At 38.4% G+C, this 72,089-nt stretch overlaps 2 protein-coding genes and 1 pseudogene across 7 annotated transcripts in view; all 3 read right to left on the bottom strand.

Moving 5' to 3' along the window:
- Positions 1-20,664: 20,664 nt before the first annotated feature.
- LOC138156811 (ATP synthase F(0) complex subunit C2, mitochondrial pseudogene) lies at positions 20,665-24,288 on the bottom strand (annotated as a pseudogene).
- A 136-nt stretch (positions 24,289-24,424) lies between these two features.
- On the bottom strand, positions 24,425-49,170 carry PSMA6 (proteasome 20S subunit alpha 6). 2 transcript variants are annotated; one of them, XM_069082253.1, is made up of 8 exons: positions 48,783-48,958; positions 48,477-48,531; positions 40,542-40,636; positions 38,267-38,348; positions 35,895-36,050; positions 33,015-33,193; positions 25,597-25,691; positions 24,425-24,636 (listed from the first exon to the last, which is right to left on the bottom strand). In XM_069082253.1, the coding sequence occupies exons 1-8, from the start codon at positions 48,918-48,920 to the stop codon at positions 24,579-24,581; spliced, it is 858 nt and encodes a 285-aa protein (XP_068938354.1). In that variant the 5' UTR covers positions 48,921-48,958; the 3' UTR covers positions 24,425-24,578. The 2 variants fall into 2 exon arrangements, with proteins under 2 accessions (XP_068938354.1, XP_068938355.1); XM_069082254.1 differs by lacking the exons at positions 48,477-48,531; positions 48,783-48,958 and adding an exon at positions 48,967-49,170.
- A 12,569-nt stretch (positions 49,171-61,739) lies between these two features.
- Positions 61,740-72,089, bottom strand: part of PRORP (protein only RNase P catalytic subunit) — an 86,792-nt gene continuing 76,442 nt past the window's right edge. For all 5 annotated transcript variants that reach the window (XM_069082244.1, XM_069082243.1, XM_069082245.1 and 2 more), the window contains 2 exons: positions 69,159-69,354; positions 61,740-62,346 (listed from right to left, as the gene is read on the bottom strand). In XM_069082244.1, the coding sequence (XP_068938345.1) occupies positions 62,215-62,346; positions 69,159-69,354 (328 nt within the window). In that variant the 3' untranslated portion in view covers positions 61,740-62,214. The remainder of the gene's footprint in view (positions 62,347-69,158; positions 69,355-72,089) is intronic.

The following is a 72,089-nucleotide window of genomic DNA, read 5'->3' as shown; positions in this document are numbered from 1 at the left end:
AAATATTTAACAATTTTCAAATATCTATTTTTCATTCTTTTAAAAGCTCAGTTCATAAAATAAAAGCATCTAGATTTTAAAAAGTTATTTGTCTAATAGAATTTCTGACAGACTGAAAGACTATTAAGTCTTTCAGATTTCACAATATAAGAGAATTTAATATATACAATATCATGTACTTAAAACATAAAACAAACTTATTGCCAGTCAGATGTCAATTCAGCTGAATGCATTTCAAATTATCTCATATAAAATAATTAATTTTATCACCTTTGTCATTTTTATACTAATCACATCTAAAATCTACTTTAGAGTTACCAAGTATTGGGTAATTACATTCAATTAAAGAAATAACAGTAATAATAATAACAATTGTCAACATTTATACAGTGCTTACCATATGCCTGTCACTTCATTAAGCACTCCACAATTATTATATCAGTTTATCCTCACCACAACCCTGGAAGGTAGGTACCATTGTTGAGATGTGGGTGCTGGGACCCCGAAATTCAAGGGTAAGTGATGCAAGTACTGCCTTGAACGAATTCAACTCAAGCCTTCTTTCAGCCAGAGATAAATTTTATTAAAACACCTGTAGAGGTGGGCAGGATTTTCAGAATCCTCTCTCTGTGACTCTTGTATTGACAAATGGGCCAGGTTGAATCTGAGCATTGGCCAGACTCTTAAGGATTCTGAGCAATTTAATGGAGGGCAAGATTGACCTTATATACAGAAAGACTTTTTTTTTTTTTTGCTTTTTGGAGGGGGAAAGGCAGGGCAGTTGGGGTTAAGTGACTTGCCCAAGGACTCACGGCTGCTAAGTGTTAAGTGTCTGAGGTCACATTTGAACTCAGGTCCTCCTGACTCCAGGGCCAGTGCTCTCTTCACTGTGCCACCTTGCCACCCTTATACAGAAAGACTGCATGAGAAGGTTCTAGGAGTGGCCAAGTAGTCTGGGGTAACTGGAAGGTAACAAAGAAGGACCTGAAAGGGCCAGGTGCCCCAGGTGAATGCCAGGGACCTGGGCTACCACCTGGGTCATGTGGGAAAATCCAGGGGCTTTTCATTTTTAGGGTCCAGATCTCAAAGACATGGTTTTTTCCTTTTAGGGGTTCAAATACCATCACCATTACCACTACTATTTTTCTCTTTACAGATCAGTTAACTGAGGCAAACAGCTATAAGATAATATGCTTAAGATCACATAGCTAATAATTTCCAGTATCTGGAATGTAATTCAGGTTTTCTTGCATTTTTCCAGCATTTTTTTCCAACTCCTTTATTTGGGAACCTGATCTGAGATTAGAGGAGTTAATAGGGTCAAATGAGAAGTGACTCTGAATTGGGGGAATCACAGGGGTTCTCTGAGACGGGGTGGTCACAGGGTTCCCTGATTTAAAAAATCTTTTCTCTTTTCATGGTCAAGGAAAGATTAACAATGGGCAGTTATTTAAGTTTCAGATAAATTATAAAATGCAAACCACATACTTTTTTCCCCCTTCACTCTAGGATTGCTTTCAAACTAGCTGCCTTCCTTCATTACACTAACACAATAGCTCTTCAGGGGGAAAAATGATTTCTATTTACCTCTGAAACTTTTATGGAATTTAATTCTTATTTTTCCTTAAACATAGATATCCCAAAACTCACTAAGATATTTCAGAAGGGGTTGAGTTCCTAGAATTACCTACCCAAAGTCCCAGGAGTTCTCCCCTGCAATCTTAAAATTTTTAATCTCCAAACCTCCAAAATCTAATGTTTTTAGCGGTTCTACAAACTTCGATTATCTGACTTTATTTCTGTAATTCCAGCATGACCAAGGGAATGACAGGGAAAAAAAAGTATCTTGAAAGTTTTTTTCCCCCTTTTCCTAAAACCTAATTTCCTGCTCAAAGCCTAGAGGGAAAATTGGTCCTGCTTACTGGGACAATTACTTCAAGAATGAAACTTCATCAATCTTCCCCAGCACTTTAAACTCTTTGGCTGCAACATTTTAGCAGTTTTTCTGGCTAACAGGATTTTCCCTTTAAAAATCCTACATTTTGGTTTTTGGGGGCTTTAAAATTTTTTTTTGGAGGGAGGAAGGCAGGGTAATTAGGGTTAAGTGACTTGTCTAAGGTCACATGTCTAGTAAGTATTAAGTATTTGAGGCTAGATTTGAACTCAGGTCCTCCTGACTCCAGGGCTGGTGCTCTATTCACTGCACCATCTAGCTGCCCCCAAAATCCTACATTTTACAAAGATAAAAAAAACACAGAAAGCTAAGACACATAAAGAGGATATGAAGAAGAAACCCCTTTTAGGGGGAAGTGGGCAGAAACCTCCACTTAAAACTGCCCAGTTTATCTGATCAAAATAATATTTTTCAATGACTTGTCTTAATTTCTTTAATTTGCAATAATGATAAGAGCTGAATTAGCTAAAACAAATTATCAGCTGAATCTATTACAGATTTATGTCAGATGTCACATAATTCAATTGGACTCTGTTTAGTCATTCCTATAACTATCAGGAACATTCCAGATCCCAAGTTATTAAAAATCTATCCAGGGGACAACCCTTAGGTATCTTACTACTGCTGGAACCCATCTTCTGTTGTGACTTTGGAAAACCCAAAACTTTACTCTAGACTACTCCATTCCCTGGAACAAATCAAATAGGATCCTAAATTTCCCCCATTCCTTGGGGGTAATTTCAAAATTCCCTAATTTCTGGGGCAAACTTACTTTAATCCTAAACTTCCCCAATCCTTAGGGAAAACCTAAAACTTTCCAGGGGAAAAAAACTCCTAAATTCTCCTCTTTCCTGGGGATTCCCTCTCCTGGGGGCACCACAATCCAAACCTAAACTTCCCCAATCTCTGGAGCAAACCCAAACCCTAACCCCCTCTCCTTGGGGCAAAACTAAAACTGGATCTAAACCAAAACAAGCAAACAAAAACAAACCAAAAACAAAACATCCCCAATTCTAGGGGTAGGCCCCAAAATAACCAAAATCTAAACATCTCTCATCCTTGGGGCAACTGCCAACCCTTAAAGTAAAAAAATTAAAACAATATTCTCAACCTTACTGGAGCTCTGAAGAAAACAGGTTTGAGAGCAGGAGTCCAACCTCTACAGGCAGTCTTTCATTAAAAAGTCTCTCAGTGAAAAATTAACCAGAAATTTTTAGGGGGGGTTTCTGGAAGACTGTCAGTCAGGGTCTGAATCCTGACTCGACCTGGCATAGCTCGACAAAAACTGTGATGGGTGGAAGATGAATGAGGAAACAAAGGTCTGATCTTCCAAGCATATAGATTTATTAAGCAATGCATGCCAATTACCCAACAAAATGGAACCAGACCTTCTCAGCTTAGGGTCAGGCCACCGAATACAGGGGGAAATGGACTTTTATATATTAAAAATAATTAATCAAATAAGGTTGATTAATTAAAAGGAAACAATACAACATTCTAATTGGCTGAAAGATTAGGGACTTTCCAAGTTGGGAAGGGAAGAGTGAACAGGCGCAATTCTCTGAAATAAGGAAAAGAGGTGTCCCACTTCCCAAATAGTCTGTAAACAAAAGAACATGTAAACAATAATTGATTGATCAGTACAGGGCTAGTTTTCAGATAAGACATGGGTTGCTTGAGATGTACAATTGTGAGAAAACTTCTTGCATCAATCTTTGGATCTGAGTTTCTGGTCCTTATAACCTAAATTCTAAATTAAGGGTCTCTAAGTAGCATCCCATGATGGTACAGCTTCTCAGTCACACAATTCTAGGTTCAAACAATATAATAAGGTTTTCTCCTAATCCCTACAACTGAACAAAGTTTTCTCACAAGACAGAAGTTGAACTAGACCCATAATTGAATAGAAAAGGAACTACACTAGCTACAGAATTGAATAACAAGATAGAATAATTTGCTCTCCTAATCTCCTCAACTGCCTCACTAGTTCTGGCAGATGGTACAGTAGATAGAATATTGGGCTTGGAATCAAAGAGACCTGAGTTCAAATCTTGCTTCAGATGTTTATTATCTATAACAACCCTCAGTGGTTACTTCACCTGTAAAATAATAGCACACACCTGTAATAATAGCACATAACTCACAGAATAGTTGTAAAAAATCAAATGAGAAAACATGCACATTATAAGCACTTTAAAAACCTTAAAGCACAAGTTTTGTGATGGAAAATGCTAACTATATCCAGAGGAAGAGCTATGAAGTCTGAATGCAGATTGAAGCACGCTATTTTCTTTTTTACTTTTTCTTCTTTCTTACGCTTTTTCCCTTTTGTTTTGATTCTTCTTTCACAACATGACTAATGTGGAAATATATTTAACATGATTGTACTGTATAACCTATATCAAACTGCTTGCTATCTTGGGGTGGGGGAGGGGAAAAAGGAGGGAGAAAAATTTGGAACTCAAAATATTACAAAATGAATGTTCAAAACTATGTATATGTAATTAGAAAAAAATAAAGTACTATTAAGGGAGGCCGGCGCTCTTACTCACTGCGCCACCTAGCCACCCCTTATCATTTCTTCTAAATTCTCCTTTCTGCCTTGTCTACTTGTGGCCACCTCCAGTCGTCCTGATCTACATCTTGCCACTGGACCCAGATGATTCTGGAGGAGAAAGTGAGGCTGGTGACTTCACACAGCCCTCCCTCATTTTAATTCACTTGCACATCCTGGCATCACCTTCCTGATGTCATGGTACTCTTGGGAAAAAAAGGACAAACAAGCTGGGCAATTCACTCCTTCCTTCCTTCTTTCTTTCCTCTCCTCCTTTGTCTCCCTCTGTCCGCTTAGGGTATCATACCCTTACCTTGGGGTGGTCTGCCCACAGAAACATAAATTTTGATTATTGAAACCTCACAAGATATTTTGGGGTTTGTGGGCTAGATTTCTTTTATTTTTTGGAGAGGGGAAGGCAAGGCAATTTGTAGATTTCTATCTTAAGGACCACACTCTAAACCCAAATTACTCTATGTTCTTACTGGTAGGCCAACAATGACTCAGAATGTATGTAAATAGCAACTGTTTGGACAAAAACCCTGAGGATCTTCCCTTCTCTGATTTTTTTTGACTAGTTAAAAAGAGGCCATTCTTTTCCTCATTTATCACCTAGGCTTAATCATGTAATGGGTGCTGCTTCAGTCAAACTGAGACCTGGGAAAGACCTTAATTTAAAAAGGCTAAGGTGGTCCTGATCTATATCTTGCCACTGGACCCAGATGGCTCTGGAGGAAAAAGTGAGGCTAGTGACTTTGCACAGCCCTTCCTCACTTAAATCCAATTTACTTTCAAGTCATGGTATTACCTTCCTGATGCCATGGTTCTCTTCAAGAATGAAGGAAAAATAGCCTCCTTGTATACATTTAATGGTCACAGTGATATTTTGTTGTTGTGGTTATTGTTTCTTATTCCATAAATGTTATACTCTTTCCAGTTGGTTTTTTTTCTTTTCTCTACTCTGGCTTTCATTGTGTGGCACATTTCACCTCTTCCAGGGTTCTCTGATACCTTTAGAGGGTTGAGGAGTCTCATTTTTGCCATTGGCTTAAGGCCCTATCATTTGTTTCCCCAATCTAGCTTTTAGATTAGCTTTTACATAGGAATATTTGCCTCAAAGATAAGTCAAGAACAAAGAACCCACTTTCCAACATTTCCAATGCTTAATTCTCCCCTACAAATTACAAATGAAACTTAAGACAGCTCTAGGGTTCACCTTACACCCATTAGATTTTCGAGGATAAAAATGAAAAATGAAAAAAATTTTGGTGGGGGAGGAGGGAGATTGGGAAAAGCCTGTAAAAGGTAAGATTTTAACTGGGAGGCATAGATGAGGAAGGAGAACATTCTAGACTTGAGGACAGACAGAAAATGCCTGGAGCTGAGACAAAGCAAATTGTTTGTGGACTGGGCAGGAGTTGAGGGTCATTGGACCAAAGAGTCCATGGAAGGGAGTAAATTCTAAGAAGGAAAAGTGGAATAACAGGCATACTAATGTATTATTATTGGTGGTATAGGGGTAAAAGTTTTTCTATTTCTAAAACATCAGGGCAGTCTTCGTTGAGAATTTCCTGAAGAATGATTTCTAGGGTCTTCTTTTGATCGTGCCTTTCAGGTAGTCCAATAATTTTTAAATTATCTCTCCTGGATCTATTTTCCAGGTCAGTGGTTTTTCCAATGAGATATTTCACATTGCCTTCTATTTTTTAATTTGTTTGGATCTGTTTAATAGTATCTTGATTTCTCATAAAGTCACTAGCTTCCATTTTCTCCAATCTAATTCTGAAGGAATGATTCACCTCAGTGAGCTTTTGAAATTCTTTTTCCATCTGGCAAATTTTTTTTAAGGCATTCTTCTCCTCATTGCCTTTTTGAGCCTCTTCTGCCATTTGAGTTAGTCTATTTTTTAAGGTGTTATTTTCCTCAGTCAGGTTGTAGACTCTCATTTCATAATTTTCTTGCATTGTTCTCATTTCTCTTTCCAATTTTTCCTCCACTTCTCTCATTTGGTTTACAAAATCCTTCTTAAGGTCCTCTATGGCCTGTAACCAGCTCATATTTTTCTTGGAACCTTTTGGTGCAGGCATTCTGACTTCACTGTCTTCCTTCTGTTCCATGCTTTGATCCTTTTTGTCCCCAAAATAGGAGCATAAAGTTGGGTTGCTCTGCTTGCTTTGCTTCCCTCGTTTGCTCATGTTGCCACTCCATTACTTGACCTTTGAGTTTTTTGCCACAGTAGGACTCTGCTACCAGACAGGGGAGCTTTGTCCCAATGACGGGGTTTTCTTAGCTGCTGGAACTGTTAGTTGGGTGCCCTCTCTGAAGCTTCCACATGCTCTGGCAAGCTGGTCACGTACCCCAGGACCTCCACCCTAGACCACAATCCAGATCCAAGCAGGTTAAAGCAAGAACGATTACCCCTCAGAATGGTTGCTTGGTCCCCCTACAATCTGCAAGTCAGGAGCTGAAGCTGCCATGTGGTGGCAGCTGCACAGCCTCAGTGCCTCAGAGGCTTCTCCCTCCAGGGGTAAAGGCCGCAACACACTCCCAAACTACCGGATCCCAAAGTCCACACTGCACTGACCTCTCACTGTCCTTAGCATCTATGTGTTGATAATTCTGGAAACTGTCACAGTGCTGATGATCTGAAATCCCTCCAGCCAGTGGTGGCTGGTTGTGGCTACCCTCAGGCTAAAATCTTCCAGCTCTAGCAGGGCTGGGCTCAGCTCCCAAAGTGCTGTGCTGGCCCCCTTCCTGCCGGCTTGTTGGGCTGTCTTCAGTGAGAGGTTAGCTTCTCTCTGTCATTTTGTGGGTTATGTAGCTCCAAAGTTTGTCTAGAGTCATTTTTTACATTTTCCTGTTTCTACTCTGCCATCTTGACTCCTCCCCCACTCTTTTTTTAAGTCATAGTTTTCAGGTAGTCCAATGTTTCTGTTTTAAGGTAATTTTTACTTTGTTTATACCACAAAAATACTGTTTGCTTATTATTGATTGATTTTTGTTGACATTAGTAGAATGGGACATCCACAAGTCAAGAATGCATATGTGATCAGATTTTTCTGCTTTATTGATCAAATATGTTAATTTTTTTCTCTTCACTTTCTTTTTAAAATATCTTTATAAAAACACTGTTGGGGTGGCTAGGTGGTCCAGTGAATAGACAACCAGCTCTGGAGTCAGGAGGACCTGAGTTCAAATCCAGCTTCAGACACTTAACACTTACTAGCTGTGAGACCTTGGGCAAATCACTTAACCCCAATTGCCCTGCCCTTCAAAAAGTAAAAAAAACAAATAAATAGAAACACTGTCATATGGGAATGGTTTTCAAAGGTAGGGGGTAAGGATATTGAGGGAAACTACAGAGATGTAAAAAATGTGACATCAATAAAAACTTATTTTAAAAAATGTTGGTCTAATACTTTGGGATGAAGTGATTTAAAAATCCAATTCTAAATTCAGTTTATTTTGATATTCAAGTTTAATGGCTGTCATAGCTGGAAAATTTTATGTAAAAAATAAAACAAAGAAACACAGACCCATTGGAAGAAGAGTACCATTGGCTGTGCTTACTAAATCATGATACCAATTTTCCCATCCTATCCACCAGTTTACTCAACAGACATTTATTAAAAGTCTACTATGTTCCAAGGTTTTATACTAGGCACTAAGTATACAAATACAAAAGTGTTATATCCCCAATCCTATAGCAGTTTACAATCTATGCAAAGGATTCTTTTTCAAACTCTTCTAATAAATGCCTATTTTCCTTTGTCCATTCCCAGTTGTTCTCACAAATTAATCAGAATGTGTTGTGCTTCTATATTTTAAAATAAATTTGTCTACTTTTTTCCCATTTATAATCTGTCCTTCCCAGTTAAAAAAATAACAAAAAGTAAAAACTTCATCATAAATATGGAGAGTCTAGCAAAACAAATTCCCACATTGTCCATGCCTGAAAATGAATGTATAGGGGCGGCCAGATGGCTCAGCGAGTACGAGCACCAGCTCCAGTGTCGGGATGACCTGGATCAAATCCGGGCTCAGGTGCTCAGCACCACACCCAGAAATAACTGGCCATGTAACCTTGAGCAAGTTACTTAACCCTGATTGCTTAAAAAAAAAGAAAATGAATGTATATCTTGCTGTATTTTAAGCTCATGAACTTTCTCGTAGAAGGTGAATGGGATGTTTCATCTTTAGTCTCCTAGAGCCTTAGTAATGACTTGATCATCATCTAAAGTTTTTCAATGTTGTTTTTAATTATAATATTGCTGTCATTGTATAAATTGTTCTCCTACTTCTGTTCATTTCACTCTGTATCAGTTCACAGATGTCTTCCCACTTTCTTCTGAAACCATTTTATTTCTTATGGCACAATAATATTTCATATTTTATTATATTAATTATATCAATAAGTTACATTAATATAGCCATTTCCTCTTAGTTGTCATTTATCTGCAGCTTGAATTTGTAATCTTGTGCTAGACAGGTAATCCACTGTGTTTTTTCCTTATACTTCTGATCACAATTTGGTCTGGCACATCCTCGAGATCTTTTGTGGGATAGTTGGGACAGGGTGGTAGAGCTTCCTACTACTCAACCATCTTGGCTGGTCTAATTCTCTTTTTTTAGCCAATATTATTACTAACCACCTTCCCCATGAACTTTCTCCCCCAAAATCTTAGAGGAAAAAACAAAACACAAACCATTGGAACAAATAAGTATAGTAAAGAAAAACCACACAATATAGTGACAATGTCTAAAAATATATGTCTCTGCACCTGGTAGCTATGACCTCTTCGTGAGGAGGTGTGTATTATGCTTACTCAGAGGTCCTCTGCAAACATGGCTGGTCATTGCATCGAATACATTTCTTAGGTATTTCAAAGGCTGTTTTTTTCCTCTTATAATGTTGCTTTCTTTGGAAATTAGTAAATTGAAGAACTTATTAAAGTATATAAATTATTAGAATTATTATTATTAATGTTAGTGTGAAATAGTATCAGTATGTATGTTAAAGTCCCTTAGAATGAGGGCAGGAATTGTGGAGGAAAACTGTGAGCCAGTCATGGAACTAAGTAGAAAGTACTATATATAATGAATCTCAAAAGAAGAGATACTAGTGAATAATAGTAGTAGGAGAGTCTGAAAGTAGCAGTTGGGAAGAAGGAATATTCCAACTCCCCAACCGTGCAACCAATGCTAGGGAAGGATAGCTAGGGAAGCTGTCATTAGGAGGGAGTCAGGTTTCATTAAATGTTAGATTAGGAAATGGGAAAGAAAAAAGTTTAAGATAAAAATTCGTTTGTTATCTATGGAGTAGGCTTTCTGGAGAGCAGTGTCACAGTTGGGTAGCTCTCGAGTGGGAGGTTGGAGGAGGGTTGTTTGAGGGGAATGAGAATAAGAAAGTAGTAGTCAGCAGGGGATAAAGAATGGGATTTGAACAATGGTAGCCTGGGGTCAGAATTACTAGGATGGGGAGGATAAGATCAAGTGGAATATGTAAATCTTTGAAGGAGTTCAGGTAGGTTTTCGCTGTCGGTACAGATTCAGCTTCAGGAGGAGTTGTCCCAAGGTACCAAACAGCTGTGTACGGCTGGAAAGTAAGAATCAAAGATTTGGAAGGAGAGAAGTAAAGAGCTCTATGGAGATACAGGTGGATTCAGAATATGTACTTGGAACATGATGGAATGGCTACTTAGGGAGGCAACTGCAGAGAAGACAACTGCTTTGGAGCTATAGGTGCCTCCAGTTCTTCCATAGATAAGTGGAAGCTACTTTGTTAATCAGCTATGTGTCAATAATCAGCAATATACTCAGCAGCTTTGCCTCACTGATTTCTTTATTACAAGAGAAGGCACAGTGGTGAGGAAGACTGGCATGAGAGAGGAGTAGGTCCATAAATGAGATGCAGAAGGCAAGAATCTAATCTGACTCTTCCAGGTAAGGGAATTTGATTTTAAAAATGCACATTTTATGTTGTAATATTGGAGGATTTTCTGGTTTGGTCACTAAACTGGATTAGAACTTGGAAAATGGTGCAATCCTGGAATCAAGAGAACTTTTAAGCACAGTGCTCCTCTAAGTGACCTCAACCACTGCTGGCTCAGGTCTGGGTCAATTTTTGCTCCTCAGGGTTTTGATGCTGGGCTGGAATACTAGGATGCTAGAGCACTATCATAAAAACCTTTCAAACTTACTAGGTTGTGGGGTTCAAACCTTTTCACCTAGAATGGAAGAAAATGATATGGCCTGTTCCTTAGGAATCTTATGATATTAGAGGGGAAGAGAGCCCTGATATCATAGCATCCAGTAAGATGAAGATGAGATGGTATTAGGGCTGTCTGGAATGCCTTGAGGAACAAAGGATCTTGAGCCAGAAAGGATGGTGGAACAGGAAACACTATAGACTTGTCTCATTTCCTGCCTGAGGTGACAAAGAATGTCAGAGCTTACAGTTGTGAGGGAGGCAAAAGGTAAGAGGCTTCTGCCAATTCGAAGCCAAAAGCTCCAGTTGAGAGCACTGTAGCACTTTAGTTGAAAAAGAGAGCAGTACCACACAGACAACTGAAAGGCTAAAGCTGGAAAAGACTGCAGTTGCCCATTGAAGAGTTCATTTGATCAATTCACCAAGCAGAGACACCCTGAGTCCAGCAACCAAGCAACCTACCTGACCTAGCCTGGTGGCACCAGTGAACAACAGGGTAGATTGGTCTTATCCAGCAGACACCACTCAGCAATCCAATATGGGGTTAACAGAAATGCTCAGTGTTCTTCTTGACCCAGCACAGCAGCAGATTGGGCTGCCCAGCTGAGGTACTACACCCTGCAAGAAATATGTCCAGCTGAATCACCAGTTCAGCAGAGGTGCCACATTCTGGGAAGAGCCAGCTCAACAGAATGATTCATTTACAACCACTTCACTCTTGTAGAAGACTTCATGAGGACCCTCTGGAGACAGAAAGGCCAGCAAGGTCCTCCAGCTCCAGAGCTGACATGCCTTGGCTACCTGTGCTCCCTATATGTGTATCTTACCACAATTATGCTTTAAATCTATGCCTGATTTCCACCCTCAGACTTTATGTGTATTTATACAAAAGAGCAAGTCCATGGTCCTGGGGGGAAATATTTTGGAACTACTGTTCTTGCTATTTCATGCCTTTGATAAAGAACTGAGTCTACTGGTTAATCATTAAGGGGAAGCAGATTACTGGGAGTTCACAAACTCATTCTGAGAGAAGAGCCATCTCCAAGTTTACCTACCCCTAGAAACCTGGAAGAAGTAACAGGGTTACTACTTGGAAAACTCAACCTATCCATACCAGTCTAAGCTGAGGATAGGGGGGTAGAAGAATACATAGTGTGCATAATTATTTGCATATTAGTACATAGTTTATAAATAAGCAAAAATATGCATTTTGGAGGTACATACTAAGACATTTTGTACTAATGGGGTGCATCAGAAAAAATTTAGGATGTCACTGTTTACATAATCAGAACCTTCTACCCAGAATTATAGCTCATGGGAAAACCCCAGGTTATTGTTTACATTAGAATAGGGCAGTAAGGCAGCAGTGTTTATGCTTGTTGACTGCTATTTGATCAGGTCACACAGTTTCCTAATCTGTGATTATGAGCTGAGATGAAAACCCAAGCTGACTTGGAAATTTAAATGAAATGTAGCACGTTACATACTTAAAACTGATTTGCTATATATGCTAACTAGCACCATGGAAACACAAATTATAATTTCTCAGTATATGCAACTGAACCTTATAAATCAACTTGTGCAAACATCACTTCTCAAGGAACAAACTACCAACCTGAGTCTTAAAGGTCCCAACACTTTATATTAATGTTCATGACAAGGTTTCCTCTGCCTAGCCAGAAGTCATGAGTCTTCCTCTAAAGTGGCATTCTGGCAAATATCCATCAATCAGCACTACTCTTTTTTTTTTGTAAATAGTATTTTATTTTTTTTCCAATTACATGTAAAGATAGTTTTTAACATTCATTTTTTATTAGATTTTGAGTGCCAAATTTTTTCTCCCTCCCACTCTCCCTTTCCAAGACAGCAAGCAATCTGTTATAGGTTATACATGTGCAATCATATTAAACATATGTCTACATTAGTAATGTTGTGAAAGAAGAAATAGAACAAAAAGGAAAAAACAAGAAAACCCTCCTCCCCTTAAATAGTGAAAATAGTATGCTTCAATCTGCATTCAGTCTCCATAGTTTTTTCTCTGAATGAGGATAGCATTTTCTATCATAAGTCTTTTGGAATTGTCTTGGATCACTGTATTGGTGAGAAGAGCTAAGTCTATCATAATTAACCATTAAACAATGTTGGTGTTACTCTGTACAATGTGCTCCTGGTTCTGTTCACTTCACTCAGCATCAGTTCATCTAAGTCTTTCCAGGTTTTTCTGAAATCTGCCTAATCAGCACTACTATTGATTCTCCCATTTCCAAGTGCAGGGAACCTAGGAGTTAGTTCTGGTGGCCACTCAGAAACACATGTTGTTGTGCATGACCCCATTCTTGCCTGCCCCCACCCCCACTGGATCTCTGCCCTTCCCCAGTCAGCTCACTTGCACAGAGGTGGGTGGGCTTCCAGGTCAGGGAGACTTGGCACTGGCAGGAATTTCAAGGTGTGTACTGACCAATCACTGTTTTTGGCCTCTGCAAGTTTTTGCTTATGTAATACTTAACTGTTGGCTGCATGGCCTCCCTTTAAAAGCTGAGGTTTTACCTGAGATTGTTGCTGTACGACCTGGGACAGTGCGGTGGTACTCGTCAGCCCGCCATGTGGGGAGTCCAATTCTAAATTGTTACTTGGGTCTTGCTCAAGTTTTCTGGGGAGAAGGGCACCTCGCTCCACTGGAGAAAAACTTTTTACCCCATGCTGGTCCTTCCCCTCCCCATGGGCAGTGGGGCAGGTGGGGAGGTAGGCCGGTGGGGCCCTCTTTGGGAATTCCTCCCCTCAGATCAAAGAAGCAGGCAGGCTAGATCTCCTGCTGACCAATTAAGACCAATTAAGTCTGGAGCTTTGAGATTGGCAGATTCAAAGCTCTCACTTTCAGAAGGTTCACCAAGATTCTTCTCCCTGTCATCCCCCCATTGACAAGGCTATATTGGTAAAGGAATAGAAAATGATGAATGGGACAATCTGACCCGAGTGTTGTAATATTTTGAAATTTTTTAATTTAGGGAATTTGTACAATTTTTTAATAGTCCTGATCTGGTCAGCCTGGAATTATAATGAAAGTTAGAAAAACAGACAAAATACCTTTGCAAATTCTAAGAATTAATCATTAAGAATTTGGAAATAGGATATTGGAATTACTTAAACAAAAAAAACAAGTTTTTTGCTATCTCTGCTTGCAAAATGGTATAATGATTGTAAAATATGATGACTGGCATATGTTGGTATCTTTTTTTTTTTGCTTTTTAGAGGAAAAAATTTTTTTTAAATCTGGATTTTCTATTGCATGTTGCATGTATATTGGATTTTTGTTCATTTAAAACTTATATTTGGGTTACAAACAGGCAATAATAATAATGCTGATATTTCATTTGAAATTTTGGCTATTATGAAAATGTATACAGTGGTTTAAAGTTATAGTTAGAATTTATTTCCTGTGTAAAGTGGTTTGGAACGAAGTTTACCTAACATGATCAATGGGATAGAAGCAAGTTTTAAAACAAGTGGGGTTAAGTAACTTGCTCAAGGTAGTTTTTTTTTTCGTGGGTGTTAAGTATCTGAGGCCAGAACGATCCTGGGTTGTAACCTTGAGCAAGTTACTTAACCCCAATTGCTTTAAAAAAAAAAAAAAGAAATGTACAATGTCCCAAACATTATGTATTTAAAACTTGCTTCTATCCCATTGATCAACTCTGGGGCCAGCGCTCTTACTCACTTCGCCACCTAGCCACCCCGACATTGTGCATTTCTAAATTATGTAATTTGGAAAAATTGTGAACTCTGATGTTAAAAACAATTTTCTTATTACTATTCAGAAGCTGTTAAGTCATCTAAGGATACAGTTATAACTTGGATGTATGGGAAATATATATTACTTAAGAACATTTTTGCACCAAATTAATTTTAAGGAATTCCCATATTTGAAGGTTTATTTTATTATTATTATTATTTTGGAAAGGCTGAAATTGGGTGGTTATTAAATTTGAATTTAAGATGGGCATTGATAATGGTAAAGATATTTGTAATTATTACTAGACTTAGGTGTGAAGTTTATGCCAATGGTTATGAGATGAAAGATCTTTTGTGCAAAGCAATTTGGAAATGACTAAATTAAGATCACCAGATTGGTAATTATTTGATTTTGGCTTGAAGTTTAAATTTAGGTACATCATAATTGTTTATGATATTGTTACAGGTAAACATTTGTAGTATGTATGTTATAATAGAAGCAGTTTCTCATACTCTAAATGCTGTTAAATTAAGAATTATACTGTCAGAGGAACAAGAATATGATGATGAATGAAGTACTCTGACCGTGGCAGAGTATCAGTTATGATATTCTGAAATGTTGTAATTTAAGAAATCATAAATTTTTAAGTTTTTCTTTGTTTTACAGGAAGTTTCAATTCATAAATCAAGTATTTACAAAAGCATGCTTTTGTAAAGAAGAGAAAAGACCCTGTGAATCCTCTTCTAAGTTTTGTAAAACCTAGAATATGGAAAAGAGGGCTTAGGTGTCCCTGGAAACAATTTGTGGGCAAGGTCCTCAACCAAAAAGAAGGGGGGGGGGGGGCGCCAGGGCTTATTTTAGTTATGAAGCTCCTTATCTTTTATAACAGAACAAGTTTAATTATGCAAAGACTTTGTAAGGTTTCTGGTCATTTTATCAATTATGTATAGATTTTGTAATATTCAAACTTACTGTGAATTTTCTGAAGTTTCTAGATGGGACCCTGGGATTTCGGATCAGATTCAAAATGCAATCTCTACATTTGTGAGATCTGGTAAATCTTTATTGCTGATTGCAGTCCATAAGAATAAAAAATGCTCTAAACTGTGATTGGTGAAATTTGCTGTTTAAGGTGATTTTTTCCTTCTTTAGCATATTTCCTATGATCAGAGCACATGGTCAGTAAAAGATATAAGCTTTTTTGTGTTAGTTTATTGGAAAATCTAATATTATTTTAAATCTAGAATTAGAACATGTGCAGAAAATTATGCAAGCTGCTTAAGATCATTTAACAGTTTTCAACTAACTTTGTTTATAAAGGTTTAATGAGATTGTAAAAGCAGAAGAGATCTTGCTGTTTTGATCTGAATTTGTAGTTATTTCATGCTCTAAGCAAAAGTTAACATTTGTAACTGAATGTATGTTAAAGATTCAACTTCTGAATTATCTCTTTCTTCCAGAGCGAATATAATTAGAGGATAAATAAGCTTTGTGAAACAAGGATGTATTTCTACTATTCAGTTGTGAAGTTCAAGTCAGGAACCTCTATTGTTTAAGGCAGTATAGTTATGTAGTAAAAGAATAAAAACTTATGAAGTATCTTGTTTATGTAGTTTATAGAAATATAGAGGAAACTGAAATAGTCTTAGTAACGGATTATACTAACCCATCCTCACCCCACTTCTGGTCACTTTCCTTCTACTCCTTTTTGGCCCTTGTTCAATTTCTTTGCCAGATTTGTTTCTTCTAGGCTCAGTACCCTTCACTTACAGATGTCATCTCAGGCTGAGTACCCACTGTCCTAAGACCATGGCCCATGACTCCCTGGACCTGGCTTTGGCCACTGGCTACAGACCCAGCTCCCTATGAAACAAAGACAGATCTACCCAAATGATTTTGGGTCCCAGCTGTTTAAGGGGGGAATGATGGGGTACTTGGGTGCCTGATATTTAGGTTAATTAGAAATACTTTAGTTGAGAGAAAAGAAAGATACCACTTTTAACACCAGGTTAATTCAAACTGTCTTTAAAGTCTATTTATGAAAAGCTGAACAAAGCAGATAAGAAAGTTTAGGGACAAATGGGGTTCATCCAGCCCCTCCTGTTTCCAGATAGTTGATATCAGTTTTATAAGTATGTTGAGAGAGCATGAGGAAGTATTGGGAAGGCAAAAAGATTTGTAACTTGAGTTTGCAATTAATAGCTCAATCTAATTTTAGATGGCCCTATCTGAAGGACACTAGTCCATATTTATTTGCTATTTAATAATTTGGGGGACTGTAAATTTTACTATTTTTCTAAGCCTTGATTACAGGAGTCGTCATAAAAGGCAATAATTGGATGGCAGAGGCTGCAGGCTGCGAACTGTTCAAGGTGGATGTCTGTGCTTAGAAATGTTTGGGGACAACCTCGGACACTGCCCAGGTGGGATCTCTCTGACTTTATTTCCCAATTGTTCGTTTTCTTTCTGAAAAGAAAATCTCCTCCCCCCCATTTATGCCTAAGCCTTGCTTTCAGCACCTGGTGACTATGAATGACTAGCGGAGATGAGTCATCCCTGGAATCAAACAAGGCTAAGGAAGTTTTCCTTCTGGCAAGGTTTATGACATTGTCCCTCTTTTTATTCTATAGCAAATTCACTGAATAGTAATATTCAGGGCCAAATAAATGTATAAATATAGAGATAACATCCTTCAAAGAAGGAGATGATTAGTAATAAGGTAAAATGTAATGAAATCGATGCCTGATTGACCAGGATAGTGAAGTTTGAGGAGAGCAACAGGATCAGACTAGATGACACCTAGGATTAAATACAGATGTATAAAATTGGCTTAAAATTTTCTGTTATGTGAAATCATGCTTTGAGCACGTTTGGCAATAAGATCAGAGGTATGGATTTTGGATTTTAGCACAAGGACTGGATAAGATAGTGGTAAGGGTGAAACTAATGTTACTTTGTTAATACATCTGTCTGATAATTTTACAAAGGGCAGTTGAAATAAATTTAAAAAAAAGTTTTTCATATTTTAAAAGATTCCTATACCAGGTACAGGGTTTAGGAAAGAATGGAAATAACAAATAATAAACTGAAAATTCTCTTAAGTTTCAAAAATGTGGAACCAACTCTAAGTGATTGTACTAATTTATATTAAGTCAGAATTATCTGGTCACCTCTAGATCTGAACTGGAAAAGCAGAACTCCTTTTTAAATTCTTTAACTGCATGAGGCATCTGGGATTTAAAAGTGTTGTTTAAATGAAATAGGTCACTGGGATACAAGGGATTGTATGTTAATTATGATTCTTGTATAGTTTGTATGTAAGTTTTCTTGGTTATCTTGGTGACATGTAATTGTGTACCTGACAATGTAATCATGTCATTTTGTAAACCTCATTGTATTGATTGAGCCTAGCCCTGTGTGGCTAAGAAAACTGAACTATTTGTTTGAACCTAGGCTTGCATGACTAGAAAACTGGATCTTTATATGTAAAATCATGTTTCTGGAAGCTCTTGTATTGTACATTTGAACTCTAGTCATCTAAAGATTACCCCCTCAGCCATGGGATCTGAAAAAGAGGACATTAGGTGCAGACAGCTTTCCCAAGAATCCAGACCTGACCTCTATTGGGACAGCTTCTTTCTTGGAGAAATTCAACTAGAGGACTGAAGGAAAAATGTGGCCCCGTCCTCTTCCTTTTCACTATGGCCTTGATTATAGGAAGTCCCTATTAACTGTTAAATTGCTAATTGTTATGGATCCCCACTACCAGCCCTTAGGAACAGAACTGACTGACCTGTAAGATTCGGCATGGCGGTGTCAAGGGTTTGACACATTCACAAGAGAAGTGGGGAATGTTGTGTATGACCCCATTCTTGCCTGCCCTCACCCCCACTGGATCTCTGCCCTTCCCCAGTCAGCTCACTTGCACAGAGGTGGGTGGGCTTCCAGGTCAGGGAGACTTGGCACCGGCAGGAATTTCAAGGTGTGTACTGACCAATCACTGTTTTTAGCCTCTGAAAGTTTCTGCTTATGTAATACCTAACTGTTGGCTACATGGCCTCCCTTTAAAAGCTGAGGTTTTACCTGAGATCTCTGCTGTACGACCTGGGACAGTGGAGTGGTACTTGTCAGCCCACCATGTGGCCTGATCAGTCAACATGGCATATAATAAAGGGTCCAATTCTAAATTGTTACTTGGTCTTGCTCGAGTTTTCTGGGTACAACAATGTGACTGGGATTGTCTAGGTTTTTGTGGTTCTGGTTAAGGGTATTTACAAGTTACATGTAAATTCTGATGATGAAACTCAGTAAAAGCTAACATCATTAGCAAGTGTTTTATCAGTTTGCCAGATTTTGGGGGGGAGAGTAAGAGATGGGGGCATGGCCTAGAGGGCCATAGTCATTAGTAATGACCAAATCTGGAACACATATGTTTGGGGGATACACATTACTGCTAAACCATAAAAATCAAGTCCTTATCTTATTACAGAAAAACAACTTATACAAGAATTACCTAGGCACAAAATGGAGACTTAAAACACAATGGAGTTGGTCATCCTAAATTAACATACTTATTCCCACTATAATAATATAGTATCCTCACACCCTAATGTAACTCAGAGATCTAGAATGAAGTTTGGGAAGGGCTATACGGGCTGATGCTAGCCTGATACTGGGTCTCCGTTATGAAAGTCCTTTGTACTGATGTGCTCCTCAGATTATACAGAAATAGCAGTAATAGGGAAAAAAAATTCCTCTGCTTTAATCTGGGAGAAATTTTGTTAAATGACATTATAATACAGGTTATTGAGTTCTTCGAAGGACATCCAGGTCGTTTCCATGCTGTGTTTATGCAGTGAGATAATTTAAACAAAAGAATGATTTGAATATATAAAGTAAAAGGCAAATGAGAGCCTCTGGGAGCTTTGTAAGGAGTTTTCTTTTTGCATACAAAAGATATCATGAAAGCCATTACTGATGTGAAGTGGACTAATAACCATGGAAAACTAGTCCACAGCTTAAATGGGGAATTTTTACTAAAAAATATCAAACAATAACCCACAGTACAGCTGAGTTGCATCATTCTTTAAATACATTTACTGAGTGCCTATTATGTTAACACTATGTTAGATAAATGGATCCCTTGGACCTCCACTTCTGAGAATGATGGAAGGAAAGAAATCTCTTGGCCTATGGAGCAAATATAGGTCCTTGAGTTCCATGATATCCACAAGGCACCTAAACAGCATACTGGAATAATTTGTGCCTAGAATAGGCTTAACTTTCTCCTGAAAAGCTTGATATAAAAAAAATTATAGCAATTTTCTTTGATAAAGACCAAATTTCTCAAATATATAGGAAACTGAGCCAAATGTATAAAAATAAGAGCCATTTCCCAGTTGATAAAAGGTCAAAGGATATGAATAGGCAATTTTCAGAAGAAATCAGATCTATCAACAATCACATGAAAATGCTTGAAATCACTATTGATTAGATAGAGTACCTACCCTGAAGTCAGGAGGACCTGAGTTCAAATCTGACCTCTGACCAGACACTTGACACTATCTGTGTGACCCTGGGCAATTCACTTAACCGCAATTGCTTCACAAAAATAAATGAATCACTATTGATTAGAGAAATGCAAATTTAAGCAATTCTGAGGTTACACTACTAGCCCATACCTATCAGACTGATTAACATGAGAGAAAAGGAAAATGACAAGTGCTGGAAAAATAGGGACATTAATGCACTATTGGTAGAGTTGTTCACTGGTCTAAGTATTCTGGAGAACAATTTGGAACTATGCCCAGAGGCTATAAAACTGTGCATACCCTTTGATCCACCAATATAGACAGGACCATTATGTTAAAAAATATTAACAGCTTCCTATTGCAAAGTGGAAACTGAGGGAATACTAATCAAATGGGGAATGGCTGAATAAGTTGTAGGATATGACTGTGATGGAGTACTATTGTACTATAGGAAAGGACAAGTGGAAGGGTTTCAGAAAAACCTCGACAGACTTATATGAACTGATGCAAATGAAGTGAGCAGAATGACAACTTTGTGTACAGTAACAGCAATATTGTAATGATGATTAAATGTGACTTAGCCACTCTGATCAATATAATGATCCAAGATCCAAAGGACCCATGAAAAAAAATGCTATCCACCTCCAGAAAGAGAACTGATGAACTCTGAATATAGACTGAAGCATATACTTTTTGTCACTTTGTGCTTTTTGTTTATTTTTTCTTTGGCAACATGGCTATTATGGAAATATATTTTGTATAATTTTACCTATATAACTGATATCCTATTGCTTGTAATTAAGGGCATAATTTGTCCTTCCTCCACTCAGTTATAGAAAGAATAGGCCCGAATGGCTGTCTGAGGCCCTTCTTTCCCAGCCTTCTCCACATTGCCTTAGATGAGATGAGTCAACCTACTGCTCTACGGCTCCACTTACACTGATAACTTTCCAGAGGAAGGCACTCTTCCTTGGCCATTACTCTTTTTATGTGTTATTTTACTCCCGTTAGAATGTAAATTCTTTGAGGGCAAGGACTGTCTGCTTTTGATTTCCCTTTCTCAGAGGGGCTCTTGATGAAGATGTTTGTAATCATATCCATACACTGGGGACGTGTATTTGCAAAATCCAGTATAGAATAATAGAATTTTCCTAAAGCAAAAGTCTTACAGTGTCAATCCCTTACTCAATAAACTCCAGTGACTTCTATTGCATTCAGGATCAAATGTGAAATGCTGTTTGGCATTCAAAACCCTTCATAACTTAGCCCCTCCTTACATTTCCAGTCTTAAGTCTAACTCCTCCACATGCACTCTAAGGCCGTGACACAAGCCTTTTTCCTGGCTGTTTCACAGACAAGACATTCCATCTCTTGACTCTGGCTATTTTCTCTGGTTATCTACCTACTGGCTACCCTGGCTTTCTTTAAGACCCAACTAAAATCCCATCTTTTATAGGAAGCCCCTCCCAAACCCTCTTCTAATGCCTTCCTGTTAATTATTTCCACATTGCAGTATTTGTTTGCACAGTCTCCCCCACTGGACTATAAGCTCCTTGAGGGTAAGAACTACCTTTTGCCTCTTTTTGTATCCCTCCTGCTTAGTACAGTGCCTGGCACATGATAAATACTGACCGACAAGTAGATTTGAGAATCATCAGCATAGATATATAATTAAACCATGAAAATTGATGAGATCACCAACTGAAGGAGAGTAGAGAGAGAAGAGGGCCCAGGGCAGAACCATGAGGGACACCCACAATTACAGGATGTGGTCTGAAAGAGGATCCAACAAAGGAGACTGAAGAGTGGTCAAACAGGTAGGTAAACCAGGAGAAAATGGTGTCCTAAAAACCTAGAGAGAAGAGAACATTAACAAGAAAAGGGTGATCAATCCTGTCAAAGATGAAGAGATTGAGAAGAGGTCATTGGATGTGGCAATTAAGACATCATTGGTAACTTTGGGGGGCACAGTTTCAGTGTAATGATGTAGTCAGAAGCCAGGTTGTAAGTGGTTAAGAAGAGAGGAAAGTAGAGGCACCTATTATAGATTGCCTTTACAAGGAGTTTAGATTCAAAGGCTAGAAGACTAAGACAGCAGGGATGGAAAGATCAAGGGTTTTTCAGGATTGGGGAAACATGGGCATGTTTGTAGGCAGTAGGGAATGAGCCAGTAGACAGACTAAAAAGTAAGTTACAGACTGAAGATGAAAGAGGGGGTGCAATCTATTGGAGAAGATGGGATGGAACTGACTGCTTGAGCTAGAGGGGTTAGCCTTCATAAGGAGTAAGGCCACCTTCTCAGGTAAGAAAGGTAAAGGAGGAAAGAAGTGGAAGTGGAAGAACGTATATAAGTGATATAAGAGGAAGAAGAGTGAACTCACAAAGAATTTTTTCTGTAAAATGAGATCAAGTTCTCAGCTGAAAGGGTAGGAGACAAAGAGAATCATGGGAGACTTGAAGGATGAAGTCTGGAGGAGTCACTGCAAAGAGGCAAAGAGGGATAGTCTAGAAGCAGGGAGAGTCCAGTTGAGGCTACATAACATAAGTTTGTAGTGGGCACACTCAGAACAGTTGTGATTTTCTCTTTGCTCAGTACCATATGCATACAAGCAAAGGTGGCAGATGGTTGGAGTGATCCAAGGCTGAGGCTTGGCAAGGCAAAACTGGTGAAATGATGAAGAGGCTAAGGATTCAGTGAAGTCAAACTGGTTCACCAAGGGGTCAAGAGGAGGAAAGGGGAAAGTAAAAGAGGTAGAAAGCCTAAATCATATTCAGATAAATAATTATTTTTTTTTTCTTTTTAGAGGAGGGAAGGTAGGGCAATTGGGGTTGACTTGCCCAAGGCACATGGCAAGTAAATATTAAGTATCTGAGGCCACATTTGAACTCAGGTCCTCCTGACTCAAGGGCTGGTGCTCTATTCACTGCACCACCTAGCCACCCCTAAAGTAATAATTCTTGAACATGAAGGTGGGGCATTTGCAGGTGATAGCAATATCAAGGGGATGACCATCTTTGTGTATGGCTGAGATAGGATAGATTAGGGTTTTTGAGAGAGTCAAAAGGGGTAGAAGTTTGGAAGCCTAGAAAAACTGAAACTGAATACTGTGAAATTACAATAACTTGCTTTGGCTCTAAAGAAAAGATATGTGTAAAGGCCAATGGCAAATCCTTTGATTCTTAGGGAGTGAGGGTGGTATATGATAGGATATTGAATACCATGTCAGACATTTCTGATGTGTTTAGTTTTTTTGAACTTTTTTTCTTAAAAAAATTTTTTTTTATTAATATAGTATTTATTTGTCTTCCCTCTGTCAAACCCTGAGCCCATGGCTTTCCCTAGGGCTGCCTGGTAAGATGGAGGTGGAGGTATACACAGGCTGGAAGAGACATGGAAGGACCAGGAGGATGTGTAGGAACATTCAGAAACGTAGAGGGATAGAAATAGCTCCATCACATGGAGAAGAGGATAAGGAAGGCCACCATCAGGCAAAAGAGCCCCATGGTCTCAGACAGGGCAAAGCCCAGGATGGCATAGGAAAAAAGCTGCTGCTTCAGGGAGGGGTTCCTGGCATAACCGATGACAAGACTTCCAAACACAGTCCCAATCCCAGCTCCAGAGCCGGCCACCCCCCACAGTGGCAGCCCCAGCCCCAATAAACTAGGCTGCTGTGCTAATGTCCCTTGAGATGGCACTCGTTTAGAATCCACATCTGGGGACGAGAGGTCAAGGGACCTGGTGCTGCCAAAATGCTGAGGTTCTCATCTGTTCGAACCTCTGGCCGTTTTAGCACCACTGCAGATAGCGGTCTCCCAAGCAGCTGAGAGCTGCTCCTCACAAGGGCAGGGGTAGAGATGAACGTGGTGCAGGTGTACATTCTCAGAGGGTAAAGGGCAAAGCTGAAGAGCTGCCAGCAGAGCAGAGGAGGGAGGGGGAGGGGCTAAAATTATTTTGTTTTGAGGGATCTCTCTCTGAAAGAGGGATACACTGAGAAATGAAAGTGATGTATAAACAAAAGATATCAACAAAAGTTTAGTGATAAAAAAGAAAAAAACTCTTGTAGAATTTAAATGTTGCAATCCACATTAAGGAATATACTGTTTGTCAAACTGCTAAATAAGGGCACTTTCCCATTCCAATATACTATGTAGTATCACAGGAAAAAAAAGACAATTTAGGTGAATTTCAAGCTAAGGAAGGATTAACTACTTTATATATTATGATGTTGGATTTTTAAAACACAGGGCAAATGGACATTTGGTTATTTGAAGCCTACCCCTAGGTCTTGGGATGTGTTATCTTGGTTATTTATGGTAGCTACACCAAAAATTTTAACACTCTATTAAGAGACTCATACTCAATTCACAGTTTGGGAGTAGTAAACTTCAAATCTGCTTTTACTTCAAGGTTTAGCTTTTAGTCTGGATGTGAAAAAGAAAAAGACACTTATTTTCTAAAACCTCTGTTTTATTTATACAGAGCCAAGTCCACTTCAGTGGGGATATAGTTCGTCTTTCAATCCAGAGCCATTGGTGAGTGTGTTGGTTTTTACCAAATATCCTGGTCAGCACATAGTAAATTAGGGAGACTAATTACAGTGTTAATCCCTCTCAGCTAGAGCTACAAGATGTGTGTCAATCTCCGATTCTGTGAGAATCCTAGAAGGCAAAGGGGAAAGAATTAAATGCTTATGCTTGGACAAAAATATCTATCAATTAATCTAACGTATTTTCCTAAAGTCTGTTTCTAAAAGAAGCATCAAAAAATTTCGTTAAGCTATGTGACACAACTGCACTTTATGGCAAGATCTAAAGTGACCAAAAAAAATTAGAAGGTAAACTCGTCAGTGTCTAAAGTCCCTAAAAAAGTAAGATGAAAAGTAAAAATGTCAGCAGCAATCTTTTGGAGGAAAAAATAGTGTTTTCTTGTTAAGGACCTCTGGATAAGAGAATTAAGAATTTTTTTCAAATGGCTACTTCATCATTTAAGTTCAAGGTACAAAGAGAGTATTAGTAGGTTAAATCCACTCAAGGAGCCCTAAGTGGTGAATATCCTATAATAAAGGCTGAATTCTGCTGTTAATGAAATTAAGGAAGTTGGTAAAGTCTCAAAATGAATGTTCATATATCTTTAGGAAAAAAGAAGAAACTGAGGCATTTTATTTTTTGAGATAAACATCAGAAAATGAAACATTATCTTAAACCTGGTTCCAGAAAATAATTATTGATATTTTCAATTTAGGTACCTAAGGACAGTATCTTAAACCATGAAAGCAAGATTATTAATTACTACTTTCAATACTTTGAATTCAATATTTTAAAGATTTTTTTAAAAATATGCTATATTTAGAACTGCTCAAAAGTGAAGAGAAAAAACAGCAAAATTTTTTTCAATAAGTCTTGAGATAGGTTTGGCTGATTTTTTAAAGATGTTTAAGAAAGAAAGGCAATTACATATAATTCAAAGAATCTTCCTCCTGAAATTTTCTGGTCTAGTATTCACTGGGTCACAAAACTGACCAAGAAGTAGTTCCTATTGTAGTTTCATTTAACATGAGAAAAGGATGACCATTCATATCCACCTTTAATTAAATAAACATGACTAAAAATATAACTCACCTGAATTTAGGGTTTTCAACTGTAACTACTCCAACTTCTAATTCTGAAGGTTTGAAATCAATGGATAGAACAGTAGACAGGCATGTTATTGCTGTCTGAAAGAAAAATACCACAAACATTAGGAAAGACATTCTTTTAGTAATTCACAATTTTTACATTTTATCTGATTTGATTCTTACAACATTCCTGAGATAAGCAAGGTAGGGTTTACTGACCCTATTTTACAGATGAAGAAACAAACCCATAGATTTAAGTCACTTGCCAAAGATTAGAGTTAGTGATGGACACCTCCACTCTTTTTTTTTTTACTGGCTATTTTGTAACATCAGGCAGATCTGGTAGTTACACTGTTTAATAATTATTTAACAAGATAAAACAAAACAATTAGCATATGGACCCCAGCCCCAAGCTCTGAATTAGAAGCATTAAGGGGAAAGAAAGCAGGGAGAGGGCTAGGAAAACTCTTTCCTATACTTTCACCAAATCCATGGAATCATGACTCTACTAAGCCTGGGATCTTTTTACTACCCCAAACTTACTTCCTAAGGTTGTTGTTGTTGTTGTTTTTTTACCACTTATTAATTATCCTATATAGATCTCAAAGGTCTTCCTAACCCAAGGTGAAACTCCAATCACAATCTGTCTCTAATGAAACATTCTTTTCCTGACAAAACTAGGTAGGTTCTTACTAACTTAACTCAAAATAAGTTGTTTAACACAACAAAGAATTTCCAGTGGTGTAAAAGTCCTAATCAAGGTCATATACTTGAAGCTACACAGAGAAGAGACCAATAAACACTCATCTCTACAGAGCTGGTTTGTATTTCTGATGTGTGTTTTTTTTTTTAAGCAATTGGGGTTAAGTAACTTGCCCAAGGTTACACAGCCAGTTTTTGTTTTTTGGTGTGGGTGTTAAGTATCTGAGGCCAGAACCGATCCTGGGTCCTCCTGACGCCAGCGGTGATCTTACTCACTGTGCCACCCAGCCACCCCCTGATGTGGTTTTAAAGCTAGGTCTATCTTATAAGTAGCTACGTACTACCCTCCCGAAATGGGAGGGAAATCTATAATGGTCAAAGCACTGCTTTTAAGTATTATATGTGTCAGCTACTAAGAACATATTTGCACAGTGAGGAAAAATGCTAAACATTTTAAAATCCTAGAAGAAAAAAGAAATATCCAAATGAGGAATAAAATAAAATAAAATAATTGCAGTTCACATTTATATAGTACTTTATGGTTCACAAAAAGCATTTTATTCCAAACAACCCTGTGAGGTAGCTGATGTATTATGCTTATTTTTATCTATAAGGAGACTAATGCTTAGAGAGGGTAAGTGACTTGCCCCAAGTCATACCGTGTTTCCCCGATAATAAGACACTGTCTTATTATTTTTTTGGAAAGAAAAACACCAGAGGGCTTATGTTGTCCTGCCTCAGCTCTCCTCCGAGGCACTGCTCTCAATGGCGCCAGCAAGCAAATCACTGGGGAAGAACAGGATGACTCGCTCACTGCTGCAGCTCTGATTGGATGCAGCTCGGAGCGAGGAGGCGTACGTTTCACAGGGGGGGGGGATGGACGGTGCATACCGAGGGTACCGTAATGTAGCGTGTAGCACAGGGGATCACCTTCACTACAGTAGTAATCTCAATAGGGCTTATTTTCGGGGGGAGGGCTTATTTTAGGGATAGGTCTTATTATCGGGGAAACACGGTATCTAGCAAATATTGATACAGAAACTCAAATTCTGTTCTTCTGACTCTTGGTTTTTCCATTATCTTCTAGAAACAATGGTTCGGGATTCCTCTTACCAAAATCCCTTAGGTTCAGAGAGCACTATTTTCCCCCCTCAAACATCACTGACAATGTTTAATATTTCTTCTCTAATTTATGAATATACATAGCACACTGGCTTTCATGGAGGTGCATATAAGGCTTTTTTTTTTTTTAAATAGGCACTGTAAGAATATAAGAATAACTTTCCAGTTTAATCCAATAATAAATAACAAGCAAATTTCAGAAAGGGTAGTGAATAACTAATTCTCCTTCAAAGCCCCTAAAATGTTTTGGTATGACTGGGAAATCAACACTATCATGATAAAATGTAGAATTTCTTACAGAAGCATAAATTTAATCAGCAATGAGGGAATTAGGACAGCAAGTGGTTAATTGTGGGAACTGAGTGAACCACATTGACTCCTTATGATTCAATTCTGGAGCTAGCTCAGTTCCCTTTCTATTCAATTTTAGGTGTAGCAAGAAAACGCTATTCAACTGCGGGAATTGGGAGAAAACCTTACTGTATTGTTTGAACCTAGTCCTGTGTGGCTTGAGAAGCCAGACCACCCCTATTTGATGCTTAGAGACCCTTAACTGAAGACCTAGGTCATGCCGACCAGAAACTCAGATCCCAAGACTGATGCAAGTTTTCTCACAATTGTACATCTTAGGCAACCCTTATTTGAACCCTTTTCTTATTTGAAAACTGGCTGTGTATTGATCATCAATCACTTATTGTTTCCTTGCTCCTTTGATTGAAATACAGATACCTGCAGGGGAGGAGAGGGGAATGGGACACCTCTTTTTCTGAATTCAGGGAACTGTACTTACTCACTCACTCCCTCCCAACTTGGAAAGTCCCTAATCTTTCCTCCAATTAGAAATCATAATACCTAATGTTGTATTATTTCTTTTTAATTAATTGGTCTTATTTGATTGTTTTTAATGTATAAAAAACTGTCTCCCTCAATATTTGGGGTCCAGGCCTAAGCTGAGGACGTCTGGTCCCACTTTGTTGGGCAACTGGGATTCATTACTTAATAAAACGATATGCTTAAAAGAGCAAACCTTATTTCATCTTTCACTTGCCACAGGGATACATTTGGATATGTAAAAGCAACTTAAGAAATTGTACTGTATACCAAATTAAAAAAAAAAGATAATAATGATAAACCTATAGGTGACCACAACTTTGCCTTAATGAAAACATTTCAGTGACTTTCAGCTGCTTCCTAGGATATAATGAAAATTCCTGTTCTCTGGAATTTAAAGACCTCTAAAATCTGGCTTCCAAACTTTTTCATTACTTCCCTTTGCATACTATATGTCAGCCATACTGACCCACTAGTCATCCTTTACACTAGATGCTCTATCTCCCATCTCTGTGCAAGTCTTACAGTTGGAATGAACTCCCTCCTAAGTTGTACCTCTCAGAAGCCTTGGATTCCAAGAAGGGAATGTTTTGCTCTTGTATCTACAGTGCCTAGTAAGGGGACTTACACACGGTATAGGCAAAAACATTACAAATTTCTGCTGAAATTTAATATGGAGGCATAATGGAAATAAAGATGAGTTCGCTTAGCTCTAAAGGGCAGAATTGGGATAGATTTTGGTTCAATATAGGAAAAATCTCCCTAATAATTAGAGTTGTCCAAAAATGGAAATGATTGCATAAGAAGAAAGCAAGTTTTCTATCATTGGAGGTCTTCAACTAGAGACTAGATTGTCTAAGATTGTGTAAAAGAAGTATTTCAGGTATGGGGATAGGGAGTGGACTAGATAATTTCTGGGATCTCTTTTAGGTTTAAGAGTTTATGAAAAAAAATCACTTTTTTTTTTAAGCAATCAGGGTTAAGTAACTTGCTCAAGGTTACACGGCCAGTTATTTCTGGGTGTGGTGCTAAGTGTCTGAGCCCGGATTTGATCCCCAGGTCATCCCGACACTGGAGCCGGTGCTCTTTACTTGCTGTGCTACCTGGCCGCCCCGAAAAATCACTTTTGATACTGCAAAATTAGACACCAAAACGTTGTAGAGCAGCCATTCAAACTCCTCTAGCAAGCCGAGCAGTCAAAAGATCAAGAATATTGAGTTAGAAGGAAATATTTAGTGTTAACATAAACTATTTAATATATGAAGAGAAGTGATCTTTAATAGAAACAGACAGAAACAAATAAAAAAAACTATTAACTGATCATGGGTAGGCTGAACTAATATAATAAAAACTGTAATACTATCTAAATTAATTTACTTTTTCAGTGCCATACTAAACTACCAATGGATTACTTTGTAAAACCAGACAAAATAATAACATAATTAACATGGTTATCAGGTGTGATCTTGATGAAGACAGAATGAAGACTGAGAACAAATGGTTACATAAATAGGAGAATAGGTGTCAAAAAACACAAGAAGGACAGTGTATCCAGAAGAGTGATGAACAGTATCAAAGGTCACAGGGAGATTAAGAAGGAACAAGATCAATGGAAGAGGGAAAGAACTCTTTTCACAGTAGTCAAAAACTGGAAACTGAGTCTCTGCCAGTTGGGGAATCAATAAATAAACTGTGGCACATCAATGTAACAGAATATTATTTTGCTATGAGAAATGAAAATGGGATGGTTTCAGAGAAACCTGGGAAGACTTGTATGAACTGATAAAGAGTAATGTAAACAGAACCAGGAGAATGTACAAAAATAACACTGTAGAAAGAAATAACTTTGAAAGACTTAAGACCCTGAATTGTGGGGTCTTGATTGGGGAAAAGCCATAAGACACAGTAAGAAGTACAAAGTCATTAATTAACTTAAACTCTGTGAAAGGTGGAAGCCCAGACATAGTGACCTGCTAAAAAAAAAAAAAAACAACCCTAACTCAGATACTGAGCCTTAAGTGCCTGGGCATTTACTCAACATGAACTAAGCAAAAAACCTCAAAATATATACCAATCTTCAGTGAAGCACCCTATGGCTCCTCCTCCCTTTGTCTGATTTCTATAATTACCACAGGGATTTTTGAGGGTCTTTGTGGGGATTCACTGAATCATCTGGCAGATGCCCCAGATTGCCTGCTTTATAAGTATTCATATTGATTAAACTCCTAGAATCAATCTGGAGTCTCTTGGCTTCTTCCTTTGGTATCAAACTTGCCCCACAGGGTTCCTCAGACAGGAGAATTCTGGACCTTACACTGAATAATGCAATGACCAATGTTGACTTCAGAAGAATGACCTACCTCTTGACAGAAAGATGACAGACTAAGGGTACAGAATGAGGCTTATTTCTTTTGGACATGACCAATGCAGGAATTTGTTTTGCTTGAACATGCACATTTGTTATAATGGACTTGCTTTCCCACTCCACCCCAACTGGGGGGAGGAGGAGGAAGAAAGCAATTGTTAATTGAAAAAAATTAAACTTTCATTAAAACCCTTCCACTATACTACACTGTAAGAATAAGATCATCTTTTTTAAAAATTAATTTATTTTTATTTTTCAACATTTACTTCCATAAGATTTGGAGTTTTAAATCCCCCTCCTCCCCCAAGATGGCATGCAATCTGATATAAGCTCTATTTATACATGCACACTAAACATATTTTCACATTAGTCATTGTAACGGTAATGGGGATTTGAAGATCTTCCCTGCCCCTTGTATTGGCAAACAGGTTCTTCGCACCTTTTTTCAAGTTCATAATTATATCAAGTATTAAGATCCAGAACTTGTGAATACTACAACTTGTGAACTGCAACAGGAAGGGGAGGAGCTAATGACCATATACAAGGAAAGGCCCACGCTGGAGAGAGCAGAACTGAGAAGGGAGCTCTTGTGGAGAAGAAAACTTGTGATATACAGCACTTTATGTTTGTCTGTTCTATCTGTGTTGATGTTTATTTGCGACACTTTGTACAGAAGCCCTGGGACCTTACTGGAAGCCCTGAAAGAGGATTTTCTGGAGGTCCTGGGACTTTACTGATGATTTGTATTGGCCACTTGGACCTTGTTTGTGGGTCTTTGTTGATTTCTATGTTGATGATTTGTGCTGATCTCTTAGACCTTGTTAATGGGTCTGTGTTGATTTCTATACTGATGATTTGTGTTGAGCTGTCAGATCTTGTTGGTGGGTCTGAGGTGATTTCACAGGCATAGAGTGAACTGATGATGGTGCTGGCAATGTGCATGAATATTACTGTGGCTCTGTCAAGCTTTGTCTTCCCTAAAACATGAACTGTGAAGGACTTGAGGTGGACTGGACACTAAGCTTCAATATGGAATGGGAAGTGAACAAGGAACTGGGAGCTGCCTGCCTTTGAACCCAGGTGACAGTTGTATAGATTAGAGCAGAACCTGGGACCATGGAAGTTAAGAGCCAGCCTCAAGAGAAGTTGAAAAGATCTCTTCTTGGGTACCTGATGCTGACTGAGAAGATTATGACTTGTACTTTGTGTCCATTAAGGAGACAAGCCTCCTTAAGGATAACTGAATTAAGGATTTACTAAATGATTGAGTTACTAAATGAATGTACTTTGTTTAAAACTATGTGGCCACTTTGGTGAAAATTATGTGGCCATTTTAGTGATTGTTAAGTCATAAGATTGTGAATGCTGTACTTTGATTTCTGTCAATGTTTTACCTTAATTCACTGCTGAATAGAGAGTTCACTATACTGTGTAATCAGAACCTCAAAGCTGTTCACAGCAGCAGTCCTCTGGAAAGCTGCTCATGCTAGACTTTACAGTCATGATTTAAAGAAAAATTAGAACTAATGGGAGATACCAAGAGAAAGAAAAAACAAAACAACAAAAGAAAGGGAAAGAAAATAATGAGCTTCAATCTGCATTCAGACCCCGGAAGTTCTTTCTCTGGATGTGGATAGCATTTTCCATCGTGAGTCTTTTTCAGCTTAGAAGATCATCTTTTTTCCTTCCCCTTAGACCACCTATTAGGAACCATTCAATATGACTAACATATACAACCAAAGACATTTTTTTTTTTGCTTTTTGGAGGGGGGAAGGTAGGGTAATTGGGGTTAAGTAACTTGCCCAAGGTCACACGGCTAGTTTTTTGTGTTAAGTGTCTGAAGCAAGATTTGAATTCAGGTCCTCCTGACTCCAGGGACAGTGCTCTATTCACCGTGCCACCTAGGCACCCCTAACTAAAGACATTTCAACAATCTTACCTCCTCCTCAAATCACCCTAATCCCTTTTGGGATATTATCTGTCTTCTTTATGTAACTTCAAATATGATAATGGAAATATCTAAGTCTCATAAGATCAGTTCTGTTAAGCTTCCATATTCACTGCCAACTTTAATTATGTAGCGAAATGTAAAAAACACTCTGATCACTTTAGGCAAGAAATTCAAGAGAGGCATCATGAAGAAAGGAAAAGCGCACTAGATTTGGAATGAGGAGGCAGGTTCAAATACTAACTGAAATACTTACTGTATGACTATGGGGGCAAGTCACTGAATCATTTAGAGCCTGTTTCCCTACCTATAAAATGAAGATAACCCTTTCACTACCTACCTAATAGTACTACTGTGTGTAAAGTGTCTTACAAAACACAGAGTTCTCCAAAAATTACAGTTTTGTTGAGTAAAATTTTTAAAGAAAAAAAAAATTAGTTTCTATTAACTCACTTCTACTGTCTGTTCAAAAGTCCAGTCAAATTTTTTCTTCACTTTCTTTTCAAGAAAACTGGTCGACTCAGTTTGTTTGACTCCAGCTGCAGTGGCCTTAAATCCACAGTAGTAGCCTGCAGGATCGCATTTGTATACTTGAGGGCCTTGTTCTTCATCAACACCAATCAATATCATACCTAGAGAGGGAAAGATCTATATCACATATTTTGCATCTTTAACAGAGCCATAACATGAAGATAATCTCAGGGTATATTCCATTAATGGCCAATTTTAATCTCACTCTGTCTTGGACAGGTGTATTTTACTTAAAAAACTAAACAATCAATATAAAAGAACACAACCAACAATCCCAATATATAAAAATGGAAAAACTACAAAACAAATAAATCAGGGTTAAGTAATTTTTCATTTGGAAAAAAAAATTTGCCACAGTATTCCTTTAGAAAAAAACAGCTGTGCTGTTACCTTTTTTTTTGTGAATGGTTTTGAGATAAATCCTCTATCACTGAACCCCATCTTTTAACAATAGTTAAGCAAAAATAATTGTTATAGTTATAGCAGCAATTATAGCAATATGCATCTAACAGTACATGCATGAAACATTCATTGCCTTAGTAATTCCACCTCTTTTTTACTGAAAATATTTTACTGTGATTGTAGTCACTATAAATATTTAACATTACACTTCCTTTTAGGTTTCTTCCCATTTACAACACTGCAATCATTGTCTATAGAGTTGTTTGGATTCTACTGACTTACCTCAAATTAGCTTATGGTTTTTTATATTTCTATGAATTCTTTACCCCACTATATTCAACACTCTCTAATTGACAGGTATTGACTTCTGTTCCAGTTCTTTGCCACAACAGGAAGTAGTATGATGAAAACTGATATATATAAGATCTTTCCTTCTGTCTCTGTGGGTATACTTAGGTACAGGATTGTTGGGTCAAAAACAATTTGGTGCTTTTTATGTTCCTTGCATAGTTTCAATTTGCTTGGGTGGGGTTGTTAGAGTTGGAAGAAGTAACAAATATGTTGACTGGGTCCACTACAAATTTAAATTATCTGATCTTAACTGGGTTCTGACTGCTGCGAAGCAATCCTTTTTTTTCCTTCTTAGACTCTACTGCAGTCACCATAGCTGCTGTTCAAAACTCTCTCTCCTCAAGGCTCCAACATCACCTTCTTTCCACTCTGCATCAACAGAACTGGTCCCATACTTTAATGAGAAAATGGAAGATCTTTACCATTAGCACCCTCTTTGGCCCTATTTTACATCCAAAACTCTTCTGCGTTATTCCCTATTCCTTCCTTCTTTGTCCTATTCTGAGGAAGAGGTGGCCCTTTTCTTTGCCAAATTCAACCTCTCTCTGCACTCTTGAACTTCTCCCATCAGCTTCTTCCTTGTTCCTCCAATCTCTCCTCTTGCTCTTCATCATCCTCTCCTTATCCAGTGGCTCTTTCTATGCCACCCATAAACAGACTTTGGTCTCCCTCCATCTGTCAATCCTCACTTGATTTTTCTATCTCCTTAAGCTATCACTTCATATCTTGGGGGTGGGGGTGAGAAAGTTCGCTTCCATTTTCTAACCTAAGTATTGGAGTTTACTATCACGAAGCTCAACTGGAAATGAGCCAATGGAAATATAGCATAAAGATGCTTGAGGGAGAATGACTGCTGGAAAAAGGTCCTGGAAGAGGTAGGTAAGTGACAATGATGAAAATAACAATGACGACAATAATTATTGTTATTATTATATATTATATAGCATCACTAACAGCAATAAGTATTAATAACAACTGGTATATAAATTATTGTTATAATTATTACAACAAGCTTTTATATGTTGGTTTAAGGTTTGTTTTACACAAGTTACCTCATTTGATCCTCATAACAACCCTAAGAGGTGCTATTATTTACCCCACGTTACAGAGGAGGAAACTGAGGTTGAAAGAAGTCATTTGCTCAGGACAGCTGGGAAATACCTTAGGGAGGATTCAAACTCAGGTATTCCCTGATTCCAAGTCCAACACTCTAACCAGGTAGAAGGGACTAGCTTTATTAAAGAAGTTAGGTCACTTGTTCTGTGAAAAGACAGTAGATGCTGCTGAGTTTTCAAGAACCTCTTACTGGAGGATCTCAACCTTCTCTTCTCTACCCCTCCCCCCACCCCTGAATCTAACTGCCTCATACTAATCTGCAATTAGGTTTTCACCTAATCTGCAATTTTATCCTTGTCCTGCCCGTCAGACACTTCTTTTACATGATGGCTAAAAGACAACAATGCCTCTCAGATCTTTTAATTACTATACATGGGCTAGCAACACATTTTGAAAATGTCACAAATACTGGGCAGGATTAAAAAATAATGAAAATAAATCCGTATTCTCTTCCTTTGAAAATAAACTATTTAAATTCATATGTTTCCACTTTTATCTTAAATACATATCACAAACAATGAGAAAATATCAACAATCTAATTTTTTCTTGTGTTCCTGGTAACAGTGAAATTCCTAGAGTAAGATACTTCAATTACATTTTATTTTAAGAAAATCTTGAAAGTCACTATAATCTCATTATAATTCCATAGTAAATTTATGTGTAGTTTGTATAAACTCTCATCAAATCAAGAGCCCCAAAATAGTACCATAAAATGGCATAAAACCTTATGGTCCCTACAGACTGGAGAATAGATTATAAATAAAGCATGACCGTAAATGCTGTCCCAAACATTAGAAATCTAAAAGACTTTACATGTATTTCAATAAAGTACACCATTTATCAGCATTTTTTAATATGTCTTCTAAAAATTAAACAAATAATTCTTTGGCATCAAGGGAGAAAAACAGTTCAAAATTCCTTAACATACTTACAACAGCCAAGGGGCCTCATTTCAGCATTCTGTGTGTAGACCTGAGAAATATCTGCAATTCTTTTACACAACATATCCACAGGAATCTCATAGCCATACTTGTATTTCCAATTTGCAGCCTCATAGCGAGCTCTTTGCACCTGAGACCTGCTGTCAGCTGAGAGCAAGACAAAAAAGATCATAGTGGGAAAGAAGAAGAATATTCAAAGTCAGATGATACTCAAACTTTAAAAAACAAGATATGGGAAACTCTAGATGTCCATCATAACTTCAGGCATGAATATGTGGCATCCCCACACCAAGGGCACATCCAGGCCTTCCTTCCAAGGTCAGCATCTGCCCTGTGTTCTGCCACATAAGCTCACATATCTCTGATTGTCCCCAGGCCCCAAATGATGATCAGGAAGGGGTCCAGGAGCAGAACAGGGAGGCTGCTGACACCTATGGTGAAGATTCACAGCACAGAATCCATGCAGGAACACAACAGTTTGAACAAGAATCTCAAAGGATGCAGCCCAGGGCCTGGGAAGAGTAAGAATTACACTGGAGCTGGAGGTGAATCTAGAATTGTAGCTAGAGCCTGACCAATGCCAGAAGCAAAGGGAGAGGCAGACTTTTTCCATTTGACCAATTCTACTTTTTAAGCAGTTGTTTTCTTTTTTCCAAACTGTTGACTCTTCTTTTCCCCCATGATTCTCCTGTATCATTCTCATTTTTTGCCCCATTAAAATTATTTTAAATTAAAATTATTTTAAATAATTATTTTAAAATTAAAAAGCTCCTTTCTGAGCTCTTCCATGAGTTCTGGGCTTGAGGCTACTCCCAGTTTCCTTTCAGGGTTTTGCCCACAGGTGTTTTTACATTGTTGTCCTCTTCTTAGTTTGTGTCTTAATCTTTCCTGTTACCGTAATAACTTTCTACGGTCAGATTCTCTCTTTTTTGCTCATCTTTTTTGGCCTTTTTCCTTTCTTTTAAATTTGAGCTCTGCTCCCAGGCTGGAAGGAGCACTGTCTCAGGCTTCTTGTGCCAGGGGCTGCAGGCCTTGGCTGTTTACCTGGTGCTACACTGATGCTGCCCTGAGGTCCCCCAGGGGACCCTTGTGTTTGGTGCTCTGCTGAGGGAGTGGGATGGGGGAGGAGGGGCTGGCACTGCAGAAGGCCTTGGAGAGGGGGTCTGACAGCTTACCTGGTGCTGAGCTGGGGTTCTACCGCTGGCTTGAGCTGAGACTGGTGGGATATTTCTGCATTTACCTGGGGCTAGGCTAAAGCAGCACCTGACTCTTCTTGGAATTGGAGTCTGCCCATTCCCCTGGCTATGCTGAGGCTCATGGCTGGGGGTGGGTGGTGTGTCCTGGGATTGATGTTTGCCTGCTCCACCACACTGGGGTTCAGGATCCCTTGCTGGCTTGCTATGATGCTTACTGTCCTGGACTGCATTCCCCTTCTACCCAAGTGACAGAGACCTTTCTCACCAATCTTCCAAGATCATTTCACCTCATCTTTTTGCCATTTCTGTTATTTCAGCATCTATTTTGAGGTGCTACTTTATGGTTGTTTGGAAGTCAATATGGGAGAGTTACAGCTATTTACTGATTATCCCGCCATCTTGGTTACCTAAGTTCAGAACAATATACTTTTAAATACAGAACAAAGCAATATCTATTAAGGATATAGATCTTCCTTTGTTTCCAGAAAAATAAAATTTTTTAAAGTTAGTTATTACAGTAGGATCCCTGCTATTTGTTGCAACAAGTCTCATTACTACATGGATTCAGGCTTACCCAATCCACACCCCTTCCCCGATCCTCTCCTCCACAACCACAACTATGACCACCATGACTACCACCAAAACAAAACAAAACAAAACAACTTCTCTGAGCTTACAAAGAAGTCTGATTTCTGGAGCTAATTTACAAAATTTTATTTTCTCTCCTTTTCTTTTCTTATGCGCCTACCTGAAGTTTACTCCAGAAAAATCTCAAATATAGATCATGTCTAGAATTTCCCATATACACAAAGTATACACAGCTCCTAAATATAAGCATTTAAAGTAAGAAATATATAGCCTTTATTTTACCCAATAGAATGCAGAAGATGTACAGGAGCTCATAAGTAGATACAAAAGACTAAATCCTTTAAAACAGAACTACATAAAAGTCAGATACAACATGTCTAAAAGGTAGTCATCACCCTGAAAGCTTTATAAAAAACAATGTTCTACCACAGTTAAAGTCTTAGAGTTTGCTTACATTGTTAGGACCCACTGATATTTGTGCAGCAGAATATAGGAGATGCTTATTTTTTTTAAATTCAAAATAAAGACAAAATTCAAAATTAAGACAGTTTAAGATTTTATCTAAGTTGGGCAAATTACCTGTCATTCCTGTCATCACACAGCCAATGTTTTCAGTTATTCTGAATAAGTGAGTCACCGTGCTTGAATCCAATAACTTGTCCTAAGACAAAAAATAAATAAAAGCTATAATTAAAAGGAAATTGAAAAAGAAAAAGCAGATCATTAGTATATACTAAATTGTAAATTCCTTCAGCATGTTAAAATGTTCGTATACTTAGTGTCTCTAGTATTGCTGTTTTGCATGTAGCTTATATACCGTGTTTCCCCGATAATAAGACCTATCCTGAAAATAAGCCCTCCCCTTACTGTGTAAGATTCCTCTAAAATAAGCCCTCCCCAAAAAATAAGCCCTATTGAGATTGCTACTGTAGTGAAGGTGATCCCCTGTGCTACACGCTACATTACGGTACCCTCTGTATGCACCGTTCCCCCCCCCCGTGAAACGCACGCCGCGCTCTGAGCTGCATCCAATCAGAGCTGCAGCAGTGAGAGCGTCATCCTGTTCTTTATTGAATTCATTATTGAATAAAGGTACATTTTTTTGTTCACATTTACCTGTTTATTAAAATTGCTGTCAATGTTCATTAAAATAAGCCCTCCCTAAAAATAAGCCCTCTGGTGTTTTTCTGTCCAAAAAAATAATAAGACAGTGTCTTATTATCGGGGAAACATGGTATATGCTCAATTAACTATGGTTATGAAAAAATGTATATATAGTAAACAGTATAAGGTTTAGAATAAAGTATAACCTGACAATGACTTGCTTCATTAGTAATTAAAAAACATTGGTCCTTTCTGTACATAAAGATAAATCAGAGATTTATAAATCAGATAAATACGACAAAAACTCTAAATTAATGACAAAATTGTTCATTATTTACTTCACTTTTTACTACTGGTAAATAGAAGATGGGGCAGCTAGGAGGCACAATGGATAAAGTGCTGAACCTAGAGTGAGGAGGACCCAAGTTCAAATCTAGCCTCAGCCTGGATATGTCACTTAACCTCTCAGACTCAATTTCTTCAACTGTAAAATGCGGATAACAATGGCATTTACCTGCCAGGGTTGCTGTGAGCATAATAGAAGATATTTGTAAAACTTTACATAAATGCTCCAAGTATCTAATATACTTTGACATTATGAAATTTGTACTCTAGTCCTGCTGATAAACTGAGAAAGGACTATCTCTATTTGTAATCAACAAAATGTAAAGTAAAATGCTCCCAGATTCCAAAACAGGATAGTCTCATCAGACCTAAACATCTAGAAAGTTTAAACTTTTTCATAGACATTATTTCTTTGCATAGTTTCTAAACTCCCTGAAAGTAGGGACTGTCATAGTTCTTTGGTAAATAATATCTAGCATAGTGCTAGAAATGGAATAGACACTCAGTGTAGAACTGGAGAGCTGCACTGGGAAGTAAGGAAGAAGTGAATGTAAATTCTACTTTTGTCACCCTGGGCAAATCACTTTATCTCTCTAAGCCTATATCCACATCTATAAAACAATGGTTTAACAATACTTCTATTGTATCAAAGTTGTAAAGCTCAAATAAAGTTATGGGTAAAGAACTTTGTAAACTTGACATAAAGACTAATGGAAGGAAGAGTATCTATTGTTCAGATTATGAAATGCAGTTAGATGAATGATTTCCAGATTCCATCACAGAGAGAGCAAGGGTGAGAGCAAAGAGAGCGAGAGCATGCACAAGTTGGATAGACACATGGACACACAGACACACACGCGCATGTGCACCCACACATCAACTCTAGGAAGTAGTCTGGAAAGAAATAAAGTTGAGGACCAACCAAAGTGCAAAAGGAAAAAAGACGCTAGTAAGGTGCAACTCACTGCAAACAAGGAATTACACATGAGAATTATGAAGGATGCTACCAGAGAAACATATGATGAGAAAGAGAAAAAATGGGATGGTCATAAAATAAGAATTAAAATGCAGCCTTCATATCCCATTGTTATTATAAAAATTTCAAGAGAACTTGAGGAAAATTCTCCAGTATATATTAGGAGGAACCCTTAAGGTGAACCAGGAGTTAAACAAGGATGGACAGACAGGAAAAGGTTGAAATCTGCATTACTGGGGAAGGGTCAGAGGAAATACTCACAATTCAAAAGGTCACAGATACACTGGAATTTTTAAAAATTATAACTTTATAGAAAAGTAGTGTTAAAGTAGGCATTTTGTTAGCTAAACATGGTCATACATACAGAGGTACATCATGGTGAATACTTGCATGCTAATATACCCAAGTAACTGAATGAATATTACTTACTGGTACTTTCTTCTGTGTAACAATTACTGCACAGTCTTTCCCTCGGACAGCTACTGATGTGAGCCCACCCTGGTTAATAGCTTTGAAAGCATATTCTAAAAACATAAAAATAATCAGAAAATTCATCTTAGTTCATTCATTTACAATGTAACATCTTTTTCAAGGCAAGCAGAAAAAAACGCTCTCCCCTTCCCCTACTCTTACCTCTAAATACACTTATGTCCCTTTTCAGAGGAATAGCTCAAAAATGGGTCTGGAAAGAGAATCTTCCTAGGCTTAGCTGGAAACATCATTTGGAGAAGAGATGATAGGACACTTAACTCAACATGTCACTAGACTCATTAGTCTGACACTCAAGACTTGACCCTCTTTATAGCCTCATCTCATGCTGGACTGCAGAATGCATAGAAGTAGGGTAAAGTGTGAGAAGACTGAAAAGTTGTGAAGACAGCAGGTTATGAAGAGTCTTCCATGCTAAATATTTATACTTTTATCCTGGAGGTGGGGGACCTAAGTTTTAAGAGAATCATTTTGGTAGCTATGTGGAAGATGAAGTACAGAGAGACTTGAGAAAGGGGGTCCATTTAGAAGATCAACTTAACTTGGTGGTCATAACTATTTAATCTAATAATAAGTCATAAATACAAATAGAGCCAAGCTTTAAACCAAGATTTCCTGATTCCTCGGGGCGGCCAGGTGGCTCAGCGAGTAAGAGCACCGGCTCCAGTGTCGGGATGACCTGGATCAAATCCCGGCCTCAGATACTCAGCACCACACCCAGAAATAACTGGCCGTGTAACCTTGAGCAAGTTACTTAACCCCGGTTGCTTTAAAAAAAAAAAAAGATTTCCTGATTCCAGGTTAAGCACTATCTCTACTATAATGTACACCAACTCTCATAATAAAAAAGTTAATAGTAAAAAAAAAAATCACCTAAGGAAAGGGGAAAAGATCTGGCAGAATACTTTAAAAAAAACTGAAAGCTAACTAAAACATTTATTTTTCTAATTAAAATATTTTCCCCATTTAAGTACCTTGGGATGAGTTTGTGTTGTACTACTTCTTAACTCTTCCCTAAATGTTTGCTGATCACTCTTAGGCTCCAGATCTAAATTTCCAATTATCTTATGAATCTTCACCTGATGTCCACTAGAACTTCAAACTCAAAAGTCACAAATCATAAACTAATTATTATTCCTAATCTCTAAACCAGTTTCCCCCCTCTTTTTAGTTTTAGTAAATATTATTGTATTTTTCTCCATTTATATGCAAAAAGTTTTCACCATTCATTTTTTTTTTAAGCAATCGGGGTTAAGTAACTTGCTCAAGGTTACACGGCCAGTTATTTCTGGGTGTGGTGCTAGTATCTGAGCTCGGGATTCGATCTCCAGGTCATCCTGACACTGGAGCCTATGCTCTTTACTCGCTGTGCTACCTGGCTGCCCATTCACCATTCATTTTTAAATAAGATTTGAGTTCTAAATTCGTTCTCCTTTCCTCCCCAAGATGGCACGCAATCTGATACAGGTTATACACATGCAATCATGTAAACATATTTCCACATTAGTCATGTTGTGAAACAGAACAAAAGGGAAAAGCCACCAAAAAAACAAAAAAAAAAAGTGAAAAGAGTATGCTTTAGTTTGCATTCAGATTCCATAGTTCTTTCTCACCATGAGTCTTTTGGATCTCTCTTGGATCATGGTATTGCTAGATAACTCAATCACAGCTGATTATTGCACAATGTTGCTGTGATTCCCCATCTGTTAACATACAAGCGAATAGACTCTTGAGTCAGAATAAGACATGGCTGTCTAACCATTGCCAAATCACTTAAACTTCTCTAACCTTTACTGCCTTACCTTAAAACAGGGATATATGGAAAGAACAAATGACTAATCAGGAGATCTGTATCCTGAGTCCAATTCTACCACCAAGTAGTTAGTTGTATCACTTTAGAGAAGTAACTTTGACCTCTGTGGATTAGTTTCCCCATCTGTAAAATGAAGTAACTGAGCTAGATGATCTTGAAGATGCCTTCTAGCTAGGATTAAAAATCTGGGACTCCCACAAGGCTGTTGGAAGGAAAGTATTTTGAAATCTTAAAGGGCTACATAATTTAAGTGAATTATTAGTGAGCTTCTCAGTACTGTCAACTCTACCTCCACTGTACTCATGCTGCTCTAATTCCTTCACCTCTTAACCAGATTTCCTAAATCATTTTGTTTCCTTCTAAAAACCAGATTGTAAAAGCCAGAATAATCTTCCTAATGTACAAATGTGAACTCCTTACTCTTAGTAGTAAAAAAAAACCTAGAAAAATTTTCCATTACTCAAAAAGGCTCTACAATCAAGCTCCAACCTACCTTTTCAGTTTTATCTCGCCCTATTACCCTTTGAACAGTTATATACATTTCTTAATTCCCTTCATTGTCCTTATCCCATACTTTTGTTCATGCCTGGGCCTGGGATACTCACTTGACCTGTTGAGACTATCACTATTCAAGATCTAGCTCAAACATCACCTCCTCCCTAAAGTTGTTAATGGCACTTCAGCTGGAAGGGTTTTTCTCTCTCCCCCAAACCATCACAGCACTTTGTACCTCTCATGAATTTACTGCATTCTCTCTGTGCATGTTTTATCTTTTCTACTTGACAGTAAATGCATAAGGGCAGGAGCCATTTATTTATCCCTCATGTCTAGCACTGCACTTTGCACATAGTAGGCCCTTAATAAAGGTTGATGAATTGGTTGAAATCTGTAAAATGCTGTCACTAGGACACAATGGGTGTCCAGCTATATATCTAAATGCCAAAAAATAAAGAGAACAATGATTCTCCTTTTTCTCTCCACCATAGTTACAACCACTTCTGTCTTCTACCTTGCTAGGTAAATTTAGCAAAAAGTATAGAGCTAATTACAAATATAATGGAATCTCATAGTTAGAAGAGACCTCAGAAATCACTGGATAGAGCTGAAGGAACTGAGGCCCCAAAAGATAGGACATTTAGTCTAATCTCTACTTACCTTTTTTCTATATATGGGGCAGAAAAGTGGAACTTTTTCCCACTGATTTGAATATGTCTAAAATCTATACCTCTATTCTTCCTGAATTTATCCATTTATTCATGAGCATGCTCAATCAGGATACTCTCTATATTAGTGGTTCTGTGAGCAGTTGTGAAGCTCGTTTCTACAGGTCTGAGTTAATGGCTTTCCATTGAAGTGTGAAGTGCTCTGTTGGTGGTAAATGTGAACGAGAGGGCTACACTAGGTCTCTTGGTAGACCTTTACTAACTAACATTCTTGGTGACTAAGATTCTAAGAACAATGACTATGCACTTACTGTTTACTGCTGGCCTTTGGTCTGATACATGAAGCTAGATGCATTTTGAAAAGACTGAGGAAAACAGCTAAGAACGAAGAAGAGAAATGGTGATTTGGAGTACCACTTTTAAAAGTGCATTGTAAACAGACACCATCTCTTAATAATCTTTGTACAGTATTGTGCACAAAGTTTTGAAATAGTCAATAAACATGTATTTGAGCACCTTGTTGTTGAGTTGTTTCAGCCATACTGGATTTTTCACGACCCCGTTTGGGGTTTTCTTGGCAAAGATACTGGAGTGGTGTGTCATTTTCCTTCTCTAGCTCATTTTACTGATGAGGAACTGATGCAAATAAAGTTAAGTGACTTGTCCAGGATCACACACCTCTCCAACGTCTGAGGCTGGATTTGAACTCAGGAAGATGAGTATTCTTTGTTCTAGGGTAAATACTCTATCTACTTCACCACCTAGCTGCCCCAACTGAACACTTGCTACAATGCCAACAGGCAAGCCCTAAGTTTAATGGAATGATTTTGAATACCTCTGCTTGTCATAAAACATTTATTTGGAGAAAATTCCTTCAAATGGCTGATTTTTAAGAGACCTTGGTGAACCACATTATTATGATAAAAGTCTTTCCAAATTTTAAGAAGGCAAATCAAATCCTTGGTAATTAAATGTTTAAGGTTTACTAAAATTAGCAATCAGTTTTATGTCACATTCATGTTATACCACCTATTCCAAATCTTGTGCCTTTTATTGTCATTCTCTCATGTTTCTCCAATGTTCTTGATACATAGCTCAGTCTTCCATTCCACCTTATTCCTTCCTCTATTCTCACACTCCATATGTTAACCATACAAATGTCTTGAATTCCTCAATTCTTATGAAGCAGGTGAAGGTGAAGTGCAATTGACTGATATCCAAACTCCAGGACTGTAAAACTGTGGGGAGGGTGTGGGAGAATATGACACAAATTATATCTAGGATATAGTAGTTGGAAGTTTCTAAGGGGGGAAATGTAAAGTCAAAGTTGCAATGTATTTACAAAACTATATGGAAATGATTCTTTTATTGAATTTTTAAAACCCTAGAGAAACTAAAGTGGGGATGGAAAGGGACAAGTGTTTGATACAGTAAGGACTGCCTCCTCCCAACTATCTGAAACAACTACATCAGTCCTTTTTCTGTGGAGGGTAATCACCCCTCCTTCAAGATGGGTAGGAAATGATATCTATTTTCTCTACCTACCACCTTTACATAGTCTCAAAATCCTCATTTCATTTATATGGGTAGTTGTGTCCCCCAACAGAACATAAGCTCCTTAAGGACAAGGGACCACTCTTGTCCTTGTCTCATTTTTGCTCTCTGAATCCCCTGAACCTGACACACAGGCACTTAACAAGTGCTTATTAGATAAAAGCTAACATCTTCTCTCCTGTCCAACTTTAAGTTTGCAGAGAGTAGTCTCTATATACTTGTGTCCATTTCTATACCACTCATTCTTCAACCCCTTGCAATCTAGTGAAGCAGGTCACCTCTTGTAACCAAATACATCCTTTTTTGGTCCCCTGTCTTAAACTTAATTCTAATTCTGACCTCCTTTTATCTCTATGCCTCTGCACATACTGTCCCATGCTTGGAATAGTTTTTGCTCCCTGTTACCATCTGTTGACCAGTATTTCATCTCTTTAATGAAACTTTTCCCTTCTCCTAGATGAAAGTAATCCTTCCCTCCTTAACTTCTTCACAGCACTTTGTCTGGCTTTCCCTTGTTCCTATTACAATCTACTCTGTATGACACTCACAGATTCAAGTCATGCCCCTTCCCCCACAATAAGATTATAAACTCCTTGAGGGCAAGGATTATATTATGATAATTTAATGTATCATCTATAATTTATTTTGTATCAATATTGTATCATGTAGTTTATAACTGTATCATTATTTGACAAAATAAAAACAAATAATACTTATTAAACATCTACTATATAATAGATACTATACAAAGTTCTGAGGATATTAAAAAAAGACATAACAGTTCCTGACTTCAAAAAGTTTACACTCTATAAAGGAAGACAATATGCACATTTATGTGACATTTATAAGAACGTACAGAACATACACAAAATAAATACTAAGTAGTGGGTTGTGGGTTTTTTTTTGGGGGGGAAGGAGTAAGGGCACTAGCAGCTGAGGGAAAATGAGTAAAGGCATCATGTAGGCATTTAAGCATAAAAGCTGAATTTTGAAGGAAGCTATAGATTACAAAAGGCAAGGCAGAGAGGAAGTACAAAGGCACAGAGCTGGGAGATGGAATATGATGACCAACATGATCATAACTACTTTCATTTTCTTTTTCTCTAGTAATGTCTACTAGGAATCTGTATGGCTGGATTAAATCAATAAAACACTCCAGAACAAATCTGCCTTGACCTAGAACTTTCTATTTTTTCTACCTATATATTCCTTCAGTTCTTTCAAGCTAGTCAATGAAATCCTCATCATCCTGTAGTTACTTGTGAATATGTGTGTCCCCATATTAGAATGTGAAGATTTTGAGGGCCAACAGGCTGTCTTAATCTCTCTCCATTGGTACAGTCTCTAGGCCAGTGTTCTCCATGTAATAAGAACTTAATAAATGCTGAAGTTATGCTATCTCAATCAAATCCAACTGTACTAAATGAAGCAGTAGATTGTGCTTCAAAGCTGGGTCTTAAACTGTATACACTAGCAAAGTACAATGTCAAATATAATTCTTCCTGTGCACAAACTTTCTAAGTTTAAAGACTGAATCTTCAAAGCAAGAGACAGTAGATAGGAAGATAGGAAAATTATAAAAACTGAGAAACGAAAAACTAGAATGTAGCCTATTAACCAATTATCTTCCTTATGTTCTGTGAAATGCAAATTCTGTTTTGTTTACCAGTTAATGAAGATAAGCATTAAAAGAAAATTTTTAGAAATTGTAATGGGTTACATTAGAAAAGGCAATGAAAATCTAACTGGAAAATATAACTCAAGGTGATATGAGTTGACAATAATTGTTTTTTCTTTGCTATAACTGATAGTGATTTTTTTTTCACCCCAAATGTAGGTTATTTTACTCCTAAAATTTAGAAATGAAGAGACCTTAATAGGTCAATTCATCCTAAGTACTATTCATCCCAAGATGGCAACAAATTTGCTTTGGAGTCACTTCAGTAGAGTGAAAAAAACAAAACAGCATACCAGTAGTCTTGATACCTGGGATCACATCCTGATGCTGCCAGTTAATAGCTACGTGATCCAGAACAAGTTATTCATTTTCCCCATCTGTAAAATGAAAGAGTTCATGCCCCTGGTTTTGTTTTTAATTTTGAAAACTATATTTCAATATGATTTGTTTCCTTTCTAATCCTACATAATTAATTTTGTGCATTTAAAAAAATTATTCTGATTAAGGCCCTTACTGCCAAAGGGGGGGTGGGGGTGGGGTGTCCATAATACAAAAAAGCTTAACTCTTCCTTGGACTAAATCTATTCTATAGGGCCCTTTCTAGCTCTAAATCTAGAAGTTTCTAAATTACCCTTGGTCTGAAACTGAAACTGCCTTATATCATATATTCCTGGATCAAATCAAGAGCTTACTTTATAATAATAATGCAAACTTCTATGGGGATCCATGAAAATATATAATTAATACTGGATGAATAGTTTTTTTTTTTTAATCAAAATGGTGATTTCAGAAAATAGGTATATCTCAGCCTAACTCAACTGGAACAATTCAAAGTTAATGGAAGGGTTGGAGAATTAAAATACTTGGGTTTGTTTCAAGGGATATCATAGATACTTCTTGGTATGTCTTTTAACAGGAAAGTCATGGAGTACATACAGCTCATTAAGCACTGGACTTAAAGAGTCAGAAGCAAACTCAAATCTCAGTTCCACCAAAAAAAGGTTGGCCATTTTAACAAAGGAAGTTACGTAGCCTGAGGTTAACTTGTAAAATGGGAATAATATTTAACACCCTGATCTTATAGATGATTATTGTGGAGAAAATTTTTACAACTATTATTATGGTGGCATTCGATTCACACCCCACCAAGTATGTAATGAGAGAGAGAGAGAGAGAGAGAGAGAGAGAGAGAAGGAGGAAGGAAGAGAGAGAGAGAGAGGGAGAGAGAGAATGTTTACCTAGGATATTTAAGAGAGTGTAAGAAAAGCTACAAGAGCAGGAGTTAGTTGAAGGAAGAGAGGAAAGAAAGGGATGTATGAATTAGATTTTTGAAAGAAATAATTCAACTTTAATTCAAGAATCATTTACTCAGCACCTACATTCAATAAAATGCTGGGTGCCAAGAGGGTTGTCATCAAAGAATGTAAAATCCATAAATGGAGATAAGTATACAAAAAAGTCTAATATAAAAAGAGATGTGTGAAGGATCCAAGATAGTTGTATTGGAGAGACCACTTCTAGCTAGGAGGATAAAACGTGAATTTCTAAGCAAAGGATAAAAGGGGGTAAATGAAAGAGCAAGGGGAATAGCTACAATAATAACAGACTCATGTAGCTTTACGTTCACAAAGCACTTTTCCTCACAGGTGAGAAATTCGAGGTCTTACCTAAAGCCACACAGGCTGGTCGTGGCCGAGCAGGGACTCGAACCTCTCCTTGCACCTGGTCAGCATGAGGTCAGCATAAGTCATCAAACCCAACCTCATTTTACAAATTAACTGAGGTTCAGACAGGTTCAATGATTCTTCCGGGATTATATGAGTACTAAGGGGCACAGCCCAGATTTGCCATCCTCCTCCCTCCTCCTCCCCCCCACCCCCCGCACCCGAGCTCGGGGACTCAAGGCCGCACTCCCTAAGGACTAAGATCCCAAAGGAGTCGCGACCCCGGCCTTTCGGCCATTCCGGGCCCACCTCTCCAATCGGGAAGCAAGGAAAGACGCCGAGTTCAGTCCCCGCCGTGTTGCTCCAGACTCTGGAGGAAGCCGGACCCGCGCCGGGCCTGCCCGAGCCTGGGCGCGCCCCCGGCTGCATGGCTGCAGGCCACATCATGACGGGGCAGTTCCGCCGGGGTGGCGGTGGGGAGCAGGACACTCACCTACTTGGTACAGGCGGCCCTCTGGGGAGAAGATAGTAATGTGCCGATCAAAGCCGGCGCTGGAGCCGCGGGACATCTCGGCACACTCACTTTCTCTAGCTCCGATCTAACTAGTCCTGCCGCACCCTCCACGGCAGACATGCAGCACCCGGAAGCCTCGGAAAGTCCTTCCGGAGCGCTGAACACCGGCTATCTCTGCCGCCGCCGCCGCGATTAGCAGAGGTTTAAAAGAGGGGCTTCGAAGTGAGCATGCGCAGCAATAAACTGGCTTTTCCCGGAGGGAAGGTGGAGCCCGGGTGACTAAAGCCGAGCCGCGGGGGTGGGGGAGAGGAGGTTATTGTTATTTTTAACATTCTCTTTTTAAAAGAAAATTTTTGCCTTTAAAATTCTCTCCCTCTCTCCAGTCTCACTCCCATCTGTTTAGAAGCAAGCAATAGGATATCAATTATTCGTGTGAAAACATTTCCAAATTAGCTGTGTTGAAAAAACAAACAAAAAAAGCAAAAAAAATAAAGAGGGGTCAAACTGGGTTCCACGGATCCATAAGGGGTCTGTGGATAAATTTCAGAGGTCTAATGAACTTTAAAAATATTATGATATGTTTATTTCAATATAATTGGTTTCCTTTGTAATCACAGGCATTTCATGTTATGCATTTAAAAACATCCTTAGAAGGGGGTCCGTAGGCATCACCAGATTGTCAAAGGAGCCATAACACATAAAATAGTTAAGAAACCCTGCTTTATCAGATCTACCCCCAGACCCTTGTTTGCTTTATGTAATGAGCCTTGGTAATATTAAAATTCTGAAGAGATACATGTTTCTCCTTCCCTTCTTAGAATATAAGCATTTTATCAACATTTAGCCCCTTTCATTTACTCATGCATTTATCTTTCTAGGTTTCTTTTGACTCCAGTGCTATTTCCAAGTTCCTACTCAGATCTGGTATTTTTATCAGGAATGTTTGAAAGTTCTCTATTCCCCTAAAAATACATTTCTCCTTGATTATAAACCTTTATCTTTTGTCTTTTGGAATTTGGTGTTCCCAGGATTTCTGTCCATTAACAACAATTGCTGCCAGTTCTTGAATGATCCTGGCTATTTCCTGGATACCTGGTTCTCTCCCCCCTCTTCTAGTTTTGGGTAATGACATCTCTGAAAAAGTTCATTTTGATGTTTCAGGAGGTGACAGGTGAATTCTTTTCTTCCCTTCTTCTTCTGGTTATCATAGATCTGAACAGTTTTCATTTGTTTCCTGAAATATATACCGTATATACCATAGATATACCGGTCATTTTGGAGGTCCTAGTTTTCAGGGAGTCTGATGATTCTTAAAATAATCTCACTCTGCCGATATCCTTCCCAATTACTTTTCTTTTCATTTTCTTTTTTAAAAATTTGAAAGCACACACACACACACACACACACACACGCGTACGCGGAACCTTTCCATACACACACAAGAAAAAAGGAGGATTCTATATGAAACTTTGAATCTTCAACCTGCAAAACTTTTTTTAAAGTATAAATTCTGATAATCATTAAATATCATATTTTTGGCCAAAGTCTGAATTATTCATACAGACTGCTTTGCTTTGCTTTAAAAATACCTTTTCCTCTGTCAGCAACTCCAGATATCAGATAAGGCTGAAAGTGGGATTTCCCCTTATCTTGGAATATACTCCATATGGGAGGAAAACAGAGACATCCTGAGACCATAAGTTCCAAAGGGAACCTGCTTTGTTTTTGCTCTCTGAGTGAGCTATGAGAATACTCTTCCTATGTCAGCAAAGGTAGATGAGGCTTACTTTGTGGCTGTTAACAATGAGACCTTTAACCTGAGGCACTAAGTTGAGTAATGGGACTTTTTCTTATCTTAATATTTTTTGGACCTATACTATGTTATGGGTAAAGAAAACACAGAATATCCTGAGTCATAATTTCAATTGAAATTATGTCAACTCTTTTATTTTATTGTATTTACTATCTATTCAATTAAGAAAATTCCTTTCCAGATGGCTTAGGTGGCACAGTGAATAGAGCACTGGCCTAGAGTCAGGAGGACCTGAGTCCAAATGTGGCCTCAGACACTTAACACTAGCCTTGTGACCTTGGGCAAGTCACTTAACCCCAATTCCCCTCCAAAAAGCAAAAAAAAGAAAAAGAAAATTCCTTTCTCATACGATGATTAAACATTTATGGAGATAATAAATTTGTGTGACTGCCACCCTGAATTGGGATAGTTCTAAAATGTATTTAAGTTTTCTGATTGCTTTGTTCAGGCAATCAGACTTAGTCTGGCTCCTTGTACGTACCAGTTGGCTAGTTTTAAGGGAATAAAATGAAATAACTGTATATCACTAGTTTGTTGTCTCCGTCAACCAAACTTAAGGTTAACAATTCTATACTTTCAAAATTGTCCTGTTTGTTTCCTTTTTAATTTTCTTAAGTTATTTTCTGAGCATTTAAAAAGCTGTTATATTTTTCTTTTTTCATTATTATTGCTAACTCTCTGATACCCCTTTCTTGTTGCATTAAAAACTGAGAGAAAGAGAAAAAAATCTTGCTGTAACAAATAAGTCTAGTTGAGGAAAATATATCTGCATAGTGGCTATGTCCAAAATGTATGCTCCATTCTGCACCTTGTGTCTGTCACCTGTCAGCAAATGGGTATCACCCAAGTCTGATATAGTAATGGTCTCAAACTCAAATAGAAAACATCATCTAAGGTGATAAGGTTCTTTGTGGGCTGCATATTGATTCAGAAAACTGCTATTTTTTAAAATTATACTTTGGATTATTTTGCTCAATATTTCTCAATTACATTTTAATCTGGCTTGGCAGTAATTGAGATTGTTGTGGGCCTTATGTAGCTTGCAGGTTGTGTGTTAGACACCTTTGTTCTGTAGATATGTTTGGTTAATGTATTGATCTTAAATTGTTTTCCTTCACAATGTTGCCGCCCTTGGATAAGTTGTTTTGCTGACTCTGTTTACTTCACTTCAGTCTCAGTTCATTTTATCCAGTATCCTCTAAAATCATCCCTTTAGCAATTTCTGACAGTCCAATAATATTCCATTACATTCCTATATAAAATTGTTGTTTACCAATTATCTCGAAACCACAGAGCTCCCCCTCTTCCCCTTGGATTCTATTTCTTTGTTTTTCTTCTCCCTCTCCTCCCCCTCCCCCCCTTGCAATTCCAACTTCAGGATCAAGAAGTTCTTTGTTACTATTCTCTTCCCATCATTATCCTTCTTAATTCCCACCCCAATCTAAACTTGTTTCTCCCAAGTTTGGTGTATTTCTTCCTCTTTTATCTATTTCAGATAAGATTGAGGTTTATCTGATGCCCACACCCCCCTATCCCTTGCTTCATGTTTACCAATTCTTCTCTGCGCTCCAATTATGAGAAAGAGCCATTTACAACCCTTTCTTCCTCCTTTTTATATTGGTAAATTCTTCCCTTTACCTTCCTTTCTCTTCCCCCTCTTCAAATCCTTAGAATAGAACCAATCCACCCCTAGGATTTTCTTATTTAACTCCTCTGAAGATATCAAAGCTCTGGAGGAACACTTGTTTCTTAGAATGATAGCACTCCATCATCTAACCCTTCCAATTGCTCAATTTTATCTTTTTATGTTTCTCTGGACTCAGCTCTGGTCTTTTCATAAATGCTTGGAAAAATATTATATTCCATTAAAGGTTCATTCCCTTCCTCCCACACCTTGTAGTATCATACTTTTGTTTTTGGGGTAAGCAATTAAGCTATTCTGATGGTAAGCCTCTCTTTTTTGCTTTTTGGAATATTGTATTCCAGGATATCCTCTTGTTTATAGTACAGGCTGCCAGAAGATTTTGTGTAATTCTGACTGTAGCTCCCTGATACTTGAGCTGCCTCTCAATATAGATGCTTACACTATTTTTTCTTTGATGTGAAGCTCTGGATTTTGACTGTGATATTCCTGGGACATTTCATTTTTCCCTCCAGGAGATAAACTGATGGATTCTTTTGTCAACTGGATGGAACCAGCCTCTAACTGGTGGGTGGCCAGAACCCAACAAAGTCATCTATAGACAGGAGAGTCAGGAATCAAACAGTTTAATTTCAAAGTGAGGGGAAATGGCTTGCAAGCAAGGGCACATGTGCTGGAGCCCCACTCCTAATTGGGGGGCCTAAGGCAGTGTGGGGAGATCTCAATACTTATACCAATGGCTACATAGTGAGTTGTAACCCTAACAATGAGGAAGAACAGCAGCATGTGACAAGTTTGATTCGTAGCTGGGAAGATGTATACAGCAGGGGTTTGTCCTAGCTCAGAGAACACTTGGTCATGGTCAAAGCAATACAATAATTATAAGAAACAAATCTGGGATTTTGCTGTGGCTGAGATCATCCAGAGGGTGAAAGGATTATTGTAAAACCAAGATCAGGGCACAGCTTACTTAGTTCTGGAAAAGAGGGTGTTTCTTAAAATCTTGACACTTTCTATCTACCCTTTTTCTCCTCCTTTGGTTCTAATAAGCCTGGGCAGTTTCAATTTATGATTTCTTGAAATATAATGTTTTGGTTCTTAATAAATCTGTTCTTAATCTCTCCTTGATATATTTTTAGGTCAGTTGGTTTTTATGAGATATACTGTGTTTTATTGTTTTTCAATCATTTAATTTTGTTTTGTTATTTCTTGCTGTCTCTTAGATTTGTCTTATCGTTTTAAAGGAGTGCATTATTTAGGTAAGGTTTACCACTTTCTCTTTTAAGCTGTTTACTGCTCCTTCTAGTACTTTTATTTCATTTTGATGTCTTGCTTTATTTATTTCAATTTCATTTCATATAGTTTTTGTGGAAGATCTATTTTTTTCCTGTGAGTCTCTGCTTGAAGTTGTCTTGGAAGTGCTCTCTTCTTCTTTTGGGGGTTTTTAGATTTTCAATTGTAATAAATGGAGTTGAGTCACTTCCTTAAGAAATGAAACTTGAACTGAAGTGAGTGAAGGAAACGTTTATTTACATTTCAGAGCAGATGCGTGGTAATCCCACAGGGACCCATACATGCTGTACAGAAGGTAAACTGAGCCTTTTATGTGTTAGGCCTACCTGGTCTCCCTTCAGAGCTGGGATTGGTTCCAGCTTTTCTGGGTTACAATCTTTCTGACCTGCCTACTATACATTATTCCTTAATCTTCCCTCCTCTCAAACATGAGCTAACATGGGTCACATGTGGGGATAATGAGGGTCTAATTCTATGTGGGGTATGTCAGTTAATATGAATAAGGCTCATTAAGCAATCACACCTTGATTCTGATAGCTCTTGCTTTAAAGGTCCTTTTGTTAACCCCTTCATTCTTGAGCCCCTTCCTTAGGGTCAGAGTTCATAGCTAAAGTATATGGTCCTGTAATAGTAATGGAATTTAAAGATTCCCCTGTATTGGCTTGGTTTTTGGGTTGAGTGTTAAAACCCAGAGCTTGTGAATCCCACTTGTGGGATGGACTTATTGACATAAAAAGAGAGGGCAGAACCGGGAGGAGTTGGTGCCCTGGATTTAGAGAAGCACAAGCAGAGGAGGAGAGGCAGAAGAACTTTTGGAAGCAGCATCATGGAGGCAGAGAGAGAGAGGATTGCTAAGGGGCAGCTCAAGCTGCCCAGGACTTTTGAGAGCTGCCACTAGGAGCTGCCAAGGACTGAGGAGACATAGCTGTGATGCTGGTACTTTATCTGTTTTGATGTTGTTTTTCCAGATTCATCAGATTCATGGTGAAGGACAGTGCTGTTGTTGCAGAGGTCCTGGAACCTCAGTGTTGGTTCAGAAGCCCTGAAGAAGGATTCTCTTGTTGTATGTTTACAGAAATCCTGGAAGAGGGTCTTGCTGATGTTTTCTGGGGTCCTGAGACTGTTCTGCAGGCAGAGAGTGAATTGATGAGGGCACTGGCAATGTAGATTGTGGCTTTGTTAAGCTTTGTCACCCCAGGAACAGAGATTGCTGAGAATTTGCCTTGGTCAAGATGAAGAAAAGACTTCTCCTTGGATATTGAATGCTGTGATATCTTAACCTTGCTGTAGCTCAGGGGTAGATGGCCTTTGTGCTCTCCACTGCCCCTTTTGAGAAGATACTTGGCATTAACTGATGATAATTGTAATTCAGTTGTGATCCAGGGGTGGGAAACTTGATTTTTTGTGCTCTGTGATGGACCAAATGAATATACTTTGTTTTTGATTAGAAACTAATCTTAACCTCCATTTGAGAAGAGAGTCTTTGTGATTGGCTAAATGAATGTACTGTCCAGGGGTGGAGTAGTACTTGGAAATTATTTAATTATACTTGGTAAATGCTGTATTTTGATTTTCTCTGTTCTGTGAATGTTTTGCCTTAATTTGTCACTGAATAAAATGGAGAGTTACTATGCTGGTATTCTGAACCTTGGAAGTTGCCTTTGCTTGGCATTACAGGTCCCAACTCCCTCATTGAAAAATGGTTGGTTGTTAAGCATATAGCGGTGGGTCAGCTTCCAGATAGGGGAGGGAGTTGGTTTCTTCACTATTTGCTGTGGAAGCAGAACGGCTCTCCTTTTCTGACACTGATAATTTTTTTTTTTATGCTGGTCATTTCTCCAGCTTTTGTTCCTGAATTGGGATTTTACATCAGACCCAGGCTTAGCTCCCTCCTGCACTTTTGGGTGGGGTAGTTGGCCCTGCTTGGTCTCAAATTGAGTCTCTTGGGTTCTTGTACTGACCTGTGCCTCCCAGGGTCAGCATCCCCAGTCCTCCCTCCCTCCCAACAAGTCTTTGATAATCAGAGTGCTGGATCTTCAAGACCTTCTCTGATGTTTCCAAACAGTGCTAGGGACCTCAGAGACAGTGAGCCTGGGTTGTCCTAGTCTGAGCACTGTGGCTGGGGATTTTTCAGAGGGACCTTTTATTTCTCCTGCCTTTGCACAGAGAACCTTGAAAGCTATAGGTCTCTGGTAAGTTGCCTGTTAGGTTAACTTAGACTGGCTGTAGGACCCTTTTTTCTATTGTTTTGGGCTTCTGGTTCACTTTTTGTGCAGTTCTGGGATAGAATTCACTTACTATTGTTACTACTTCATCATATTGAGTCTGATGTGAATGTCAAATTTTTACTGGAATAGGCATGTGAAAACTTAGTACTTTGACTGTTGTTCTGACAGCCATCTTGGCAAGAAGAGCCAAATTCTGAAAGTTAACAAACATTTATTAAGTGCTAGTTGTATGTTAGACAATGTGTAAGGAATACAATCACAAAAAAGGAGTTTACATTATAATTGAATACAAGTCAAAACAGGATGATGAAAATGGGTGGGGACAGAAGAGTGCCTCACAGTGGGAAGAACTGGCTGTCCTGGAAGCCTTCCTTAAATGGAGTCCAATTAGAGAAGGGCCCCAGGAGCAAAGTAAAGTATGAATTCCAGGGCCAAAGCAGAAGGATTAAGGAATTCTACTCCCAAGAACCCCTGACATAGAACAAAACAAAATGGAACTCCTCCTCAGGAAATATTGGGGTTAAACAACAGAAAAAAGGCATGCCAAAACAAAATGAAAAAAACAAAACAAAAATAAAACATTTTACTAACCTGACGGAGGGAAAAAAAACCCCTCTATTTCTCAAGCCTACACTTGTAGGTAGAAGTAAAAACAGAGGAAGCCTTACTTTGGATCCCCAAAAGATACTTTGAAAGGATTTTTCTCTTTCATATGGGCCTCAAGGTTCTGTGCTTCTCTTCTGATTCATGTACTAGATTATTAACTCTCAGGATAAAAAAGATTCCATTTTGCAAAAAAACACACAGAAGTGACCATGGAGATCCTTTAAGAAAGTAGCCCTCCTTTACAAGGCTTCAGGGAAGCCTTTAGAACCCAGAAACTGTGGCTAGTTTCTAGCAGCAAGAACTTTGCATGTAGGCTAATCTGCATTTCAGTCGTATGCAAAATTTTATCACTCATAGTCAGATATAGCATATTATCCTCATAGAACAAAGGCCAATGTGGAACAACTTAAGGCAACTAAGACAAAGTAATGGGGTGTTTGGACCCGAATGCTAGTATCATATCTCTCCCCAGTCCAAAGACCCTATCTCTGTCAATAACTCATGAGTGGACCCCAGGGAGGCAAACTATCTCTCCCTGTTACAAGAACAAGTTGACCTCTGTAGAGTTTCCTTTGCATGAACAGGACTGTCTTGTACCAGCAGAACTATCCTGTACTGGCTCCCACAATTACTGTATACAATCCAGAGGTCAACTATAGACGTCAACTCCAGAGGCTATCTTGTACAAACTGGCCATGGCAGTAGTGAATGATGCCTGTACTCAAGGTACAGAAATGGTATGTTCCTTTAGGAGCCAACCACCCATTAATCCCACCCCCACTTGCCACACAATTCACTGAACTTTTTCTACATAAGCTTTGTTAGGTTGCAAGTTCCTTAAGGAACTCTGCATACCATATTAGCATTACAATAAGCATTTTGTCCCTTGACTGGAAGACTTTGTATCCTTGAATTCTTACCAGACAATTCCACCCTGAACCTCAGTATTTTGGGGTCCCTGCATCCCTAAACTGCATCAAAAGGAATACATGACTCCTTGCTTTAACTAGAATGGTAGACAGTTTCTAAGACAGAATAATTCATGTCAAAAGAGAAAAAAATGAGATCCCTTTCTTTTTGCCTCCATAACAAGAAAACCAAAGTTTTATATATGCATAAATTTCTTTTACTGGGAAGCATGGGAATCATGCAGAGATGTCCAAAATAGGGATTTTATCTTTATGGTTGAAGCAGCCACAGCAAGCTTTTTTAAAGTGCAGGAATAGAGTTCAGTGTGTATAAAACAAATGATTTTAGGAATCCTGAATAGGGTATTTCACCTGTAGTTGCTATTCAAACCTTCAATTGATTCCGACTTATTGTTAAGAGTTGCCTTTTGGGCTTTAATCCAATATACTTTGGAAGGAGAATCAAAGATTACAGAATCCCAAGGGTGAAAGAAACCTCAGAAGGAAAAGGAAAAATAGAAGAAATCTAGCAGTCAACTTCTAAAATATTAAAATGTAAATTTACAACAAAGTCAAAGTTAAAATTTAGAGATTCCAGGAGCCAACCAGGAGCATACGAGACTTTGAGCATATGAGACTTTGCAACTACCACTATCAGGGAGAGAAGGGCTCAGAATATACATTTCAAAATGCAAAAGATAAAGGTTTATCTGGCAAAAGTGACCACAGAAGAATAAATGGATCTTTAATGAAACAGAGGGATTTTAAACATTTCTGATAAAAAGATCAGAGTGGGGTAGAAACTTTGAAATGAAAATACATAAGTCAAGAGATGTATAAAAGTAAATGCATTTAAACAAATTTGAAATATTTACATTCTAATGGGGGATATGAAACAAGTTTCCCCTCAGAACCCTAATATCATGAAGGGTCATAGAGGGAATTGATAGCCTAGGAGTGATGTTATGTTTTGGTTATCTATAAAGATAAAAAGTGTGTGTGTGTGTGTGTGTGTATGTGTGAGTGTGTGTGTGTGTGTATTAGAAGGTACATACATACTAGGGAAGAAAAGGGGAACGTGAGACTCAATCTCACATAACTAAAGTGCACAAAAAATATGATACAAACATGAAGGTGGAAACAGGGAGAGTAGGCATCACTAGAACTTCACTTTTCATCTGAACCTGACAAAGGAGGGTAGAAAACACACATAATAACACAAAGACTATGAGTAGAAAGATTTTCAGGACCTAGCAGAGTGCCTGGAACAGACTAGGTGCTTACAAAAATGCTTATTGAGCAACTATTTAATGACTAATTGATTCAACTCAACTGGGAAACAAAAGGACAACTGGGAGTGGAGAAGGATTCGACGAACTTAATTCAATTTGATTCAGCAAACATTTATTAATAAACATTTATTATATATAATAAACTATAATAATAAATAAAAATAATAAATTATATATAATAAAATAATAAACATTTATTAATTTATTAATCATCTACTTTGTGGTAGGCACTTTGCTAAGTGCTGAGGATACAAAAAAAGAAAGACAGCCCCTGCCCTCAAAGAGCTCCTACTTAATCTAATGTGATAGGGGAAAACACACCAAAAAAAGCTGAAAAGCAAAGATGGATATAGGGCACCAGTGAGTACCCACAGGGGTATGTGCCATGTGGCATATTCTCTCTTCCTTGGGTTTTCATGACAGTGTTCTTTCCTACTTCTTCAGCTGCTTATCTCAGTCTCTTCTGCTGGATCATCATTCATGTCCTGTCCTCTTCATGTGAACCCAGGACTTTGCCCTGCGCTGCCTTCTCTTCATAGTTTCTTTCTCTTGGTAATTTCATCAACTTCCAAGGTTTAATTATCATCTGCCAAATTTAAATATATCCAGTACCATCCCTCTACTAACATGGGAACCCTCTAGTTCTGGACCTTATAACCTTTCAGCTGGATTGTCCAAAAGCCTCTTAATTGGTCTTGCTGCCTGCAGTCTTCCCTCTCCAATCCATCCTCCACACAGCTAACATTAATACTCCCAAAGCAGAGGTCTCACCATATCGTTCCCCTGTTCAAAAAGCTTTAGTGATGTCCTATTTCCTCTAGAATAAAAGGCCAACTCTTTTTTTGGCATCTAGAGTTCTCCACAAAACTGTTCCTATTTATCTTTGGCAGCTGAATGGAAGATGGAATGGAGATGACTGAAGCAAGGGATTTTCCTAGAGCACAGGTTTGAACATGTCACTCCTAGTCCAGTGCCTCTAGTGCCACCAAGATAACGTTTAGCACTTCAAGTGCTAAACTTCTCTTCATAACTCTGCCCCTTCCTATCTTTCCAATCATCCTGCACTTTAATTACCACCTTGGCATACTCTATGACTCTAGGTACCATGGCTTTTTTGTTGTTTCTCACACACAGGAATTAATTTTCCTACTCTACCTTTTCAGTAGTTGTTCATTCTTCTCCTTACCTCTGCCTCCTTGGCTTCCTTCAAGACTCAAACTCAAATTTCACCTTCTATGAAAGAACTTTCCTAGTCTGTTCCTCCCTCCCTCCCACCACCCCCTAGTACAATTCTTACAAAGTTACTTTCCATCTACTCTTCTTCTATCTTGTATGTACAGAGTTGCTTGCATGTTGTCTACTCCATTAGAATGGGAGCTCCTTGAGGGCAGGGTCCAATTCTTTTCTTTTCTTTTTGGAAGGGGGCATGCAGGGCAATTGGGGTTAAGTGACTTGCCCAAGGTCACATGGCTAGTAAGTATTAAGTGTCTGAGGTCACATTTGAACTCAGGTCCTCCTGACTCCTGGGCTGGTGCTCTATTCACTGTATTTGCTTTTCTTTAAAGAGTAAATACTTATTCACTATCCCAAGAGACTTCACATTACTCTGCTCCTCTCCCCAGATACACTTTACATTCCAGCCAAATCAGTCTCCTTTGCCGTTTGCCACACATGCTATTCTATATCCTGCCATCATGCCACTTCCTACTGGAGACCTTTTCTGATCCTCAGTTGTGTGTGCTTTCCTTTTCCCTAAACCCAATTACTTTCTACTTATTTTATTTTTCTATATTAATTATAAGCAATATCATCACTAATAATATTAATAAATTAATAAAATTAAAATGTAATATTAATCAATATATTTCTATGAATATTTCTATTTATTTCCCTGTGTACTTGTGATATCACACACACCTGTGGTGTCATGCAGTAGAACATAAGCTCCTTAAGGGGCTATTTTCATTTTTATGCTTTTATATTCCAAGTACCTAGCACTATGCCTAGAACACAGCAGGCACTTAAAAATGTTTTCAAATGGAATTGGATATTTTGATGAATTCCTCCCTCATATTTGCTGTTCTTTACAGTGTAATATTATTCCATTATATTCATACACCACAATTTGTTCAACTATTCCCCAACTGGTAGATATTTATTTTGATTTTAGCTTTCTGCTACTTCATAAAGTACTCCTATAAATATTTTGGTATACATAAGACTTCTTTTTCTGTTATTGGTTTCCTTGGGATATAAACCTAGGAGTGGGATCACTAGGTTACAGGTATGAACAGTTTTGGTCACTTTCACACATAATTCCAAACTCATTTCTAGAACATTTGAACCAATTCAGAAACACATTAACATTATTGTGCTTGTTTCCCTATAGCTACTTAATATTTTTCTCTTTTTACCACATTTGCCAATTTGATAAGTATGAAGTGATCTTTAAATTTTTCTTCTTATTGGTGATTTGGAGCATTTTTTCCCATAGGGCTTTGATAGTTTATATTTATTATTTTGAAAGCCTTTAATCACATATACTTGGAATTGATTCTTATTGGAGTATATTTAAGATGTTTATTTAAAGCTACGTTCTGCCAAACTTCTTTCTAGTTTTCTCAGAAATCCCTGTCAAAGAAGTTCCTCTCCTAGTATGGTCTCCTTTCAACATAGTTAACAGTATTTATTTAATACTTACCCATAAGCTAGCATGAATTATGACAGAAAAGTACTGGAAGTTTCCCCAAAAGTTAAGCCTCCTTTCTCTACTATGACCAAGTATAATTAATTCTAGCTATAACAACAAGACAAGAGGAAGAAACTAAAGGAATAGGTATAAGCAAAGAGGAGGGGCAATTATCCCTATTTGCAGATGATATAATGGTTCACATAGAAAATTCTAGCAAACCAATAATATGGTAATCAAAATAATTATAGCTTCAATAAAATAGCAGCATGCAAAATTAATCCATAGAAATCATCAACATTTATTCAAGGAAAACAAATAATTGTAGTCAACTGTTTTATTGTTGGGTGGCACCAAATATCTATAATCATCAAATCTATAAAATCTTAAAGTCAATGACAGATGAATACATTAGAGGTAGCCCTGATAAAGATATGTGAGAAAAACAGGCAAGCTTTCACAAATAATACTGTACAACAGAAGGAAAGTCATACTGGAAAATGCAATCTGAAATGAAGATTAAATGTCTCATTTAATTTAAAACTGCTTATTAAAATTGTAGGTTTGATGGAATAAACAGCAGTAATATTTTCTTCTTTTCCAGAGCATATGCAGAGCTCCAGTCCTGGATTACCTATCCTCCTGTATGAGAACCACTTTGTTTTGCAGTAGCCAAAGTGGTACAGACATTTAGTGAAGACCACAGATCTAGAGCAGGAAGGGCACCCAGAGGCCATCTAGTCCAGGCTAGAAGCTTCAGTTTTTTTGCTGAAGGCAAAGCCATTTAGTTGGTACTTCATAGGAATATCTTTCCACCATGTTTTCATCATATGGTATGTGCCATGAGTCTCCTGTTGTTTGTACCACTGTATTATAGGTGAGAACAGACTGTTGAATCAGAAACAAGACATAAGATTTATGTTAATATTGACAGAATATATTGATAGCAACACTGACCTGAAAGAATGACAGAATTATCTAATGAACTCCCTAGATCATTCTTCATTGCTCAATGAGTTCAGTACCTGGCCTGGTCTTTCTCATATTTACAACTCTTGCTCTCATAGCAGGAACTTCGACATACACATTGATAATCTCTCAAAAAGCCTAACTTCCAGTTCCAATCTACTCAATTCTCATGTCTGCTCTTCAACTCCTTCTCAGCTATAGAAAGAAATGATCGTATCACTGATCTCTACATCTCACAACACCCACAACATACTCAATTCTTTTTTTTTTTTTTTTTACTTTTTGGAGGGCAATTGGGGTTAAGTGACTTGCCCAAGGTCACATGGCTGGTAAGTGTTAAGTGCCTGAGGCCAAATTTGAACTCAGGTCCTCCTGACTCCAAGGCCAGTGCTCTATTCACTGCACCACCCAGCTGCCCAAACATACTCAATTCTATCTGCATGACCTCCAAAATTCATTTTTCTCCACTCACATAGCCACTATATTAGAGCAGGTCTTCATTGCCTCATACCTAAACTATTGAAATATCTTTGTGGCTGGTCTCCTTGCCTAAAGTCTCTCCCTGTTCCAGTCCATCTTCTATTCAGCTGTCAAAACTGATTTTCCTAAAGCACAGGTCGATTCGTCATCCCCTGCTCCCCACATCCCCCAATCAATTATACTCTAATGGTTCCTTGTTGGCTCCAGAATCTAGTAAATCTTCCCTGGCATTTAAAGTCTCTCAGAATCTGATCCCTCCCTACTTTTCCAGTCTTCTAACAACACCTCATTCTTCTCCAGGTGCTCTGTGATACAACTACAGCAGCTCATCTCCTGCCTCTGTGCCACCCCACAGACTGTCCCCCCATCCGTGGAATGCTCTCCCTCCCTTCTCATCTCTATCTCCTGGCTTCCTTCAAGTCTCAGGTCAAACATCACCTTCTGCAAAAGGCCTTTTTCCTGGTAGTTCCTTGTCCCCTCTAGTACCCCCCCCCCCCCATTGTCAATGCCTTCTTTCTACTCTGTATTAACCTTTTATGCCCCAGGCACAGCACATAGCATACATCAGGTAGCATTTAGTAATACTTGCTGACTGACTGAGATGGAAGATAACTTAGATAACTTTTAGTCCAAGCTAGACCTGTACAGGAATCCCCTCTACCTAACAAGTGATCAACTAGCTTATGCCTGAAGATCTGAAGTGAGGTACAATTGACTAGCTTCTCTAGACAGCATATTCCACTTTTGGACAGTTCTATTAAAAATAATAGTTTTAAAAAAGTATTAAAGTTCAACTGTGAATAACTTAGTTATTCTTAGCAATACAATGATCTAAGACAATTCCAAAGGACTCATGATGTGAAAAATGTTCTCCACTTCCAGAGAAATAATACAGACCAAAGCATACTATTTTTCATTTTATTTTTTCATGTTTTTTTTTCCCCTTTTAGATCTGTGTCTTCTTTCACAACATGACTAATATTATAATATGTTTGGTATGACTGAACATGTATAACCTACATCCTCTCAGAAAGAGGGTAGGTGAGAGAGGAAGAGAGAAAATTTAGAACTCAAAATTTTTTTTAAATGAATGCTAAAAATTGTCTTTACATGTAATGGAGAAAAAACTAAATATTATTTTAAAGAAGTTTTAAAGTTAAGGCTATTTAATAAAATTGAACACAAAGGAGAATTGTATATGAAGTCATGAATTTCTATTACGTACCATTTACTTTTTAAACAAAATATATAATGAATCCAATCCAGTGTGTGTGTGTGTGTGTGTGTGTGTGGCATTCAGGGTTAAGTGACTTACCCCAGGATCACACAGCTAGTAAGTATCAAGTGTCTCAATTCATTACTTCCTTTCTTTCTTTTGCTTTTTGAAGGGGGGAAGGTAGGGCAATTGGGGTTAAGTGACTTGCCCAAGGTCACATGGCTAGTTTTTTTGTGTTAAGTGTCTGAGGCCGAATTTGAACTCAAGTCCTCCTGACTCCAGGGCTGGTGCTCTATTACTTTCAAAACAGTCTCACTTATATGTTCCTTTTCATCTACCTTCTGTATTCTTCTATGTACTTATAAAAATGTGTTAATGGTCTTCCTCTTTTTTTTTTTTAAGCAATCGGGGTTAAGTAACTTGCTCAAGGTTACACGGCCAGTTATTTCTGGGTGTGGTGCTGAGTGTCTGAGCCCGGATTTGATTCCCAGGTCATCCCGACACTAGGGCCGGTACTCTTACTCACTGAGCCACTTGGCCGGCCCCCCCTCTTTTTCTTTTCTTGGTAACTTCTTCTATCATCCCCTCCAACCCCTTCCAATGAAGAAGGAAAAAACCCTTGTAACAAATATAGTCAAACAAAACAAATCCACACAATTGCCATGCCCCAAAATGCATATCTCTTTATGAACCCTGAGTCTGTCAAGGGGTGGGGAACATGAAGCATTATATAGCTCCTCTGAAAACATGGTTAGGGACTTCTGGGAGAAAAGTTCTTAGGTCTTTCAAAGTTGTTTCTTTACAAGACTGTTTTCATTGTATTAAATGTTTTCCTGGTTTTGCTCAATTCATTCTTTGTCAGGGCCTGTTTCCAAAGATTCCCAGAAATTCTCTCTTTTCTATTATATTCTCTTATCATAATTTATTCAGTCATTCCCCAATTGAGGGACATCTGTTTTCAGTTCTTTTCCCCTTCCTCTTAATCTCCCCTTTGGGATCAGTTTGTTTTGCTTATGACTTTTCCCTTCTCTGTACTATCCTGTCTCTACAATTTGTGGTGTGTGTTTGTGTGTGTGTGTGTCTCTCTCTCCCCCTCCCTGAGGGAGGAGCTCTATTTGATTATTTCAAGTCACCTGTGACTAGGTGGGAGGGAGAGCCCTTGAGAGAAGTAACTATATACAGACTGAGTGATTTTAGGAAATTGTCTAAGGCCAGACCCCAAAAATCAAATGCCAATTGTTTTGTTTGATTAAATAAAATGTTAACTTACTTACTCTTGAGTTGTATAAAAGTGTTTTATCATACAGTGAAATTTTCTTTGTTCAAGATTCTGACAAATCTCACTTCAAAAATGACTTGTGTAGGAAATAGGACATGAGGAAACTGTCAATTTGGTCATTTCTATCTCTAAGTAGAACATTGTTTGCATAAGAATTATGATATATTAATAAAAATTATTTTTAGAAGATGTGTGCTCATGATGCAAAGTACAATATTAACATTTTCCTCTCAGTAACCTCAGTTATGAGAAATAAAATCTACCTACTCCTTCCTCCTTTCTACACTAGTGTATTCTGAGGTGTGCAGGTAAATGTTTAACCATCAGCTCTAGGGGCGGGTTAGGGGGAGGGAAGTATGCACCATACACCTATAAGTTCAATTTGTATTATTATAATTTTCTTTGTCACTTTCTTAAGTCTACACAATTAACAAAATAATAAAATCAGGCTCTGGTAGCATTTGCCCATTTATGAAGTGTAAATGTTCACACTGAAACTTTATTTTTTGGAGGGCAATTGGGGTTAAGTGACTTGCCCAAGGTCACACGGCTAGTTTTTTTGTGTTAAGTGTCTGAGGCTGGATTTGAACTCAGGTCCTCCTGACTTCAGGGCCGGTGCTCTATTCACTATGCCACCTAGCTGCCCCATACTGAAAATTTAACAATTATCTCCCAAGTTGGTTTGAGCTGGTTCTAGCATACTTCAGTGTATTCTTTACTTGTGTCTCTAGCCTCAGATCCTAAACTGGGGTTCTGCGCCAGGGCCAGAGGTTTTGCCTCCTACTAAACTTCTGGGTGAAATGGCTGATCTTGCTTAGTCTCACCCTTGATTTCCACCTCTTAAGGTTAAGGCCATTGTGGATCTTTGAGGTTCAGAGTGCTAGATCTTCAGGGTCCTCTTTTAGGATAGAAATAGACCTAGGGCTGGGGTGCCCTAATCTGAGTAATGGCTCATCTTCACTTTGTTCTTCTTCTCTTGGTCCCTATCTCTCCCAGACCTTCCTAACTATTCTAGGGCTATTTTGGGCAAGTCTGATTTTGATGCCTCCAGATAAATTATACGTTTCTTTTAAAAAAAAATTGTATCTGTCTCTTGCTAGTCTTTGGTTCTGCTTGGATATTTTCTACTTGTTTGCCTGAGTGGGAGTTAGCTTTTCTGATAGTTCCCCTTTCTTACTGCTCTTATGGTTATGGGCTTATGGTTAGCTTTTGGTGCAGTTCTGAAATTCTGACTTCATCATTCAAGTGCAACTGCTCTCTCCAAAGTAACCAATGATTTCTTATCTGACAAATCTAATGGTCTTTTCTCAATCCTCATCCTTCTTGACATTTCGGAAGTCTTTGGCAGTGTTGATTATTGTTTTCTTTTTCTTTTTGACCTTATGACCATCTTAAAAAAAATACAAATCAAGCAACCCCTCCCAAGGACAGTTCTAGGGAATTGGAGAGAGTGGTGATGGAAAGGGAGAGGAAAAAAGGAGGGACCAGGGAGAGAAGGAAATTTCTTTCTTTCTTTCTTTTTTTTTTAAAGCAATTGGGTTAAGTAACTTGCTCAAGGTTACACGGGCAGTTATTTCTGGATGTGATGCTAAGTATCAGAGCCCAGATTCGATCCCAGGTCATCTCGACTCTGGGGCTGGTGCTCTTACTCACTGAGCCACCTGGCCGCCCCTAAAAGAAGGAAATTTCAAAGAAAGGAAGTAGGGGAGGTTTTTCAGAAGGGGTTAAAGACTTTTCCAAGCACCTCCTTTTCAGTTCAAATACCTATTATTATTCACCTGGAGAGGAAAATTAGCCCTGAGAGAGTTATGCTGCCACTGGGAAGGTAGAATGTTAATCAAATGGCCTGGAAAGGGGGAAGGGGTGCTTGGTTTCAGTGCCCATCAAAGTCTTTGCCCCTCCCCACAAAGAAGAAGAGGGCCCAGACCTTTTGCGCCCACCCTAACCCCAGAAAGACACTCAGACCCGTGCCTTGTTTTTCAAGTCCTGGGGACCTGGGGTTGTCTCAGCTGCATGGGACAACCGAAAGGCATGGAGACCAGAGTTGAAAGGCAGGAGCAGGCCATCAGGGGAGAGAGCTCAAGTCAGGAAAAGAAGAAATAGTAGTCATCAGTCCCAGGCCAATGTCTACAGAACAAAGTCAAAAGTCTGCAGCAGGCTGGGTGGTGCAGTGAAGGTGGCTATGGTCAGTAGCTTAGACAATACTCCTTTGCCCACTTCCTAGCACCTGAGGACTTCAGTGTTATCTAAGATGCTCCCTAAAGGGAGTTGTCAAAGTGGTTGAGTGCCCAGTATTGGGTAGGTCCAAAATCAGAAACAGAGCATGGGGTTATATGCAGGAAAAGGGGGGATGGAGTGCTCAGACAAGCTACTCCTCAGGGGGGAGCTTCAGATTGGGGGGCAGTGGAACCCAGGCATTCCCTAGGTTCCACTGGACTGGACTGGTAGGTACCCTCTGTCTGGTGTTTTTCATAAGGCTTCCAGCCCATCAGGGCTAGGGCCACTACCAGGAGGAGGAGACCCAGGACCAAGAATATAGTGATGACAATGACTGCACCCTGGGACAGGGACCCATTGGCTGGTGGTGCTGTGGAAGGGGTAGTAATGTTGTTTTCTTGCCTGGTATAACCAGTATTATTGGTCAAGGAGGGCTGGGGGTTCAATAGTTGCAGGCTCAATGCCAAGCACAGGTCCAGGCCAGGGCTGCTCACCATGGGCCCCTGGGGAACCAAACCAGGACTATGCCACGGCTGAGTTGGCTCCAGACCTCTGGTGGCTACTGCATCCAGAGCTACTGGCACCAGCTTTCCGCTCTGGTCCTCAGACTGGCAGTCAGCCCTTCTGCCTCGCAGTCCTGATTACTGTCTTCTTGATGGTCTCCTCCAGGTTTCTGTAACACTACTCTCTTCTGATTCTCCTCCTATCTGTCTGACTACTCCTGCTCAGTCTCTTTTGCTGGATCTTTATTCAGATCATGACAGTTAGCCATGGGAGTCCCCCAAGGCTCTGTCCTCATCTCTTTTCCCTTTATATTATTTTATTTGGTGTCATCAGTTCCCATGATTTCAAAGTGCCATTCCCAAATCTTTGTTGCCCTCTCCTGGATGTTCTCCAGTTTATCAATGTTACTTCTTAAATGTGGAACTTAAAATTGAATGAGAGATTCCAAATGTAGTCAAATTATGGATGGCCCTATTATGTTTCTAGACTAGAAGAGAATAATATCTCTTTAATGCAGCCCAAGATTACACTAGTTTATTTTATTTGCTAATGTGCATCTGGCCTAACAAAAGGAGAACTCACCAGAACTAATAGAGATATATATATATATATTGAGCAATGGAAGAAGTATGAAGAATCTTAAAGGAGTTTTGATTCTTTAGTGAATAATAGATAATAATGATTTGATTCTATAGTGCTTAACAAATAAGTAAATAATAAAAGTTTTAAAAACCAAACCAAACCTATCTATGAAGGTACATTTCATGAATTCTTAAGTTCTTTCAGTGATATCAATGAATACTGAAAACTTTTTTTGTGTTAGAAACTTTTTGTTTTTATAACCCAGAAAATTTCAGACAGACAGTAGAGAAAAAATGAAACAATTACAATTTTGGAAGGAAAGGAGGGAGGAGGAATCCTCTTTAACAGCTAATAGTTTGTGTTTGGCCTTTCTAAAATGATGCTTTTTTTTTGTCTCACATTCTTAACCAAGATCATACTGTACTGACCCAATACAGAAATGTGAGAACATACCTGAAAAACGATCTTTTTTCCTGGGTAATAGTTGAGGAACACAAGCTGATGTCCCTGCTGCCATCTAAAGAACAGATGTCGAGTCTTGTCATCAGGGAGACAGGCTTTGTGGTCCCGCATCAAATCTCTGGTGAGAAATCTGCAGTGGTTCCCTGAGTGCAGAGTGGCATATAATAGGAAGGCATCATCTTCTGAGCTGAATTAAAACAAAAAGGGAGGGAGCTCTGAAGAGTCAAGAGAAAGAGACATAATTGTCCTCTCTATGATATATATTTCTTTACTACTGTTTGAAGAAGTGTTCTAAATTCTTGATACTATGAATACAGTAATACTCATTACCCACTGCAGGTCTTTATAATACAAAGAGTAACATTTCAAAGAGAGTACAAAAGGGGTGGCCAGGTGGCGCAGTGGGTAAGAGTGCCAGCCCCAGCGTTGGGAGACCCGGGATTGGTTCCAGCCGCAGATACCTGGCACCCACACACAAAAAAATAACTGGCCTGTAACCTTGAGCAAGTTACTTAACCCCAATTGTTTAAAAAAAAAAAAGAGTACAAAAGACTGAAAGGGAAGATGATCTGATCTGTTGAAGGTCTACAATTTAGGGTTTTACTTTACTCAGTTAAGTTGTTTAAAACTCTTTAAAACCCCAACTTTCAGTTCCTAAATGCTAATTTGTGACCAAAGCATATTTTTTCTATTTATAACACAGATTAAATCAAGCAATTCTTCCCTCCAAAACTCACAGAACAAGCCTAGAGGTGGGTATTATACACCATACTTTCCTTGGCAAACCCCAAATGGAAGCTGAAATTTGCATTTTTCAAAGTATTTGCTACAGAGTTACTCAGACCAGAAACTTCCTTTATTAGAAAGGTTTCCCCCCTTCAAGAATCACTATGGACTCATGATTTCCTAAAGTCCCAGAGACAATTATGACTTTTCTCTATCAATCCCACCCCTAATATAAAAATATGACTATTTCTGCATAAGTGGGAAGAATGTTGGTAACCATCTGGGTCCTGAGCAATTCTCACTACAAAATGTGATGAAATCTTACTAATGATTCAATTTAAGTCAGTCTATTTCAATTCCTTGTGTAAAAAAAAAAAAGCTTCCTCTGGGACAAAAAACTCTGTCCTGAGTCTCCTTCTATTTTTTGCCTTTTGGCAATTTCATTAGTATCCATGGATATAATTATCATCTTTATGAAGATGACTCCTAGAGTTATATATCTAGCTCTAGTCTAGAATCAATTGCTGTTTCGTGGATATCTTCACAGGCATCTCAAACATCACAAGTCCAAAACAAAACTAATTATCTTCCCTTCTAAATCCATGCTTCCTCCACATTTTGCTATTTTTCTATAGGGTCCCACAAATTTTCAGTCACTCAGATTTCCAACCTCAAAGTCATTCTTGAGTCTTCACTCTCCCTCAACACCCTAATCAACAAATGATCAAATCTTATCTGATCTGTCCTTGATCCTTCACTCCCACTCATCCTGCCTTGGTTGTTCAGTCATTTTTCAGCCGTGTCCCACCCTTTGGGATCCCATTTGGGGCTTGGCAAAGATATTGGAGTGGTTTGCCATTTTCTTCTCCACTAGGTCAAGTGGATCCATTGTCACGCAATCAGAGGTTAAGTGACTTGCCCAGAATCACACAGCTAGGAAGTGTCTGAGGCTGGATTAGAATTCAGGTCTTCTGACTCCAGGGCCAGTGCTCTATCCACTTAGTTCCTATCCTACATACTCAGTCTAAAATACTGTTATTTTAATATGCAAATAACTTTTTTGGCTAAGTCCTCCTCTCTAGTCATATGGCTACCATGTTTAATTCAGCAGCTCATCACCTCTTCCTTAGATTACTGCAACAACTTCCTGACTAGTTTCTCCATCTCTAGTTGAGACTACTATCCCATTCCATTCTCCACACTGCCACCAAAGTGATTTTTGTAAATGGCATGTCTGACTACGTTACACCCTGTCCACCCTACCTCTTCCCCCTGATAAACTCCAGTGGTTTCTTATTATCTTTCGAATCAGTCAGTCAATAGGCACTTATTCAGTGTCTATTATATTCCAGGCACTATGCTAAGCACTGGGGATACAAAAAAAACGCAAAATACAGTCTCTACCCTCAAGAAACTCACAATCTAACAGGGAAAACAACAAGCAGACAGATATGTATAAACAAGTTATAATACAGAATAAAAAAAGGTACTAGAATTAAGAGGCAAGTCTTTCCTATAGAAGATGGTATTTTAACTTTTTTTTTTTTTTGGTTTTGCAGGGGGGGAAGGCAGGGCAGTTGGGGTTAAGTGACTTGTCCAAGTTCACATGGCTACTAAGTGTTAAGTATCTGAGGCCGGATTTGAATTCAGGTCCTCCTGACTCCAGGGTTGGTGCTCTATTCACTGCCCCATTTAGCCACCCTTAAGATGGTATTTTAGATGGAATCTAAAGGAAGTCAGGAAGCATAGGAGGGAGAACTTTAACTGCTGACCTGAAAGTCTGGTTAAAAGAGGCAAACAGGTTAGGTGATATATAGATGCATATTGTTTATTCCCTTAAAGCTAGCAGAATACACATACATGGATACAGAACTTAGATTCTGACTGACTGATAAAAGAATGACAAGTCTTATATACATTTTAGAGCAATTCTAAATCAGATGACAGGGAACTACTGGAGTTTATGGTTGGCCCTGTGTTTTAGGAATATCATTTTGGCGGCTAGGATGGAGTGGGAAGAGACTTATGACAGAATCAATAAACTACTCTGGCATGTTAAGCTCTCTATGACCTGGCCATTAGATTATAAGATCCCTGAGGGCAGGGACCATCTTTTGTCTCTTTTTGTATCCCTAGGGCTTAGCCCAGTGCTTGGCACACAGTAGCTGCTTAATAAATATTTGCTGATTATTGACT

Source organism: Petaurus breviceps, unplaced genomic scaffold, assembly GCF_028583685.1.
Source record: "Petaurus breviceps papuanus isolate PSGF00001 unplaced genomic scaffold, PetGlider_PUasm1.0 164, whole genome shotgun sequence".
Classification (NCBI taxonomy): domain Eukaryota; kingdom Metazoa; phylum Chordata; class Mammalia; order Diprotodontia; family Petauridae; genus Petaurus; species Petaurus breviceps.
This window is presented reverse-complemented; position numbering and strand designations above follow the sequence as displayed.

What these genes read in the sequence shown, in the direction of transcription:
- PSMA6 (XM_069082253.1), bottom strand. Translation starts at nt 48,920, where the DNA reads ATGATGTGGCCTGCAGCCATGCAGCCGGGGGCGCGCCCAGGCTCGGGC. An exon ending in ACCAGCCTGTGTGGCTTTAG is followed by an intron (nt 40,637 to 48,476) that starts GTAAGACCTCGA and finishes TTATGTTTTTAG; the next exon opens with AATATGCTTTCAAAGCTATT. An exon ending in TGTGATGACAGGAATGACAG is followed by an intron (nt 36,051 to 38,266) that starts GTAATTTGCCCA and finishes TCTTGCTCTCAG; the next exon opens with CTGACAGCAGGTCTCAGGTG.